Source organism: Chelon labrosus, assembly GCF_963514085.1.
Source record: "Chelon labrosus genome assembly, chromosome: 8".
Lineage (NCBI taxonomy): Eukaryota > Metazoa > Chordata > Actinopteri > Mugiliformes > Mugilidae > Chelon > Chelon labrosus.
Genome location: NC_140358.1, coordinates 14,311,520 through 14,383,608, shown reverse-complemented (window position 1 = coordinate 14,383,608; position 72,089 = coordinate 14,311,520). Strand labels below are relative to the sequence as shown.

The 72,089-nt window shown below is 42.5% G+C and overlaps 2 protein-coding genes across 2 annotated transcripts; one reads left to right on the top strand and one right to left on the bottom strand.

Moving 5' to 3' along the window:
• Positions 1 to 49,885: 49,885 nt before the first annotated feature.
• Positions 49,886 to 50,965, top strand: LOC311491826 (putative nuclease HARBI1; the record flags this gene model as incomplete). Its single annotated transcript, XM_084549865.1, has 1 exon — positions 49,886 to 50,965. One exon carries the CDS (start codon positions 49,886 to 49,888, stop codon positions 50,963 to 50,965), a length of 1,080 nt encoding a protein of 359 aa, XP_084405991.1.
• A 5,464-nt stretch (positions 50,966 to 56,429) lies between these two features.
• Positions 56,430 to 58,630, bottom strand: LOC311491825 (uncharacterized protein; the record flags this gene model as incomplete). The annotated part of the gene is made up of 3 exons (XM_084549864.1): positions 56,430 to 56,695; positions 56,897 to 57,217; positions 58,582 to 58,630. The coding sequence occupies 3 exons, from the start codon at positions 58,628 to 58,630 to the stop codon at positions 56,430 to 56,432; spliced, it is 636 nt and encodes a 211-aa protein (XP_084405990.1).
• Positions 58,631 to 72,089: the final 13,459 nt, after the last annotated feature.

Genomic DNA, 72,089 nt, shown 5'->3' with positions numbered 1-72,089 from the left:
GGTGTCAGTAGTTGATTCGGAAGTACATACGGGTCAAAACCTAAAATATCAATTTTTTTTTAATATCGTTGCTTTTCTGTGTCAGAGAGATGCGACATCATCTGAGTAACGTTAGCAGAGCCCGTTTCTTGAACGTTAACGCTAGCCATTTCTCCCGCCGCTGAGTGGCGCTATGGTCCTAAAGATGGCGGCCACAACAAAAATGTCACGTGATTGACCCGCATCAATAGAAAACATTCAGCTCAGATGTACACACAGAGCAAGCAGAGTGACAGTCACCTCAAAAAATGTCTTGCTTTACCTCTCTGTTACTGCCTGTCTGTCTTTTACCCTCTCTCTGTCTCTTTCTTTGTTATTTACTTAAATAAACTGAAATTAACTGCCAAGGACTACAAAAATGGCTGCAGCTGTGGCCCTGGCCTGAGGCTGCCATGGTGACTCTGCTGGTTGCCATGACTACTCACAGACACAGGGGAGGAGAAGGAAGAAATTTTGATTTTTTGCCCTCTGACAGTCCTCGCATTTGGGCTCACTGAGGCAAAACCAAAGCTCACATCAGAAAAAAAAAACAGACAGTGATTGGCAGGAGAAGTTCCCGAACATACTGATGTAATTTTGGTGTCTCTGGAGTAAATATTGTGGAAACTGTGGCGAGTATAAGAAGAGGGTGGATTCAGCTTTCCTCGAAAATCAGCTTCATATTTTGAATGGGAGTTTATTGGCAGTTGGAGCGGGACACTCCTCACTCTGGGGCACGCCATTCAAATTCAGAAAATGTCTCGTCTTAGACGAGCACATTGTATGAATCAGGACAAGTTCCTCTACAAAAGTGGAAAAAATCTAATGTCTACGATGTAAGATGTGCCCAGGAGCAGCGTGGAAAGAGAAAAATTTCAGTGAATTTCAGACAGCCTGTCTCACTCTAGCCTGTGAGGTCCCCCACTCTAGGCCGAACATTCCACGCAATACACACCCATTATAAACTCAGAAATTTCACATGATTGATCACAATGATTGACGAGTGACTGATCGAAAAGTATAAAAGATATCAAAAATCTGAATAGAACTTTTATAGAGGACAAATTTACCTACATTTTAAAGTTTAAATAGAGTCTGTAGGTGAAATTTTGCGGGAGGAGTTAGCTTTTGAAAATGCCCCTCAAAAGTGTCAGTTTTCTCGTTTTTTCGCAGTTTCCCATTCATTTCAATGGGACGATTTTCGCAGTTTTTTCGCGAATAAATTCGCGAAAAATTCATGGATTCCTTATAAAAGTAATAGCACACCGATCCCGATAAAGGCGCACGTTTTGATGTAACTTTTGTCGGTGTCGCCCCAAAATTGCGGGGCGAGTTTGAAATCGAAAAAAGGTACGGAAGATGAATAATATAGAAGAAACACGCAGAAGAACAATAGTGTCTCGTGGCTTCGCCACGAGACACGACTCCCCATATAGCTTAGAGCTATATGGGGAGTCGTGTCTCGTGCGTAGCCTCGAGTCACTAACTAGACAATTCCCCTGCGGGAAATCGCGAGAGTGATGCAGTGGCCGCAGCAGTCTGCGATACCATGCTATATTGCTGTGATAGTACGATGCTACGATGCTACGATGCTACGATGATGCTACTATGCCAAGATGCTACAATGCTGAATGAATGAATGAATTTATTGATCATTGAGAGATACTCACGAGCACGAACGGGGGGACGAGCTTGAGAGCAGGGTCCGTGGGAAGGCTCCTCTCCGGCCGGGGCGGACGTCTGATGAAACATTAAGACCAAACACATACAGAACTCAGCAGTTAAGGAGAAAACAATAGATGTAACATTTCTAGAGCCATTTTCACGCAGACAGATGTCATTGTGGCACAGAAGCTTATCTACTGTGTAAATACCTCCAGGGGGGAAGGGGTGGACCTCAGCTCCTCCAGGTCGAGCCTCCTCCAGCGCTGCTTCACCGCCATGGAACGTCTGGACTTCCTAGGCATCCTGCTGACAAAAAATAGACAGAAAAAAAAAACAAGACAAAATACTTTTCAAAGCTTAACAGGCTATCAAACCTATCAAACTAACCTAAACCCTAACTACCTAATGTAAAATAATCTAATCTAAGACAAATTAATGTAATATGTTATACTTAAATTAAATCTGTGTAGATGAAGGTGTGGTGAATGTATGTGTGTGGGTGAGGTGGCGATACTGCTCTGCGATGGTTGAGGGCGATGAATCAACGATGATCACTCTCAGCTGTCGAAGCACAGGAACCCTTTAATCCTATCAAAGACAATGCAAAAAAATTGAAATGTCTTTCAAATGTTATAAGTAAATGTAAGCAACAAGCTAATAACAAAGCAGACACATGTTAAACATCTGTAGTTGTCATAAAGTGTGTGTTTTCCTTATACTAAGATGCTATGATGCTAAGATACTACAATGCTAAGATGTTTTAATGATGCTACAATGCTATGATGCTAAGATGCTTTAATGATGCTACCATGATGCTACCATGCTATGATGCTTTAATGATCACCTGTTCATATAGTCATAATATAATTCCATGTTTGACTACAAAAAGTAATGGTCAGGTCAAGACAGGTATGAAAGTATTCGCGACTTACGTCGCGAATGTCTTTACTAAGTAGCATGTCTTTACTACCATGAGCAGCAGCTATAACAAAAAGCACAACTCAAATAGTCATTTAAGGCCTGGTTCCTTCTGACTGGATGGGTGTGAGTTTGATGTCATGCAGGGTACAACAAACCAAACAGGATGAGGAGGATGCAGTAGGCCTGGCTGAGAGAGAGAGACACTGAGAAGGGTCGTCCTTTACGCCCTTCTACAAACTGAAGGGCAGGTACAGGCAGCAGACCCCTCCCAGCTCCACCTGAAAGCCAGCATCAAATAAGGAAGAGAGTGGGAGGGATCTCACTAGGATCCCCAGACAAAGAACGAGCAAATCGTAACAATTGATCGTTAATCATAATAATTTTAACAATAAAACTCATTACTCCTACCTGAGCAATAGTTTAACAGTTTACGGCACAGTCTTACAGTTAGATAAACAATAATATTAAACTTAACACATCCAGGCTGTAACAAGGAATCAGCGATGAAGTGAAGACCTTCAAATTGTCCTGCGAGTCCAGCTCTTTGTCTCATGTTGGACGTCACTGCAGTCTGTCTGGATCAGCTGGAGGAAAACTATAGGCAGACAAATAGACATGTCAAATAATGTTATGTAACATACTTAATATAACTCTTATGAGTGTTCAACAGCTCATTATTTATTTAATTAAAAACATCATATTATATTAAATTACTCCAATTATATATATACTGTCATTAATGTTGTTGCAAGCCATAAATGTTTCCTACTTTATGTGGTGGAATAATATATTTTTCAGTTTGACACAGTTTAATTTAAAAATATCTTCCCTTTAAATTGTAAAACTTCAACATCATTACTGTGATAAGCACCCGCTAGCAAGGCGGCGAATTAGCCGGCGGCTAACCCCACTAGCCTCCGCGTTAGCTCACGGCTAACTGCCGCGGCTAATTCGTGTTTAACTGCCGCGGGTCCGCGGTTAAATCCCGGTTAGCTAGCGGTTAAATCCCGGTTAGCTCGCGGTTAGCTCGAGGCTAGCTCGCGGTTAGCTCGAGGCTAACTCCGCGGTTGAGTCCGCGGCGGTTAGCTAGCGGCTAGCTAGCTCCGTTAGCTCCGCTAGCTTGCTAACATACATGAGCTATGCTGGAAGGCTAGTCGTCGGCTAAATCACTGGGCGGCTAGTAGTTAGCGTCTGTTACCAGTTGAGCTATTCACTGACCTAATAAGATGAAGGAAACGGGTCAGGGATGTTGTGTCAGGAGTTTCAGCAAAGCAGCCAGATATAATTTGTGTTTAAAATAAAGGAAAAGGTCATAATGTCAGGTTCTGGCCCCCTACAGTACTGCAGTAATGGTTTGGGGGGTTTTAATGTTTTGGCAGATACTGTTTTCCACTGAGAGCTCTTTTCCCGCCTCTGGTCCCCTTCTGCTGCGTGTGTAAGCTGGTTGGGGTCTGGTTGTCATGGCTACCAGGGTCAACTGCTGCTGAAGTCTCCCTCTCACCTCTGCCTGAGTCAGAGGGAAAGTGCAAACTAGGATTTGCCCTCCGAACAAATGCTTGTATCTCAAAAACTACAAGTGCTATCGAGAAAACAAACACATCGTGAGCGTCAGCCAAGGGTTTTCTACAATTTAGTGTTGTCGCCACGCGCGTACTGCCAAAATTGTGGCCGTAGTCGTTTTGGAAAGAAAGTATGCGACACGAAAATCGTCGAGAAATCCCTCTCGATTTCCACATACACACACATGGGGAAAAATTCGAAAAGCTGGCGCCGCACTCCTCGCTCAGAGGAGCCTCCAGTCCAAACCGTACGTCCCACACAAATCAAACCAACACCATCTTAAAGCCAACAAAAATCCCCACGTTTTTATGTATTTTTTATCTCTGTACCTCAAAAACTGTGGCCACCACATGAGATTGAACCTTTTTTTTTCAGAATATCACCGAAACTCTGAAGTTAGAGTGAGGCTCAGAGGGAGGGATTTTTAATTTTTTTCCCCAAATTTCACCAAACGTAAACTGCGACCCTGACCAAACCGTAAAAGGTATCGAAACGCCGTTTTCAGGAAGAGAAAGCTACACTTCCCGTGCCTCGTACAAACTTCCAAGCAAGTTTCTACTACAAAGCATGGCCGAGTAATCGCTGGACAAAGCCAAGCTGGACATTTTGGAATGTTGCCGCTTTTTTCGGGCTTCTCCATTCATTTCAATGGGAAATTGATCGCGGTTTTTTCGCGACTACGTCGCGAAAAAATCTTGTTTGAAAAAACTGTATAGAAGCACACCGAGTCCGATCGAGACGCACGTTTTGATGTATTTTGGGTCTGTGTGCGACGAACGGTATTTGAGTTGAAAAGTTTCGAAAAATCGGGTGTGGAAAAAGTTTAATAATAATAAAAAGAAAAAACGTAGTGAAGAACAATAGTTTGCAGTACTTCGCACTGCAAACTATTGACTCCCATAGCTTTGCTATGAGGGTCAATAGTTTGCATTGCGTAGCACTGCATCACTAACTAGAAAATTCCTGCGGAAATTTTGACTGTGCCGATGATGCTGACGTCCAGTTTCAAGTGTGCGTGGTGACTGTCTGCCCTAAAGGCCTGGTTCCTACTGAGTGGATGGGTGTGAGTTTGATGTCATGCATGTTGGAGGGTAAAACAAACCAAACAGGATGAGGAGGATGCAGTAGGCCTGGCTGAGAGAGAGAGACACTGAGAAGGGTCGTCCTTTATGCCCTTCTACAAACTGAAGGGCAGGTACAGACAGCAGACCCCTCCCAGCTCCACCTGAAAACCAGCATCAAATAAGGAAGAGAGTGGGAGGGATCGTCACATCCCCACCTTTAAGAGGGGTGTCCTCACTAGGATCCCCAGACTTCAAACAACACAGTACAGCTACTAGATAGCTTTACAATACCCACAAAATGTTAGGTAACATACTTAATATAACTGAGTGTTCAACAGCTCATTATTTATTTAATTAAAAACATCATATTATATTACTCCAATTATATATAAAATGTCATTAATGTGTTACAAGCCATAAACGTTTCCTACTTTATGTGGTGGAATAATATATTTTACAGTTTTATTTAAAAATATCTTCCCTTTAAATTGTAAAACTTCAACATTATGTTTTAACTTCAGTGCCGGTTTCATGACTGTGATAAGCTCCTGCTAGCAACGTGGCGAATTAGCCGGCGGCTAACCCCACTAGCCTCCGCGTTAGCTCGCGGCTAACTCCCGCGGCTAACTCCCGCGGCTAACTCGCGGTTAAGTCCCGCGAGTCCGCGGTTAATACCCGGTTAGCTCGCGGTTAACTCGAGGCTAGCTCGCGGTTAGCTCGAGGCTAACACCGCGGTTTAGTCAGCGGCGGTTAGCTAGCTCGCTAACATACATGAGCTATGCTGGAAGGCTAGCCTAAGGCTAAAACATTGGGCGGCTAGTAGTTAACTTCTATTAACAGTTCAGCTATGTTGGGCACAAACACTTAACATATAAATAATTCTAGAAACTCACTTACCTAATAAAGTGATAGCACCAACAGAGGAGGGAGGGAGGGAGAGAGAGAAGGAGGGAGAGGGAGAGAGAGAGGGAAGGAGGGAGAGAGGGAGGGAGAGAGAGAGAGGGGAGGGTCATGGAGTGTTCTGTCTCCCCATTGTAACAGTCTGAGAGTCCCTAATGTTTTGGCAGTCTGTGTCTGTAATGCTATAGTGGGAGGGGAGGGTGGGGGGGTTGGAGTGGGGGGGTCATAGTGTCAGGTTCTGGCTCCTACAGTACTGCAGTAATGGTTTGAGGGGTTTTAATGTTGTGGCAGAACCTGTTATCCACTCAGAACCCTTTTAGGGGGTCATAATGTTTTGGCAGTCTATTACTGTAATGCTAAAATGGAGTCGGAGGGGGGGGGGGGGGGGGGGGGGTCATAGTGTCAGATTGTGCCACCATACTATAGTCCTGTAATAGGTTAAGTGGTCATAATGTTTTGGCAGTCTATTACTGTAATGCTTAAATGGAGTGGGGGGGGGGGGGGGGGGGTCATAGTGTCAGATTCTGCAGCCCAACTATAGTCCTGTAATGGGTTAAGTGGTCATAATGTTTTGGCAGTCTGTGTCTGTAATGCTATAGTGGGAGGGGAGGGTGGGGGGGTTGGAGTGGGGGGGTCATAGTGTCAGGTTCTGGCCCCCTACAGTACTGCAGTAATGGTTTGAGGGGTTTTAATGTTGTGGCAGAACCTGTTATCCACTCAGAACCCTTTTCCCTCCACTTTCTGTGTGCACCTGTGCTGAGTCTGCTCGTCAGGGCCCGTTGCCACGACTACACGCCGCACATGATATTCTATATGTTATACTCCCTTCTCTCCTGCACCCTAGGATTTCCCCTCCGAACAAATGCTCATAAATCAAAAACTACAAGTCCTATCGAGAAAACGAACACACTGTGAGCGTCAGCCGAGGGTTTTCTACAATTTAGTGTTGTTCCCACGCGCGTACTGCCAAAATTGTGGCCGTAGTCGTTTTAGAAAAAAAGGTATGCGACGAGAAAAATCGTCGAAAAATCCCCCTCGCTTTTCACATACACACACATGGGGAAAAATCCGAAAACTGATCGGCGCACTCCTCGCTCGGAGGAGCCTGCAGACCAAACCGTACGTCCCACACAAATAAAACCCACACCATCTGAAAGCCAACAAATATCCCTACGTTTTTATATATTTTTTATCTCTCTACCTCAAAAACTGTGGCCACCCTGTAAGACTGAACCTTTTTTTTTTCAGAATTTCGACGAAACTCTGAAGTTAGAGTGAGCGCTAGAGTGCGTCCATAGAGATCCATTATAAACGATGATTTCTTATTTTTTTTCCAAAATTTCACCAAAACGTAAACTGCGACCCTGACCAAACCGTAAAAGGTATCGAAACGCCGTTTTCAGATAAATAAAGCCACACTTCCCGTGCCTCGTACAAACTTCCAAGCATTTTTCTACTCCGAAGCACGGCCGAGTAATCGCTCACCAAAGCGAAGGAGTACATTTTGGAATGTTGGCGATTTTTTCGGGCTTCTCCATTCATTTCAATGGGACGAAACGCCCGCTTTTTGCCCGATTATTCTCGCCCCGTTGGAAGGATCGCTTAGAAAAGTCATAGCACACCATTCCCGATTAAGGCGCACGTCTGGATATACAATTTGTCTATTTTTCTTCAAAACTCTGGGACGAGTTATCCGGCGAAAAAAAGGCCGGAAGAAGCTATAAGAATATTAAACGCGAGCAATAGTAATATATGTGCCATGCACAGGCAGGCTGTGCCTGCCTGTGCATGCACTAGCTCCCATTGCCTGCAATGGGAGCTAGTGCATCGGCACAGATAAAAAGAAAAATAGTTTCGCACTGCAAACTATTGACTCCCATAGCTTTGCTATGAGGGTCAATAGTTTGCATTGCGTAGCACTGCATCACTAACTAAACACTAACCATGAAAACCAAGAACTTGACAAAATAAAACAGGAAACAGAAAACCTAAACACTAAACCATGACTATGAAAAAATACCAAGACTTAACAAAATACAATAAACAGAAAACCCAAGAAACTAAATCCGTGACTGAAGAGACATTACGAAAGACATGACAGAAAACCAAGAACAGAGGACATGACAGAACATGACAAAACCATGACAGAACGAAAGACATGACGGACAACCAGGAAAACCAGAACTCAACAAAATAAAAGAGGAACTCGAACAGAAAACATGACACTATGCTTTATTATGTCTCGAGTGAATGTACTGGAAACACTTTCTTTCGGAAAGGGGCCATTTTGGGTCAAGTGACTCAAGTGACTCAGTGACTCGCAAAACCCGGCTCATACAAGTGAGTGATTCAGACCGATCCGAATCCCTCAAAAGATCGGGGTTTTACACTACTACTCAGCAGCTTTCAAACTTTAACTAATTCCTCCCCAAACCAAACCTATGTACCCTGCTCTGAACAGAAAGCAGTGTGTTGTGGTAGTGATCAGCCTCAGAGGAGAGTGTGTTAAATGTTTAGGGCGCTGCTTCGATCTTCGCGTTATATGAAGAAAAAAGAAAGCGAAGCAGTATCAACTTTCTTCCTTTTTTAGTCTACAGTTCAACAAGTGAGTCTTTCTGTGTGATGGACTAAATGAAACATCCCTCCTTCTGAGACTGACGCCTGATATTTCTAAGACACCATCATGAAGCTGTATCCTACACTGATCAGTCTGAAATGTCTCCTGTTACTGATCAGTCCCAGAGGAAATGCTGAGCAAACATTTTATGTGGAGCAGAAAAGGGAAGTGAACACTAGAGGTGTGCAATACCGCTAGATTTGTTATCGATCCGATACCAAGTAAATACTGGGCCAGTATCGCCGATACCGATACTGATATCGATACTTTTTAAAAAATTAAGGTGGATGCACCATCAATCTGGATTATCTAAATCTGAATCAATTCTCATGACATTTTAAGTGTTTTCGTGATTTGCCTTTTGGATTATTAATCAATTAAAGTTCAGTACAGAATTTGGTTTATAAGTAAATAGAAAATACTTTATCACAACAAAAGTTTTTGTTCAGAAACAACAAAATGATCACTTGAGGACAAATAAAAACAAATTATTTTTCAGGCATGTTCAGAAACTGCAATAAAAACTTAATCTCTCCCTTCATTGAACTTCTTTCTGGATTGTTTTTTTTCTTAAATAAACAAAGTGTAGAAAATTATCACTCCACAACAAATATTATAAATAATGTAAGGACGTGTTTAGGAAGCACAATACAATACAAAAATAAGAGAACATTTCTCCCCTTTAGTGCACTTTTTTTCTTCTTATCAGCGATCTGTAGGGGCCAAGTGGGCGGGGATTTTAAAAATTTCTATATGCTTTTACAAGTTTGTTGTGTCACCACTGTATCTTACCACCTTTTTACAAATAGCACAACTTGCTATCGTTTCATTTTCGGCCCGAAAATATAACCAAACAGCCCTACTCTTTCTCTCGTTGTGTGTAATGCGTTGCTGCTGGCCGAGCCTGGCTGGTAGCGGTGGGCTTGTTCGGTCACCTGGCGCTGCGAGTCACATGACGGTAGGCCTACAACAAACTCACGCGAGGGGGAGGAGGAGTAAAACGAGCCTGATCTGCTCTGTGACAGCAGCGGCATCTTGACAAACAGAGTCAGGTCGCTTCTTTAATGAAACGAGAGAAACTGAAACTTAAGTATCGATCTAATTACATTGGTATCGATCAATCTCGATACCAACGTTGGTATCGATATTATCGATATTTGGATCGATCCGCCCACCTCTAGTGAACACAACATGGTCCTTAAGACCAAATCTCTAAATGACCTTCGGCCCGTGGCTCTCATCTCCCTATGAAAACCCTGCTCTTCATCCTGTACACCGATGACTACAGATCTACATCTGTCACCTGGTCAAATACACTGATGACACAGTTCTCCTGTCTCTGCTGTCGGGCCCTTTTTCCCCTTGGAAATCTTGTGCAGGGCTCTCAGAGTCAGCAGTTTAGTTAAAAAGAAGTATAAAATATAGAAATCACTATACAAAACGTTTTTATGAAAAGAAGTATAAAATATAGAAATCACTATACAACACATTTTTATGTTTTTTATTTGTGTTTTTGTTCGTATTTTCACACGTATTTCAGGCTCTCGAAGCCTTAATCCAGCACGGAAAGGCTGAACTGTGGGAATTGGGGAAAAACGCCGGACTTTGTGCACCCCCTAAGCTGGATTTTATCCCACCCGAACTACTGCGAAAACAAACTGTGGCGTAAGTCAGCCTCGTGTTTATATGAGCTGGCTCCCAGAGTAGCCAGTAGAGGGCGCTACGAGAATGTTTACTGTTACTCATGCAGTTCTTCTTTGATATATAAAAATACAGTTCCGAGTTGATGCTAAGCAGACGAGCCTCCGTCCGTCCTTGATAAATGCAAACCCACATATCACATGGTGTCAGAAGTGAACGAAGTTTTCTCTGGAGCACTTTGTTGGGGATTAGCAGCTGATGATGGCGAAATTCCCGGCGCCGGAGCAGTTTGATTTTGCCAAGCCGGAGGAATGGCCGAACTGGAAACAACGGTTTCTGAGGTATCGAGTAGCCACTAAGCTAGCTAATGAGTCGGCCGACATCCAAGTGAGTGCGCTGATATACTCCATGGGCCCAGAAGCAGAACAAGTGTACAAGTCGTTTAACCTGACGGAGGATGAAGGTGATGAAGATTTTGACTATGTATTGTGCCTTTTTGAGGAGCACTTCGTGCCGAAGCGAAACGTGATTTTTGAGAGAGCGCGTTTCCACTCGCGGACCCAAGCGTCAGACGAGTCAATTGAACAATACATATGGCACCTGTACGATCTCGCTACTCACTGTGACTTTCATGAGAAAGAAGAGGAGATACGTGACAGGCTCGTCATAGGAATCAGAGACAAAGATCTTTCACTCAAACTGCAAATGACCAGTGATCTCACATTGAAAAAAGCTGCGGAAATAGCCAGACATTCTGAGTTAGTAAAGCTCCAGAACAGTGAGACTGGTGCGACAGGACACATCGATGAAGTAAAGACAAAGCCATTTAAAAGTAAGTGGAAAAACAAAGGGGTTACTGGCGGGCATAACACAAATGACAGAAAAAAATGCGGCAGATGCGGACGCACTCATAACAGAGACCAGTGCCCAGCAAGAGATAAAGAATGTAACAAATGCCACAAAATTGGCCATTTTGCGGTCAAATGTAGAACAAAACAAATTCATGAAGTGACTGAGGAGATCGACAGCTTGTTCTTAGGCTCTGTAAATGAGACTGTTAATCAAAGTACAGTAGATGAAGTCATCACCGACACAGAGCCCCCATGGCGTACCACGGTAGTGATGTGTAAGACTGCAGTCAACTTTAAGATTGATTCCGGTGCAGACACCACAATAATAACTGAAGCAACATATAATGGACTCCGTGGAAAGCCGAAGCTGAGACCAGTCACATCAAAAATTGTCAGTCCAGGCGGAAAAGTGGACAATAAAGGACAGTTTTTGGCTAGAATAAAGGTAACAAAAGGAGGTAGAACAAAAGACTGTCATTTCAGAGTGATAGTGGCAAAGTCAACATGCGACAACTTGCCTATAGTAGGTCAGTGGCAGCTTACCTAGGCTTGATACAGCACATTGGAGAAGTGGGTGTGTATGGAGAGTTGGGACTGCTTAAAGGTGATCCTGTGAAGATAGTCCTTAAAGAAAACGCAAAACCATACAGTGTCGCAGCACCCCGCCGTATACCCATACCACTCCTTTCAAAAGTCGAGGAGGAGTTAAAGCGGATGGAACAGAATGGCATTATCGAGCGAGTGACTGAGCCAACAGAATGGGTTTCGCCGATGGTGCCAGTGCTCAAGCCAAATGGAAAAGTAAGGATTTGTGTAGGACTCAGTAAGCTGAATGAAAACGTAAAAAGAGAAAGGTTTGTCCTTCCAACGGTCGACAGTATTCTGCACAAGTTAGCTGGAAGCTCAGTCTACACTACACTGGATGCAGCCAGTGGATTTTGGCAAATTGCCTTGGATGAAGAAAGGTCAAAACTGACCACGTTTATAACTCCAAAAGGTCGCTATTGTTTTAAGCGGCTCCCCTTTGGAATAACTTCCGCGCCAGAGATATTCCAAAGAAAAATGCAAGAGCTTTTGCAGGACCATGATGGAACAGTTGTCTACATGGACGATATCCTGGTGTTTGGAGCCTCAATGGAGGAACACGACCGTAACCTGAGAAAAGTCATGGACACCATCCACAGGTCAGGCTTAAAGCTTAACCGACAGAAATGCAAAATGAGACAGAGCTCACTAGACTTCTTGGGTCACGTGATTGGCCGGCATTGCTCCATGCCCACAGAGAGTCACAGCCATCACCGCCCTGGAAACACCGAACAATGTGTCTGAACTGAAACGAGTACTGGGTATGGTAAACTATGTCGGCAGGTACATACCTCATTTGTCAGACATCCTGCATCCTCTTAATGAACTGTTAAAAACAAATGTGACATGGATGTGGGGCCCTCAGCAGGAGGAAGCTTTCAGGAAAGTTAAAACGTTGATATCCTCCGCACCTGTACTCCAGTACTACGACCCAAAGCGGCCCACAGTAGTATGGCCGACGCATCAAGCTATGGACTCGGTGGCGTACTGCTGCAGGATCATGGAGGTACGCTTAAGCCTGTAGCTTACTGTTCTCGAACGCTCACTGAAGCAGAGAAAAAATATGCACAGATAGAGAAGGAATGTCTCGCTGGGGTGTGGGCTTCAGAGAAATTCTACCTTTATTTGTGCGGATTGGAAAAGTACAGACTGTTAACTGATCATAAACCTCTGGTGATGCTCATCAACCACAGAGACTTAGATAGAGCTCCCCTGAGATGTCAAAGACTTCTTATCCGCCTCATGAAGTTTAACCCTGTTGCTGAGTTTGTTCCAGGCAAGAACCTGATCATCCCTGACACCCTCTCAAGGCACCCACAGCCCAATGAGGATGACACCGGACTTGAGGAGGATGTCCAAGCATATGTGGATGCTGTGGAAGAGCAGGAGAGAAACAAACCAGTGTTAGAACGCATAAGAGAGGAGACAGAAAAAGACGACTCACTGCAGCTTGTTAAAAACTACATCAGGAGGGGGTGGCCACAACATGAAAGAAGTGTCTCAGTGTGTGCTGTGGACTATTTCAAAGAGAGAGGCAGTCTAAGTGAACAAAACGGACTGTTAAAGAGAGGAAACCAGATCGTGATTCCACAAACATTGAGATCTGAGATGCTGGAAAGGATCCACCACGGGCACCAGGGCGTGACCAAATGTCGCCAGAGATACAGAGATGCCGTCTGGTGGCCAGAGATCAGCCAAGCAGTGACAGATAAGGTGCTGTCATGTTCTCATTGTAACAAACACAAACCAAGCCAGCACCGTGAACCACTCATTACCACACCGCTGCCTGAACTCCCTTGGCAGAAACTTGCAGCAGACTTGTGTGAGGTTAAAGGCAAAAACTTCCTAGTAGTTATGGACTACTACTCGAGATGGCTGGAGATACTGAGCCTTACAAAGATCACAAGTGAAGCAGTCATGAGCAAGCTCATGAGCATTTTCACACGATTTGGACTTCCGGAAGAACTGATTACTGATAACGGCCCTCAGTTCGCCTCCCAGCAGTTTAAGGATTTTATGTCCAAATATGACATACAGCATATAACTTCAAGCCCGTACTACCCCCAGGCCAATGGGTTGGCCGAGCGTGCGGTACGAACAGCCAAAAGCATCTCGAGACAACCAGACCCTCAGCTTGCTCTTCTGAGTTACCGGGACACTGCTACAGAACCGACGAAAGAGAGTCCAGCCAGACTCCTTATGGGAAGGCGACTACGGACCACAGTCCCCAAGCTCAATCACCAGTTGAGGCCAGCTTGGCCTGATTTGTCGACTGTGAAGCTGAACGATGCAAAAGCTAAAAGAACCTATGAAAGAACATACAACAGGAGATACTCAGCAACGCCACTTCCTGCTGTTGACGTGGGTGACAGAGTACGTCTCAAAACTGACACTGAAAAGGAATGGAGCCAGTATGGGGTTGTCCAGGCTAGAAGTTCAACACCACGTTCATTCATTGTGAAAATGCCTGGAGGAGAAACCATCAGACGGAACCGCAGGCAATTGCAAATTGTCAACAAAGAACTTGATGAGACTCAACCAGTGACAAGCTCAACTTCACCAGACCGCAGTGTTATCACTCGCAATGTCACAGACCCTGCTGGTCTTGAACCAGAGACCGCTGTTGAGACAGCCACACCAGGAGTCAAAGTGACTCGCTCTGGACGTGTAGTGAAACCTGTTGTCAAGCTGACTCTTTAGTTAGTTGGAAGGGAAGCCAAATGGGGCAGAATAATCCCCTTTTCCGTTCCACCAGAGAGTGGTAGTCCACCCACTACCCTGTAGCCTAGAAATGTGTTTCATTATGTTATGTATGATTGAAAAAAATGGGATGGATGAATGAGAAGGGTTGATAAAATAATTTGTTTATTACCAGAAATGAGGGAAGTGTTAATTTGAGTGACTTGAAATTTAAAGTTACTATTCAGAATATGTTTCAGAAGTAATCGTTAAAGTTCAGAATTCATAATATGATGCAGAAGGTTCCTTTGAATTTAAAAGGGGGAGATGTGGCGTAAGTCAGCCTCGTGTTTATATGAGCTGGCTCCCAGAGTAGCCAGTAGAGGGTGCTACGAGAATGTTTACTGTTACTCATGCAGTTCTTCTTCGATATATAAAAATAAAGTTCCGAGTTGATGCTAAGCAGACGAGCGTCCGTCCGTCCTTGATAAATGCAAACCCACATATCACACAAACTAGACGAGATTCAACTGAGGATCATCTAACATAAGACGGACAGCTGTGTGGCAATCTTCACCAAGACCTGGCTGGATGACAACATCCCTAACGCAGCGGTGGAGCTAGCAGGGCGCTCTCTGTTCCGGGCCGACAGGACTGCAGCTTCAGGCAAGGCCAAAGCCGGAGGTTTGGCACTGTATATTCACAACTCGTGGTGTACAGCTTTGAGCGTAATTGGAACTTTTTGCTCCCCCGATGTGGAATATCTGGCGGTGAAGTGCAGACCTCAGAACTCAGCTCTGATCGTAGTGGCCTACATACCACCGCAAGCTAAGGCTAAGTTAGCGCTGGAGGAGCTGTACTGCCTGATTGGCAGCCAAATGAACGCTAATCCAGAGGTGGCTGTGATCATGACTGGGGACTTTAACCATGTGGAATTAAAAGATGTTCTCCCCAAATTCCCCAAATTCATAAACTTTCCGACCAGAGACAACAACATACTGGACCAGGTTTACTGCAACATCCCAGGAGCATACAAGGCTGCAGCAGCTCCTCACTTCGGAATGTCAGATCACATCTCTGTGGAACTGATCCCTGCATACAGACCTCTGATCTGCAGGACCAAACCCACCATCAGAACCATCCAGGTTTGGACTGAGGAGGCTTCCTCAGCCTTTCAGGACTGCTTTGAGCACACAGACTGGGGAGTGTTCAAAGTAGACTCCGATCTAGAGGAATGCACATCATCTGTGCTGTCCTATATTAATTTCTGTACTGATGCTGTCCTACCCACAAAGACAATCATGGTCTTTCCTAACCAGAAGCCATGGGTGGACGGCACAGTGAGGCCCCTGTTAAAAGGCCGGGATGCAGCCTGTAGATCAGGAGACAGGCTGGCTTACAACTAGGGATGTCCCGATCAGGTTTTTTTGCCCCCGAGTCCGAGTCCGAGTCATTTGATTTTGAGTATCTGCCGATACCGAGTCCCGATCCGATACTTCTACAGTACATTAAAAAAAATGAAGAACAGCGAAGAAACAGATCCAGGATATCCCTGATTTTTTATTTTATCCTTCTATGATATCAACAATCGCGAAATTTCTTTCATCAACTTTAAAATATCTCCACACCGCAGACATATTCGCGCCACTAGCTTGAAGTTGCTGCCGTGTTCTGCTTCCTTTACAGCACGCAGCAAAGTGACGTCATGCCGCATACGTTGTTTCTGTGTGGAGTTGAGACGGTCTGACTCTGTACCACCACATAACAGCAAATACTAAGCTGTTATTTTTCCCATTTGTTTTGAAATATTATAGATCTGATAAAAAAAATAATGAGAATAAATATAAATATATATATATATATTCGATCCCTGATCGGGATGTAACGTCCGATTCCGATCGAGTCTGAAACCACGTGATCGGCCCCGATTTCCGATCACGTGATCGGATCGGGACATCCCTACTTACAACAGGGCCCAGAAAGAACTGAAAAAGGGCATCCAGCTGGCAAAACACCGGTACAAGCAGTGCATTGAGGAGCACTTCAATGACAACAACCCACGTAATATGTGGAAAGGCATCAGGACCATCACCGACTACAAGCACAGTGACTAGCAGGTCAGCCATGACCCCACTCTGCCTGACACCTTAAACAGCTTCTTCGCACGCTTCGACTGTCCAAGCAGCAGAAGGACTGTACACATTCCTGAGCCAGAGGTGCAACATCAGCCTCTTGTCCTGCAGCGGCACCAAGTGACCTCCACCTTGAGGAGGATCAACACCAACAAGGCTGCAGGTCTGGATAAGGTGTCGGGCAGGACCCTGAAATCATGTGCTGACCTACTGGCAGAAGTTTTTCTGAACATCTTCACCCTGTCCATGCAGCTTTCCTCTGTCCCTGTCTGCCTGAAGGCCTCCATCATTGTGCCTGTGCCCAACAAAAACACCACTACCTGCCTCAATGATTACCGTACCGTCGCTCTGACCCCAATCATCATGAAGTGCTTCGAGAGGATCCTCCTAAAGTACATCAAGGGCACCATCCCTGCCGGCCTGGACAGCCTACAGTTTGCCTACAGGGAGAACCATTCTACGGAGGATGCTGTCTCGCTAGCACTTCACCCGGCCCTGACTCACCTGCAGCATCCTAACACCTATGTTAGGATGCTATTTGTGGACTTCAGTTCAGCCTTCAACACTGTGCTCCCGGACCTGTTGGCCCTGAAGCTCCACAATCTGGGTTTGTCAGCATCGCTCTGCTCCTGGATCAGGTGGTGAGGATAGGGAAGTCCACATCTGCCCCACTGATCCTGAACACAGGCACGCCACAAGGTTGTGTGCTCAGCCCTGCCCTCTTCATCCTCTTCACTCACGACTGCTCTGCCACCCACCCCACGAATTGTGGAGTTTGCGAATGACACCACGGTGGTGGGTCTCATATCCAACAACGATGAGACCCACTACAGAGGAGAGGTCCAGAATCTGACTCGGTGCTCCAGGAATAATCTCATCCTGAACATCAGCAAGACCAAGAAGGTCATAGTGGACTACAGGAGGACCAGAAAGTCTGAACACGCTCCTCTCTGCTTACATGGGGAGGCAGTGGAGCGTGTGGACAGCATCAAGTTCCTGGGCATCCACATTTCCTCCAACCTCTCCTGGACCATGAACACTTCACACCTGGTGAAGAAGGCTCAGCAACGGCTCTTTTTCCTCAGGAAGTTGAAGCGGAGTGGACTCTTTTCACAGCTGCTCATTAACTTCTATAGAGCCACCATTGAAAGCATCCTGTGCCTCAGTGTGACTGTGTGGTACGGCAGCTGCACAGCACAGAACAGGAAGGACTCGGGTGGTGAGGACAGCACAGGGGATTGTCGGCTGTCATCTACCAGATCTGGACTCTGTGTATGCTGCATGAGTCCAGAAGAGGGCCAGACGCATCGCAACAGACCCCACCTACCCGGGCCATGGACTGTTTGTACCTCTTCCTTCACAGAAAAGGTACACAAACATCAAAACCACAACCAACAGACTGAGGCCACGTCCACACGTACGAAAACGGTCTTTTCCCTCTCCGTTTTCGATCATCGTTTCAAGAAATATCCGCGTCCACACGGATCCGTTTCAGCACGACCAAAAACGCTACTTCATATTCCAGGCCTATAGGTGGCGCTGTTTCAGTTTCAGAAATTCACCAAAAACGGAGAGGAAGAGGCGGAGCATGCGCACAAATCTTCAGCGCTGTTTACAAATCGCCTTTTTTGCTCAGCGTGGTGGCACAGGAGCATGATATTTTGCCCTAGTAACCCAAATATGCTCAATATCTTCTCCAGCATGAAAACTAGCATGTAGTCCGCCATTGTTGTTGATGTTGTTATGAGACGTCTCGCGGGATGTGGAAGGCTGCTCAGGAGTGTGGCGATGACGTCATCGTTTTCCCCGTATTCGCCGTCCACATGAAAACGCAAGAGCTGCGTTTTCGAATTTCTCCACCCTGGGACCCGTTTTCAGAAAAGTGCGTTTTAGGGCTATGCGTTTACAGGATACGTGTGGACGAAAGGCCAAAACGATGAAAAACTTGCGTTTCGGCGTTTTTGCGTTTCCGTGTGGACGGGCCCTGAGAGACAGCTTCTTCCCCAGAGCTGTGAAGTCACTCACCCCCCCCCACGCCCTGCACACACACACACACTCAACCCTCCCCCCTGACCCCGCCCACCCCCCGCCATGGACACTTTACCATCATTGCAATGTTTGCACTGTTTGCACTGTATGTTTACAATGTTTGCTGCTAACTATTCATTCCTATGTATATATTTGTACAGCTGTATTTTTTACTTTTTTATCTTATTTTACTCTTTATACTTATAGTTAAAAATTTGCCTATTCTTTTTGTATTGCACTATTTAAGCCAGGAGCTACCGCACAAAATTTCGTTATGTTCTCACATAATGACAATAAAGGATTCTTGATTCTTGAAGAGCCTATCAAGAGGTGTCAGCAACGGCAATACCTCCTTAGGAAGCTCAGCTCCTTTGGAGTCAGCAAAGACATTCTACAACCTTTTTATTACAGTTTCATTGAGAGCATCATTACTTTCTCCATAACTTGCTGGTTCCACTCAAAGACCCCTCAGACGCCCTCCACTCTGGATTTTAGCGACTCTGCTGCCCCGCCTGCAGAACTCAGAAGAGGAAGCCACCTTCGTCCCCAAAGCTACCGTGCTCCTCAACTCCGCCCCCACACACTTACTATCGCTCTCTGACTCTTGTCTAGCGCACACACAACCATAGCACATTCACACCTCCCCACCCCCACCCCCCTAACCACACAAACAACAGACTCTTAATTGAAGACTTCTATCAACAAGCAGCCCACAGACAGTCCTACACTGCACAGTTTTTAAAGCAGTTTTCTTTTTCCCAACCACCGCCTTTTTGGTGACATTGTCTGGTATCTGACATTTCTAAGACACCAACATGCAGCTGTGTCCTACACTGAACAGTCTCAAATGTTTCCTGTTACTGATCAGTCTCACAAGAAACACTGTACAAACCTTTTATGTGAGACATGAGAGACAAACTAAAGAAATGACTTTAATCAGCTGAGCTTCTTCTTACCTGAGTTATTGGTGTTTCTCACATCTTTCATTTCATTTTCTACAGTCACAGGTACTTTGTTACGTCACACCCACGATGAAACTAGTGAAGTGAATAGTGCTTCATAACCACACATATATGGATTAAAGGTGTTTCACTAGTCCAGTGTATGTGGGGTTAAAGGCCATGTTACTACTGTAGCATGGATGTGGTTTATGTTGGTCATTACTGATGTGGAAGCTGTGGTCTGCTGCTTTTCATGTAACCATGAAGGCTCTCTTCCACGATGGTCAAAGCACAGACTCCTCTGTTTAGTCACTGAAAATCAGTTCTCTGAATTAAATACTGTCTATTGTTTGTATTGTGGCAGAGTCTTTATCTTCCTTGTATTTTGTCATCTTCAAAATTAAATTAGAGGATAATTGCACAAACTAAAAGAATAACCTGCGCTGAATGCAAACCAGAGCAGAGAGTGATCTGTTTAGACCAGAGAAACAGAGACCAGATGTTACATCAACACTATGACAGTAAAGTCCATGTTAAGGTATTTTATGATCTCCTCTATTACAGTATAGCCTACTACAAAACTATTAATGTCAGTGTCAGTTTTATTTATTATATAAAATGTTATATTGTCTCCCTCTTCTGGCAGTGAGAGAATCAACCAAGCTGTTGACAATTTGATGAATCTTGAATAGACACCTACAAAGCAAAATCTCACAACTTGATCATTCCATGTTGAAGAAACACTGATATGTTTGAAAATGTGGCCATTTAAAATCATGTAGTGTGATTTCTGGGTCTGTCTCATTCAGCAGTAATTTGTGTTTTTTTATAGATTGTGTATTTCCCTGGAAGAATAGAGAGGTTTACTGAACACAGAACGACACAGTAACACATTTTCTGTTTTTTCTTTTAATGCTTTAAAACAATATTACACCTTTTATAACTGTAATCAGATGATAGGAACATAAATCTGTTATTAACACAACACAATGTAAATGTAAGTACAACACAATGTGAGTAAAACAAATCTAAAACTTCATAGTAAATATATTTATATTGATGTAAAAACACAGTTTAGGCTTTAACAAACATGAAAATGTGAAGTTACCTTTTCAAAAACATACATATCTTAATCTAGAACCTGTACAAAAGAGAAAAGATGTCTTTGATTGGACACTAATATTGATGAGCAATGCTGAAAGAAAAACTAGTTTAACACACATTTACCACTTTGTGTTCTCTGTTCTGTGATCACAGGTGGAGCTGTGGGAAACATCTGGATGTTTAAACACTGTTCAAAGATTGAGATGAACTGAAGATTTAACAAGAAGTCAGTGTCTGTCCACTTTGATTGTTTCTTGCTGAAGGATACGTATTTATCTAAGTCAACAATAGATTTATTTTTTACTTATTTTATTTTATTTATGCCTCATAGGGAGATAGTTTGTCTGCAGTTAATCCAATCATTCATTCACACAGCAGTGTGTACACCTGGAGCGGGCTTGTTCATGTCCTCAACCATGGACACAGCTGAGGTACCATGGACGTAGGGAAGAATAGGGGACAATTTTTATGAAGAATAGAAACAGGAGCAGAGTTTCACTCTAAACCCTATTTTTTCACACCCATAAAGACACAAATCACAGCAGGTGAAATGTGACGCTAGTTGTTGTTTTAAGATGCAGAACTTTCAACCATCATTACAGAGTTCTCTGGAGATTCCAGTGTTTGTAGGACAGCAGAGTCTTCATCTTTTCCTTGTTTCTTTTTCTTCCAGGCAAAATAGACGGGAATCCCAATGAACAAGAGAATTACCACAGCTGCTTTCAAAGCACATACAACCAAGGACATGTGACCTGTTCAGAGACACAAACATCACATGTCAGGTTGAAGCTGTGACAGGAGAGTTTTCATTTTACTGAGTAAGTTTTCACTTACTAATGTTCCATGGTTCATCACTGGTCAAAGTTTGATTGGAGGGTTTATTTGACACTATGACAGTCTCCTTACCTAAACTAGTGTCTGGGACAGTGGTAGGGGCAGTAGTTGGTTTAATACACAGTGTGTTATTGGCTTCAAACACCCACTCTGATATGTGTGTCCCATTGGAAGTGCAGTTAATGAATATGAAGCCTATGAACAAACAAAGATCATTTATGACTGATGTTATGACACCAACATGATGAACAAGTTATTTCTCATCATGTTGTCACTCACCACAGGTAGAGATCATCTCTTCTCTGGAGACACTACTGATGTGATTCCTGACTGAGCAGACCAGATGTCCTGAGACGTCTTGTTTCAGAGTGATGATGTTAGTCTCATTATTTCCAGAGAGGAGCTCAGCGTCTGTCACTGAGTGTCCATCCAGAGTCCAGCTGTACTGAGGACTGTCCCCTCCATCAGAGGAGCAGGACACCCTCTTCTCTCCATGAGACAGACACTCAGAGACCAGTAGGACAGAAGACACAGGAGCTGAGAGAAACACACACACATGACTTCTGATAATATGAGAAAATATCGGTCATTCTCTACAAACTACATCCTCCTAAATGATCATACAGTTGAATTACCACATTTCTGAAGCTGTTTCAACATAAACTGAATATTATAAAAGTCATGAAGGAGGATTCAATGCAGGACTGATATAACTGTTTCACTAGCAGTTTAGCATCTAACTCTGGTTAGATGCTAAACTGCATTTCGTTTCTCTGTACCTGTACATGTGTAATGACAATAAAGTTGAATCTAATCTAATCTAATCTAAACTGTTTCACTAGTGTACCTAATGAACTGGCAAGTGAGGGTAAGATATACTTTGAAGGTTATAAATACAACGTGAGATTTAGATCTATCCATATGACTTAATTTCTCAGGAGTAGAAGAAAATGATTTACCTTGAATAAACAACTGTAGAGTCTGTTCTGATAATTGTAATCCATTTGACTCATAGATCGTAAGATTATATTGACCACTGTCATTCCTGCTCAGGTCATTGATCCTAAATGTTCCATCACTGGGATTAAAGAGAGATCTGTCTTCTATGATATTAGTTAGAATCATTTTGTCTCTCCATATTAATATTTTTGATGATCCCTTTATCCAGTCCCATTTAATTTTTTCTAAGGCGTTGTCCATCAGCCTGATGACCACAGTTCCTCCCAAAGCTCCGTACATATGGAGGATTAATAAGGTGTAGTTTCTCATCATGTTGTCACTCACCACAGGTAGAGATCATCTCTTCTCTGGAGACACTACTGATGTGATTCCTGACTGAGCAGACCAGATGTCCTGAGATTATAACAGTCATGAAGGAGGATTCAGTGCAGGACTGATATGTTTGTTTTCACTAGTGTACCTAATGAACTGGCAAGTGAGGGTAAGATATACTTTGAAGGTTATAAATACATTGTCAATATGACTTATTTTCTCAGGAGTAGAAGAAAATTATTTACCTTGAATAAACAACTGTAGAGTCTGTTCTGATGATGCTGATCCATTTGAATCACAGATTTTCAGGGTATATTGACCACTGTCATTCCTGCTCAGGTCATTGATCCTAAATGTTCCATTACTCTTGTGCCAGGTTGAGTGCTGCTCCACCTCCACTCTCAGTTAGTATCACCTGGTGCCACCTGCTGAACTGGTCAAGCTTCGCTGGTGCTCACACTGTTTCCTGGCGTTCACTTGTCGAGGGCTCTCTGTCTGGCATGCTCTGGTTGTGGGTACCAAACTGTGACCTGTAAGCGGGGTTGGCCGTGCTGTTTGTGTGCAGCTTCGTGGGGATTTTGAGGAGTGTGGCGTCTGCTCTCTGCCCTCACCGCGAGACGGTGACTGTTTTGGGCTGTGTGTTGAGCTCTCTTCGCTCGGGTTGGCTTGCTCTTTTATTATTATTTATTTTTATTATTTATTATTTATTATTCTTCTGCTAGATTTCTTAGCCTCATTTTAAAAGTTGTCCTACCCTCTGTCCTGCTGTAGCTGTTGAAGCCACAGCTCGTGTCTCTTCTCTTCCTCCTTCTCTCTGTGTGAGGCTGCACTGCGCAGCCCGGTGTCGTGTGCCGCCTGCTGGGCATTTGGAAGAACGGCTATCCACGGCCTCCAGCCCCGGTGAGGTCGCTCCGTCTTCTTCTGCTGCCGCCGGTGTTCTACATGATCAGATTGATTTGATTCATTTCTTTTTTTTTTTTTTTGCTTATTTGCTTTATTCGTTTGGGTTAAATATTTTCTTGTGTATTTGGTTTAATGTCCAGCTGTTGAATTTGCTTTTAGTTAACGGGTTTACTACTAGTCCTGGTCCCTGTCCACAGCTGAGTTTTGGTGTTGAGTTTGTTTTGTTTCCTGATTATCTTGTTACTTTGTTTTTTTGTATATTTGTATTTGGTTTCAGTCATTCAATTAGTTATTAGGTTCATTCTTTTCTGTTGGTGTGTGTGTGTTTTAGTAGCTACAGGCCTCCTGTCTTAACTGTACAACCTATCTGCCGGAGTGTCCCACCACTGGTGGTATTGTAATTTTGTTTCTTTCTTTCCCAGGACAGGAGCTGGTGCATTGGTGGGACAGACTTTCCCGGTGGTGTGGCACGGGATGGTTTGGTTTGTAGTGGTTTTCTTTGGTTTGATTTTGTTTTTTGTTTTTCTTTAGTCCGTCCGCCAAGCTAAGTCTTAACCCTGTTCCTGCCATTTGTCTATTTCCCACCGCTATTAACCATGGTTTATTATTTTTGTGTTCTTTTAAACATAGTAACTTTTTAACCAATAAGTCTTCATTTTATTTGGAAGTCCGTCTCCCATCAGCCTGATGACCACAGTTCCTCCCAAAGCTCCATAACACTGAGCTCCCCTCTGTCTGCCATCACAGTAAGTTTCTCCACCTATGAATTGAAATAAACAAAAAGCATTCAGAGCTATCCACTTCAACCAAAATGGTTGTTGCAGTATTTTAACAACATGCAAATATTGACCCAACACAGAAATAGTTTATTTTCCTCATTGAGCTGCAAACAAGCATGTCATGTTTACTGTGCAGCTCCAGACAGGTGTGGAAAACCTTTAGTGTTCAACTAACACTAATTTAAAGGCCTAGCTCCATCATATTTGAAAGACCTCATTGTACCATATCGTCCTAACAGATCACTTTGATCTCAAAGTGCAGGCCTACTTGTGGTTCCTAGAATTTCAAAAAGTAGAATGGGAGGTAGAGCCTTCAGCTATCAGGCTCCTCTCCTGTGGAACCAGCTCCCAGTTTGGGTTCAGGAGGCAGACACCCTCTCTGCTTCTAAGGTCAGGCTTAAGACTTTCCTGTTTGATCAAGCTCATAATTAGGACTGGACTAAACCATCCCTTAGTTATGCTGGCCGGCCTTAGGCAGATGGGTTCCTCCATATGAGCTGGGTTCTGCTCAAGGTTTCTTCCTGTTAAAAGGGAGTTTGTTTTTCTTTGCCACCGTCACCTTCAGACTTGCTCTGGGGGTTTCAGACTGGATGTTGTAAAGCGTCTTGAGACAACTTGTATTGTTATTGACACTATATAAATGAAATTTAATTGAATTTCCCTTTGAGCAGAAGCCGGTTTCAAAGGTCATCTTGACATCAAGCAGAGAAACCACAAGTTTAAATGATTAAAGTAATGATAGCTGAATTCTGTTGAGCAGCTTTATCTTCAGGGTTATGTTGTAGTGTTCACTGTTTAAAAGAGCCACTGTTAATGTTGTTAGTAACAACCGGGCTTTTCTGTGAAAACCTTCTAAAGTATGCATTGAAAACATCTCCATATAATCATGAACTTATCTGTTTGGCCTTGATCCAAAAAAATGCAAAATTATGCAAAAAAGCGTTAAATATTTAGTTATATTTTAACTGATACTGTAGAATCGTGCCTGCAAACATCATTTAGCTACAACGACAGAGGTCATCTAGTGTTTTACACATTTTAAAGGAATATAATAAATATATGAATTATAAATAATGTAAATATTCTATGCTAACATATGTTTTAGGTTTTAATTTTCTTCTTGTTTTGCATAACTGCAGAATGAAATTCAAGTACATATTTATGTGAAATTGTGTTTAAATAAAGCATTAAAATTTATTTTAAATGTGTCATGAAGTGAAATTGTTTCCAACTGTTTCTAAACTAAATTTACAATAAAGAAGTGACAGAAAGAAAACAGAACCTATAACTGGTGTTTGAGTATTGAATATTTGAGCTGCTTTACATGTCACTGAGAATCCATTCAAACTTTATTATTGAATACACTTGATCCTGTTGCTACAAAACATGTTTACACTCCAGTATTGATAAAGTGCCTCATGAAAAAGCAGAAAATCTCACCGTGAGAGACTCCAAGTATCATCAGCAACAGTCCAACCACAGCTTCCATGTCTCCTCTCTGTTCAGACTCTGTTGAGTCACTCGGCAGCTTTCAAAGTCTGCCTCTGACAGGTTAATGTTACACAGAAGAAGTATTGACACACGCTGAGTACTCTGTATTTTGGAGACAGTGAAGAGTTTCACACATTTAAAATCTAAATAATTCAAGATTACAGAATATTGTGTATGAATTCATGTATAAATGATGCTGTACAGAATGGAAAAGGTTCAGCTAAGCTTTGAAGCTGCAACACTGAAGACTAAACAGATAAAATCTTGAAAATGAATTGAAAAAAAAAAACATCAGTCTGATTGTGAATTTATTCGTATCATTGATCTGAAAGGTACAAACTTATGCAATACTGTATACGTAGAATAGAAACAGACAATTAATACTCTGAAATTAATTTAAAAAGTTAAAAGAATTAATAAATGCTGAGAGCTTTCAAAACTCTACAGTAATAATACACTGACAGCAACATTTCTTACATCAACCTCTAAATACAGTGATACAGAATTATACAGCTTCAGAAGTCATTAATGATCAGTCAACATCAGACTATACTTGTAATACTGGCCTGATTCAACTCAGTTCATTTAAATCTTAGTGACAAAACATAGCATAAATCATCCCCTGACTCTTATAGTGACACCAAGACCCTATAAGAGGAAACCACGGGAACATTTGTGTGTGCTAAATAGTATCTGAGCACTGTTAAACCTCAGATTCTCAACACTTTATCTCTTTGATCAAACCAACTTAAAGGGAATTTAGTGTATTCGTTTGTTATACTGACAACATGTCATCCCTCCCTGACTAATGGATTCACTGAACAAAGCCATTTTCAGTCATCAAACTAGGATGTGGGAATGCCATGTGTTCATGTTTATTTGTACTGGTGATTAGCCGCTTTCACACCTGTGGCTGAATTACCAGCGTGGCCAACTGTTTTTGTAATGTGATATTTTCAGCTCTCCACTACATCAAGCTGTCAAACCCAGTGTTATAATAAAAGCTTTTTGACGTATTTTCTTTGCAAAATTGTTGGTTTGAAGTGTTGTTGTTCTGTTATTCACCACATGGCAAAGAAAATAGATGAATTACCTAAAAGGACTATTTCAGTTCCTCTTCAGAAATGCACTCAGTTGTTACACAGAGGTCTAAACCTGATGTGTTTCTTTTTCTCTGTTCCTGTCTGAGGATCAATCTAAATTCTCATGTAAACTTCCTCTCTCTCATTGTTAGATAATGTTGCATGTATGTTTACTATGTGTTGCTGTTACATTTACTATCTGATCACGACGGTCCAAGAAATATTTTGCAGGTTTCTAAAAAGGAGTTTAACATGGGATTGTAAAAAGCCAGATTAACTTCTCTGTCAACCAGCAGAGGGAAACCTCACACTTATGATGAGTTTTTGTTCAGCTCTCAGTAGACATTAAAATTACAGTCTGTGGTCAAAATGTCAGAGGGTTAAGAGATGATTACTCAAACAAACTGATGACGGCTCACACTGATGAGAAAACACTGAACAGTCTGAAATGTCTCCTGTTACTGGTCAGCCTCAGATGAAGCATGCATGCAAATGTTGTATGTGGAGAGACAACAAAGGAACTGACCAAGACTCAGCTGAAGAAGGAAACCCACAACACACACATCTTCCTCCCTGAGTGACTGTCATTGTGCAGTTCTTTCATTTTGTTTTCTTAATACAGTAACATGTATATTGGGACAGCAGAGCCTTCAGCATTTTCATCTTCCTGTTTCTCCAAGCACAACTTTAATCATCTGTCTTTACGGACCTTGGCATACACACTATCATCTTCTTTTGGTTCAGTCTGCTGGTATCGTGCTGAAAACCTGACTTGACCGTACTCCACCTCCACATTCGGCCTTTCCTCAGCCTGCCTCCCCTGCTGCTGCACGACTCTGACATCAGCGTAGGTTAATTCCTGGACACTTTCTTCCTCTGCAGAGAAGCAGGAAGGACAGACACAAGCATTGTATACTCATTAATTATTGAAGAACAAGTGTTACATTTTGAGAAATACACTTATTTGCTAACTAAGTGGTGTCAACATGTTCAATCAACTCTGGACAGCAGCAGATAAGTGTATTGTCATAAATATCAAATTGTTTTTTTAAAAGTATAATTACAACAAATGGTAGAACTGTGAATCCAGTGAAGTTTAGTTTTGTACCTTTAGGTTTGTAGTTTCTTTGCTTTTTCTTCTGAGCCCAGATGACTGCTAAGCCCACAACCAAGAAAATGACCAGGGCTGAGAGTACACCAGCTATTAGTGGCAAATAGCCTGTTAAAAAGATAAAAGATACAAGAAAGATGGACTTTAAGTCAGAGAACACTACACGTCTTTTTAGGAAGACAGACAAAGAGAGAATGAGAAAAATCTGTCAATGAATCCACTGCAGCAGAGTAAGTTTTCACTTACTAATGTACCATGGTTCATCACTGGTCAAAGTTTGATTGGAGGGTTTATTTGACACTATGACAGTCTCCTTACCTAAACTAGTGTCTGAGACAGTGGTAGGGGCAGTAGTTGGTTTAATACACAGTGTGTTATTGGCTTCAAACACCCACTCTGATATGTGTGTTCCATCGGAAGTGCAGTTAATGAATATGAAGCCTATGAACAAAGAAAGATCATTTATGACTGATGTTATGACACCAACATGATGAACAAGTTATTTCTCATCATGTTGTCACTCACCACAGGTAGAGATCATCTCTTCTCTGGAGACACTACTGATGTGATTCCTGACTGAGCAGACCAGATGTCCTGAGACGTCTTGTTTCAGAGTGATGATGTTAGTCTCATTATTTCCAGAGAGGAGCTCAGCGTCTGTCACTGAGTGTCCATTCAGAGTCCAGCTGTACTGAGGACTGTCCCCTCCATCAGAGGAGCAGGACACCCTCTTCTCTCCATGGGACAGACACTCAGAGACCAGATGGACAGAGGACAGATTAGCTGAAAGAAACATACACATGACTTTTGATAATAAGATAATTAGCTCTTAATTAATAAATACAGAAACAAGTAGAATACTAAGAGATTGAAAGCGATCATCAAGGGGTCCATGTCGTGGCAAAGTTGTCCCCGAGAGGGACGCAGAGGCATAAATCACCAGTAGCGCCCCCTATAGACCGTTTTGCACGAAACTTGGTGGGCTTGTAAGGAGTCATCCACAGATTACTGTCAAATATCAAGCAGTTTACTGTGGTGGTTTGTGAGATATAAACATGCAGTCGTTTTACAGCCCGAATTTCACGAAAGCATATTATAATGACGATCGCTAAGTTTCAAGGATTGGGTGAATACTTCAAAAGTTATAGGCCTTAAAGTCATAAGAAATGTTTCCTTGTCACCAGTAGTACCCCCTGTAGACGTAATGTCACGCAACTTGATGGGCATCTACACAATATGTTACAGATTGTGTGTGCCAAATTTCATGAAGTTACGTATTGCAGTTTTTGAAATATTGAAATGTTGCTTATGTAGCGCCCCCTAGAGACCAAGGGTAACAAAAGCTGGGGTGCTTGTACAGAATGATATTATTATCAATAAACTGAGGTTTGATTAAGTTTGGGTATATACTTCACAAAATATTAGCTTTGTAGTTAAAGTCTATTACAATCAGTACTATCTAAGGAATCAGAGGGATAACGAATTTTGTTTCTTGGGCACAAGCTTCTCGAGATATGAGGCAAAACATAGATTAAAAAACATAAACATAGCCTAGCGGTAGGCATGTGTATTGACACCATGGCAAAGTAACATGCTAGGACTTCTACCAGGTTTCCAGGTTTGATGCCTTTCGCCCTTGCAGTTTGTGGGCGGACACTTTAGCTACGCAGAAAAAGAGAAATCTTTATTATAAGTAAATAAGTAAGATATATTTGTAGCTACACAAATTAATACAATGTGAGTTTTAGATCTATCGGCTTAATTTCTCAGGAATAGAAAAAAGTTATTTACCTTGAATAAACAACTGTAGAGTCTGTTCTGATGATGCTGATCCATTTGCATCATAGATTGTAAGATTATACTGACCACTGTCATTCCTGCTCAGGTCATTGATCCTAAATGTTCCATCACTGGGATTAAACAGGGATCTGTCTTCTATGATATTAGTTATAATCTTCTTGTTTCTCCGTCTTAATATTATTGATGATCCCTTTTTCCAGTCACATCTAAATATTTCTGAGGCGTTGTCCATCAGCCTGATGACCACAGTTCCTCCCAAAGCTCCATAACACTGAGCTCCACTCTGTCTGCCATCACAGTAAGTTTCTCCACCTGTGAATTGAAACATTGAGAGCATTTCATTTCTACCACTATAAAGCAGAATTGTTGCAATATTTCCATCACATGCATTGAGCTAATTAATCTTATTAATTAATATTTTAAAAGGAGTTTTTAGATGAGTTGAATTCAACCAGTAAATACAAACCTGTGTGTGTGTCAAACTGAGTTAAACCCACCAAATTATCTGTTGGTTCATATTTTGAATAAATGTGAATAAAATGATAAATAATGTAGAATAATCTGGAGCAGTAGTGCAACCAATAAGAGATGTGAATATTTCACTCAGAGTGGGTAGGCAGTATGAAGCGACAAGGAAGTGTTGGAACAAGGCCATAGAAGGCATTATATCTGTCACTGGTTTTGTTCATCAGTTTTACTCAACAAAGTTATAGAGGCTCAAGGCCACATGAAGCACAATGCAACAGCAGAGTTACACCGTGGGAATGTAGCTGATTTATCCACCAGATAGTCTAAAGAAACTCTGTCAGTGTTGTCAGATATTATAACCACAACATTAAAAACATGAAAAAGATCATGGAAGAAACTAAAGCCATGTGTATAAAAGACTATCATGTCATCTTCATTGTCCTCAATCAAACTGTTTGATAAACGTGTGAGACTTTCAAACCTCCTTTCAGAACCAGTTAAGCTGGTCACAAGTCTTCCATCACAAATATTGATGAATTAATGCAGCTACAAGATCAGTTATAGTCAGTGAACCTTTAACATGTTCTGGCTTTATTTAATCAAACTGATTCTGTTATTATGGTATTTGATATTTTTTTCTGTTTTATTTAGAAGTTCATCATTTCACTGATCCACTAAACCATCTTTATAAACCTTAATAAAGTACCACATGAATATCTCACCATGAGAGACTCCAAGTATCATCAGCAACAGTCCAACCACAGCTTCCATGTCTCCTCTCTGTTCAGACTCTGTTGAGTCACTCAGCAGCTTTCAAACTTTATCTAATTCCTCCCAAAATCAAACCTATGTACCCTGCTCTGAAGAGAAAGCAGTGTGTTGTGTGAAATGTGCAGCGCGTTGCTGCGGTCTTCTCTTTATTAGTATCAACTTCCTTCCTTTTTTAGCCTCAGCTCAACAAGTGGGTTTTTCTGTGTGATGGACTAAGTGAAACACAGAGAGACATCGATCACTCTGAGACAGCTGATATTTCAAAGACACCATCATGAAGCTGTATCCTGCACTGATCAGTCTGAAATGTGAGCAAATATTTTGTGTGGAGCAGAAAAAGGGAAGTGAACACAACATGGTAATTACAGAGCTGAACAAGGAACTCAACACAGTGTCTTATTTAGACTTAGACAGACTTTATTGATCTGCAAGGTCACAGTAGCTCAGTTGCACCTAAAAAACACTCTTGAGAACCACAAGTAAAAAGAAAATTAGGTGAAGATAGTTAAAGTTAGTTTTCCAGAGCTGTCGTCATTACTCAGCTCTTTCATTAATTCTACTACTACAGTCACAGGTACTTTGTCATGTCTGTGAGAAAAACTACTCTAAAATCATACACTCATTTATTTTGGTTCTCCCCCATGGCTTCAAGAAGTCAAACAACAGCTCATAATCTTCAGATTTTGGTGACATTGTCTGATATCTACAAGAATATCCACAAGAAACACTGTACAAACCCTGAGAGACAAACTAAATAAATTACTTTAATCAGCTGAGCTTCTTCTTACCTGAGTTATTGCCGTTTCTCACTTCTTTCATTTCATTTTCTACAGTCACAGGTACTTTGTTACGTCACACCCACGATGAAACTAGTGAAGTGAATAGTCCTTCATAACCACACAAATATGGATTAAAAGTGTTTCACTAGTCCAGTGTATGTGGGCTTAAAGGCTGTGTAACTATTGTAGCATGGATGTGGTTTATGTTGGTCATTACTGATGTGGAAGCTGTGGTCTGCTGCTTTTCATGTAACCATGAAGGCTCTCTTCCACGATGGTCAAAGCACAGACTCCTCTGTTTAGTCACTGAAAATCAGTTCTCTGAATTAAATACTGTCCATTGTTTGTGATTTGTTTGTTTTCCCTTTATGGATAGTGAGGCCTACTTGAGATGAGGTGTCTGCCAGCACTCTTGTCTTGTCTTGCATTTGCTTTTGGCTGTGAGAGAACAAAGCGATGTTGTCTGTGGAGTCGAGGTCGTCCAACTGTGTTGTCAGCGTCCACTGAATCCCGTTTTTCCTCTGTGCTGTTATGATCTTCATTACCCAATCAATGGCTAGGAGCATCACGTTCGGTGTCAGGCCTGTGGAGCTGTGTTTGGTTGCCATGCCGTGCCATGCCAACATGCCATGACTGCATCAAGTCTCAGTCCTAGTGGCAGCGCTCAGCAGTAGAAGCCAAGATTTTCTTCAGGGTGGCATTAAAACGCTCCACTTGTCCATCAGACTGAGGGTGAAATGGTTTGTGTCTTTTCAATTCATAGCATTTCACACATTCCTTGGAACATTGCTGATTCAAAGTTGGTGCTTTGGTTACTGTGTAGGCTGTGTGGAGCTCCATACCTGCACACCCACTCAGAGGCAAGCTTTTCAGCCACTGTCGATCGTTGCTCGTCTGGTACTGGATAAGCCTTCACCCACTTGCTAAAATAGTCTTGTACTACTAGTATGTAACGGTTGTACCTTTCTGTCTCATTTAATGGTCCCATTAGGTCGACCGCAATCCTCTCCACAGGGGCACCAACTCGCACAGTGCCCATGGCAGCTTGAGGTGTTTTCTTAGGCTGGGCCTTGGCAGCGCAGCTAGTGCAGGTGTGGCACCACAGAGTGACATCATCTTTCATGTTGTACCAATAGCATCTGGTTTGAAGTCGTGCAAAGGTATTTTCCACCCCAAAATGTCCACCCACTGGACTGTCATGCATCTGCTCCATTACAGAATTGCGGTACACACAGGGCAACAGAATCTGGGGACAGAACTCTTTCCCTTCCGAGCAGTAAAACTTCCTTACCAGAGCTCCATCTTTCCCCCTGTGCCCAGTAGGCTTTGGTGGCAGGGCTGCAGTGTGCAAGTGTCCATTTCCTTACTGGTGCAATGTCAAGTATCAGTCATTTGTGTGTCAAGCAGCTATTCTTGGGTCCACCCACAGAAAAGGTTGGTGTTGGGCTGTTCACTTACTCAGCAGACGTGATGGGACAGAGCACGTTTGCAGCCACTGTCACAGGAAGAGCTCACTACCCCCACTGGCGGTGACTCTAGCTTGAGGGTCAGGCAGCCCCCGCCAGGACAATCGGCCCATCCACTCCCACTGGAGTGTGCTGTGTATGATTCATTTTAGTTGCATTGTCAGGCAGGTTGCACTGCATCATCTTATGCTGACAAAGGTCACTGAGACTAGGCTCTGGAACTGTACAGGGACATGATGAATGGCAATGCCTCCTCGGGAGTGTGTCTGCATTTAGATGCTGTTTAACTGGGCGATGGAGCACCTGGAAGTCGTACTCCACCAGTTTCCCTCTGGCTCCCTTAACCTGGTCAACCAGCGCTCACGTCTGGTGGTGCAATAGTTTTGCTCTGTGGCTGACAGCCGCCTGCTCCCGTAGGCTAGGACCCTCTTCTCCCCCCCTTGTACTTGGGAGAGGACTGCTCCGATCCCCCAGTCACTAGCATCAGTGTCAAGGAACAGTTCACTGTTGTCAAGGGGATAGCCTAGGACAGGTGCAGATGTCATCCATCTTTTCAGTTCCTCATCACTGGGCCACACGGTGATGGTCCTCTGTATTGGTGTGTGGCGCCTGAGCAGGGCACGGTAGGCAGGGACCAGCATGATGGAGATGTGTTCGGCTCTGTATGCATCTTTTTTGTTGGTGTAAACACGGTCCAGCGTGTTATTTCCCCGTGTCGGTAAGGTGACATGCTGATGGAACTTAGGCAGTGTGTCTGTCAGGTTTACGTGGTTGAAATCCCCCGCAATCACGTAAAAAGCCTCTGGGTGCTTGTTCTGGAGCGAGCTGATGTTGTTGTGGAGCTCCTTTAGCGCATCGTTAGCATTAGCACCTGGCAAGATGTAAACAGTCATAATAAACACCGCCGTAAACTCACGAGGCAGATAGTGTGGCTGGCATTTCACAGTCATATGTCTATCGCCTCGGAGCAGTGGCTGTTCATTACAGTACAGTTCGTGCACCAACCTTTATTCACATAGACGCATAATCCGCCCCCGCAGGCTTTCCCCGACAGCTGCTTGCAGTCTGCATGGAAGAGAAGCCAGCCGTCGATCTGGAAGGCTTGGTCCGGCATGTTGTCGTTCTGCCAGGTTTCCGTCAGACAAAGCACCGCACAGTTCCTCATCTCTCGGGAAACCCCCAGCCTCAGTCGAAGTAGGTCCATCTTGTTGTCCAGGGAGCGGACAATGGACAGGAACAGGGATGGGATCAGTGGTCTCCCAGTGTTAGCCTTTAGCCTAGCTAGGAGTCCGCCCCGTTTGCCCCTCTTCTGCTTCCGCGCACACCGCTTCCTCTTGCCATCTGTCCAGCGTGATCTTCTACGCCATAGACATATATAGATTAGGGTGACCAGACGTCCCCGATTTCCGGGGACAGTCCCCGTTTTGGATGACCTGTCCCTGGCTAAAGATGTCCCCGAAAATGTCCCCGATTTAGCTTTTTATGAATGAAAAAATAAATAAATAAATTGCATGTAGACTAGAACAGCAGTTATTACGGTAGCCAGGTAGGAAGCACGAGTAAGCATGGTGCGCGCATACGAGAACAACTGTTATTACGGTCGCCGGTCGCGATCAGTTCCAAGTAGTTCAGCCCGTTTTATTACTCTTTATTACTACTACTACAACTATTACTTTATTCCTTTTATTACTTTTAGGAAAAGCTAACAACAATGTTGAGAGCCACACTCCTGCTGTTACACTTTATTATTGTTTAAATATGAATAATATGTAATAATAATAATAATAATAATAAATGAAACGGTAACTGTCCCAGTTTCTACATTTCATCCCGATAACGTATAATTCTTTTTTTATGCCTGAGTTTGAAATGTCCCCAGATTTCATTTCAGAAATCTGGTCACCTTAATATAGATAGACGCGACATTGACTGTGGAGGGACGTGCCTAAAGCGCCGCCATCTTGGTACAGGGCTCGCAGAGAGAGCGGTGCTAGGGTGACCAGATGTCCCGCTTTGTGCGGGACAGTCACGCATTTTCATTACTTTTCACACGTCCCGCAAATTGAGACGTTGTCCCGCATTATTGACAGTCAGACTCCAGTTTTGAAATGCGTGTTTTATAATCTGGCATTTATCAAATAGCAGTGAGGGCTGTCATCAGGGGTCGGGGCGGGCTGTTTGATCATGTCAATCAAACTGGGACGCGGACGCAGGTTAAGGGCACGCCCACCAACAACAAACAATGCAAATCAGATCAGAACGGCATGCAGCGAGAGACATGGAGGGAAGCACAAGCCGGCTAAGAAGAGGAAATGCAGCTATGATAAAGACTAGGAAACGATCTATCCCTGGGTGAAACCAGTGCAAGGCGAGTCTGGTAAAGTTTGCTGTGAAGCTTGCTTGAGTCATTTTTCCGTTTCACACGGAGGTGAATACGACGTGACACAGACAATGCGAGACAAAACGTGCTGCTCAACTTGGGAACTTGGGAAAGTTGCATTTAAATAAGTTTATATATATATATATATATATATATATATATATATATATATATATATATAAAATATATTTGGCGGCACAGTGGAAAGGTGGTTATCACTGATGCCTCACAGCGAGAAGGTCCCGGGTTCGAATCCATGGGCCGGCTGGCCTTTCTGTGTGGAGTTTGCATGTTCTCCCTGTGTCTGCGTGGGTTCTCTCCGGGTACTCCAGCTTCCTCCCACCATCCAAAGACATGCTCATTAGGTTAATTGGTGATTCTAAATTAGACGTAGGTGTGCGTATGAGTGTGAATGGTTGTCTGTGTTAGCCCTGCGATAGACTGGCGACCTGTCCAGGGTGTACCCCTGCCTCTCGCCCGATGACAGCTGGAATAGGCTCCAGCACACCCCCGTGACCGTTAACAGGACTACAGGTATAGAAGATGAATGAATGAATATATTTAAGTTTTTATTTGCAGGCTGTTATGTGCTACTGAATCAATCAGATGGCAAAGCATATGTTATAAGCAAAGGGGCAGAATAGAAATGTTTATTTTTTCTTTTAGTTCTTTTAGGGTACCTTGATGCACTGGTATCTCACATTGTCCCACATTGTCCCACATTGTCCCACACAAACGTAGCCTTTGTCCCACATCTGGTGAATTGGGATCTGGTCACCCTAAGCGGTGCATGAACACACGAAGGAAAGAGGTACTCCTCAATCTCAAAGTAGAATTATTCGCTGAATTTTGGACCGATTTCAAAACGTATTGAACTGTTAAAAACGTCACACATGTAGCTATGATAAAAATATGGTTTTACTACCCAAATACAATTTTTACTTAATGTTATCAGCAGACTAGCTTCTGACAGAGGATTGTAAAGAAAAGATGCCGGACTTCAACTGAGCGATTTATGATCACTTTTATTGTGTAGAAACTAGAGATGCACCGATTTATCGGCTGGTGACCGGAATCGGCCGATTTTCACGTGATCGGCCATGACCGGAGACCGGCCGGTCAGTCTGACATATGCCGATTTTTTTGCCGGTCAAATGCACTCGGGCGCCGCATGATTTACATCGCGCAACATCAGCATCACACTCAGGCCAGCTGACAGTCTTGCCTGGGCCCTTCTCTCTCTTCTCTCACCGGTAGCCTGACTCTGTCCCTCCGCTCCGAGACAGCGGGCCCCTCCCGCATCACTCTCCGTCACCTGACTGCAGCCGGATCTCTCACCTCTCTGACGGAGCTACCAAACTCAACTGTTTCTGTCATATAACGTGTTGTGTCGGGCTTTTATACAAGCTAATGGACGTTAACATTAGAGCTAGCCTGTTAGGTTACGTTACAAGGCTGGTAAACGTTGGCTGCGCTGTTTCTAACCTACGTTCACTTTACTAGTCCCAGCTTCACCGTCACCACCTTTTTTTAAATATTTGTTAAGAAAATCTTTAAGGCCTCTATTTTCTTCTCTTCTTCTCTTTTCTTTCCTTTTCTGAGCACCGGACTTCTGCTGACCGGACATTTTGAGCGTACTGAACTTCAAATCAAACGGCAACATCAAATTTTGATCAGTGGCCAAACCATTTTTGTGTTGGGGGGGGGGGGGGGGGGGGGGGGGGTTCTTGACCACTATTTCAAAGACAATTAGGAAGAAAACAAATAAAAAGCTTTTTATGTAACAAAAATATTACATATTTTTTTCCACAAATAGGGCTATTTTAATTTTTTTTTCCCCACACCAGGAGTAATTTATATAGTTCTATTTTTATAGTGATAGCGATTATCTGTTCAAAAAATGTTCTATTAAAGAAAAGATAATATTAATATTCTATTAAAGAAGAGAAAATAAATCTTTGTGTGTGTTGTAAAGTGGTTAGAAAAAATGAAATCGGAATCGGCTAAAATCGGTATCGGCAGGTCAAACTCAATGAAAAATCGGAAATCGGAATCGGCCGGGAAAATTGTAATCGGTGCATCTCTAGTAGAAACACCATTCCTCCATAGATGTAATCTGTGTTGTGTGTAACGCTGTAACGTAACTACTTTTTCGGGTAAAAAGTAGGGTAACGCGCTACTACTGAAAATTTGGTAACGTAACGCATACCTGTCAAGTTTTGGATTTGAAAATAAGGGAAATTTTCCGGCGCCCGCTGCAAGCAGTCCCACCATGCCAACCAAGCTCCAGTATCCCTTACATCAGGGGTGCCCACATTTTTTGGCTATATATATATAGTTATCACAGTGTTAAAAGCTCAATCCATCTTTGTTTTTATTTTTATCAAGAAAAATTTTAGAAAAATCGCGCTGTCTCTTTAAGAAAGACGGTAGTTTTGAGTTGTTGAAGTTGTGCGTGGCTGCGGATGTGTGCCGCTGAACTGAGGGTATGTTGGAAATATAAAGTAAAAATAAAGATGAACGTTTGTCTTGCTGTTTGTTTTGGAGTTGCAGCAGATAAATGTTTTAGACTAACATCTAAAAAGAAAAAAAAAATCAATGGCACGCGATCTACCCGCACTTTTTCTCGCGTTGTCACTCATCATCTGACGTCACACACTAACCTCGCGACAACTGCCACCTACAGTACCTGTAGTAGGCTACTGCAGGTGGCAGTTATCGCGAGGCTACTGACAGAGCTCAGATTGGGAATGGTTTTTGTTTTTTTTACTCCGCCCGGGCCCGGGATATTATTATTTTTTAATAACGCAGGTTAAAATACGGGAGATTTACGGGAAAATACTAATAGGCTACGGGAGGACGGCGGGAAAGAAGGGTAAAATACGGGACTTTCCCGGCCAAAACGGGATACTTGACAGGTATGACGTAACGTAGTTCCTTTTTCAAATCGGGGCAATGTTACTTTTCCCAGGGACCGATTTGACAGCGACGCTGCTGCCCCCCCGCACGCACGCATCACTGTGACTCTCTCTATCGCGCTCTTCTCTCTCACTGGTAGCCTGACTCTGTCCAGGGACAGCGGGCCCCTCCCGCATCACTCTCTCTGTCACCTGACTGCAGCTGGATCTCTCTCCTCTCATCCTGTTTCTGTCAAAGATAACATGTTATAAGATAACACACTATTTTTGTGTTGGGGGTGGGGGGGTTCTTGACCACTATTTCAAGGACAATTAGGAAGAAAACAAATAAAAAGCTTTTATGTAAATCAAATATTATACATTTTTTTCCACAAACAGGCCTATTTTAATTCATTTATTTATTTTAATTATTCCATAATTTAATGAGGGCCCAGTTCTGCCCCCCCCCCCCGGGCCCGGGACAGCAGACCCGTTTGTCCCCCCCTGTCTGTCGGCGGGCGTGTGACAGAGGCATTTTATTTTATTTACAGCCATCGAAATCATGGCATTTTTAAGTTATTCTTATTCGTTATAAGTTATTCTTTTTTTCTGTTGGATTTAGATGAGGCATGTTTTATTTTGAGACATATGACCCATTTTGAGTTTATCATGTTGTTCCTAAGGAGCCTGTTGATACTATATTTTAATAAAGAGCACAAAAGAAATACCTGTTATGTCCTATGGTTATGTCCTCCATAGTAGAACTTTATGTAGGCCTACACTTAGGAACAGATATTGGGTTATGCCCAAAGTCAAGCAACATAAAAGTAACGTAAAAGTAACGAGTAACGTAAAAAGTTACTTTCTGCAGGGGGTAACTAAGTAAAGTTACGGGTTACTTTTTCAAGAAGTAACGAGTAACGAGCAAACACTACTTTTTGAAAGTAACTTCCCCAACACTGGATGTAATGCACTGTAGGAGCGAGTGGCCCTGTTCCAAGATGGCCACCCTGTAGGCACGCTGCTCTAGTAGACGGCAGCGCTCAATGTCGCGTCTATCTATATGTCTATGTTCTACGTCAGTCCGGTGTCCTCAGGAGCTGCAGGCTGCCCAGCAAGGCTCTGAGTCCAAGCGCCACTATTGTTCCGCTGTTGTTGTAGTTGTTCGTTGTTATTGTTGTGCTCGTGACTGAACCATCCCTTAAATTAATAATTTCGATTCGGTTGTACCTTACACGCTTGTTTACACAAGAAAAACGGGTAGAGTTAATGTATTTTATGAACTCCTCTGTTACACTATAGCCTACTACAAAACTGTTTATTGATGTCAATGTCAGTTTTATTTATTGATAAAAAAAAAATGCTGTGTAGGCTATCATGTGGTATCAGTAAATGTGAGTATCAATGATCATCCTATAGACAGTTAATGATGATCATACAGTACTTTGTGTGAAGCTCTTACTTCCTTGAAGCTACAGTGAAGATCTTTTGTCTCCCTCTTCTGGCAGTGAGAGGAATCAAACAAACTGTTGACAAATGCTTAAATGAATCTTGATTGTTCTTTTTATATTTACAGTATATGTGAGATTAACCTTTATTCAGAGTTTCCAGTGATAAAAATGCAGAAAACTCTCAGCTGCTAAGCTGCTAAGCTACAAACAGGATCTATGCAGAATGAAAACAGGAGCAAAACACTGAACAGTCTGAAATGTCTCCTGTTACTGGTCAGCCTCAGATGAAGCATGCATGCAAACGTTGTATGGGAGAGTGCACAGGAATTTTGAGGGGCAGTTGCTCTGACCTGAAAAAAGGGCACCCCCGCCCCCCAAAAAAAAAAACAAACAACAAAAAAAAAAAAAAAACTCACGGGCTATATGAAGGACTGAGAATAACAGGGTCTTTATCAAAATATATATACACAAAGCCTATTTTGCCACTCTGTCCAGATGTCATCTGGGATTGGCTCTGGCTCTGGCTCTCTGAATGCAGCTGATGCACTGGGGTCATCATCTGTCCAATTACATATTATTGTTATTGCCATTATCATTATTATTTTAATGCCCACTAGTGGTATTTCTGTTCTGCTCAGGCAAGATCTTTGAAATTACTTCTAAAATAGCCTATGTTTTTTTAGATTACAATTATTTAGCATGCAGCTTTTTAACGCTGTACTTTCTAGCATGGTCCTCTCATCTCATATTTGGTGATCATCACTTAGGCGTACCTGCCCTATGTGCCTCGTCCTCCTGGTGGTCCACATTTTCCTCACATAGTTGTGACTGCTCCTCATCTTAAATGTAATGTAATTATGAAACATTGCCATTAGTAGGCTAAAATATGAGTCTGATTAATTAATCAATTCGCCTACACAGTTTCATGTCATCTTTATCACAGTCTCTATCTCACCTGCTGGTTGGCTTTTTCTCGGCCAACCCTGCAGTGATGTGCTGCCCTTTGCTGCCTGCCTTAATTGTCTCTCCCTCTCCTGAATCCGCCTTTTTTCGGTGGGCATCTTGGCTTCAAACAATACCAAAAATAGTGATAGGATTTAGGCATTTAACCATTTTGAATAAAATAATTAATGTGATGCATTACTTCCATCATTCATTCTTCTTGCTAAAACGAAATGTGAGAAACTAACTATCAGCAGACATGTAACTTAGTTTGCCTAAGGCCTAAAAAATAGCCTAGGCTATGTGATAACGGGCTGCTTGTCTGCAAGCTATCTGTCTGCTAAACGTGGCAAACTCAGCCTGGATTTATGAAGATTTTAATTCATTTAATAAAACTTGATGATGATGATCGTTCGTTTGTTATACATCACAAACTCACCTTCTCCGACAACGTTGAGTCGTCTCACCCGACAACCCTATCTTTTACTGTCTATGCGACAACCTCGACGTGCTCCTACTAGGGCCGCTGCCGGTCGCATGCAGCGCTGCAGCCACGTAAACAGAGTTTGCCCCTACTGACTTTCACTTTCGGTGCCCGAATGGAAGTGAATGAGGCTTTGCGATTATTTTTTTTTTATCTAGGCCTACGTGAAATTCTGCATCCATTGTACAATATATTTTTTTTCCCCTTCAGAAGGGCAACGTGAGTCGAGAAGGACATATGGGCAGTTGCCCGAGCAACCTGAGCAACCCCCCTGTGCACGTCCCTGGAACTGACCATGACTCAGCTGAAGAAGGAAACCCACAACACATACATCTTCCTCCCTGAGTGACTGTCATTGTGCAGTTCTTTCATTTTGTTTTCTTAATACAGTAAAATGTATATTGGGACAGCAGAGCCTTCAGCATTTCCATCTTCTTCTTTTTTTCCAAGCAAAACTTTAAATCATCTGTCTTCACGGACATTGACATACACACAATCATCTTCTTTCGGTTCAGTCTGCCGGGGTCGTGCTGAAAACTTGACTTGAATGTACTCCACCTCCACATTCGGCCTTTGCTCAGCAGCCTGCCTCCCCTGCTGCTGCACGACTCTGGCATTAACGTAGGTTAATTCCTGGTCATTTTCTTCCTCTGCAGAGAAGCAGGAAGGACAGACACAAGCATTGTATACTCATTAATTACTGAAAAACAAGTTTTACATTTTGGGAAATACATTTATTTGCTTTATTGAATAGACTCAGACAAAAATATTCATGTACTTCTGCAGTAGCAACAGCCAAGTTAACTGTTTTCCTCTGTTTCCAGTTTGTGTTAAATGATTTGCTTCATATTTAACGAAGTGGTATCAACATGTTCAATCAACTCTGGGCAGCAGCAGATAAGTGTATTGTCATAAATATCAAATTATCTTTTTAAAGTATAATTACAACAAATGGTAGAACTGTGAATCCAGTGAAGTTTAGTTTTGTACCTTTAGGTTTGTTGTTTCTTTGCTTTTTCTTCTGAGCCCAGATGACTGCTAAGCCCACAACCAAGAAAATGACCAGGGCTGAGAGTACACCAGCTATTAGTGGCAAGTAGCCTGTTTGAAAGATAAAAGACACAAGAAAGATGGACTTTAAGTCAGAGAACACTACACGTCTTTTTAGGAAGACAGACAAAGACAGAAAGAGAAAAATCTGTCAATGAATCCACTGCGGCAGAGTAAGTTTTCACTTACTAATGTACCATGGTTCATCACTGGTCAAAGTTTGATTGGAGGGTTTATTTGACACTATGACAGTCTCCTTACCTATAGTGTCTGGGTCAGTGGTAGGGGCAGTAGTTGGTTTAATACACAGTGTGTTATTGGCTTTAAACACCCACTCTGATATGTGTGTCCCATTGGAAGTGCAGTTAATGAATATGAAGCCTGTGAACAAAGAAAGATCATTTATGACCAGTGTTGGGACTTTAAAAAAGTAATTAGTTATAGTTACTCACTACTTGTTCCAAAAAGTAACTGAGTTAGTAACTGAATTACTCTATAATAAAAGTAACTCATTACCAGGGAAAGTAACTATTTGCGTTACTGTTAAAAAAAAAAGTTGCTATATGTCAAAGAATTTGGATTTTTTTGAGCAGTTTTCACAAGTCAGTTGAAATGAGTAGAACAGACAGGTGTTTGTACATAACTTTTGATATTTATATATATATTTTATAATTATATTTATATTAAATTTATTTTTATAATATTTATATTTCGGTAGGGTTTAGACGGCGAGCTATCGTCTGTGGTGGAGGTATCGGTGTTTTTGGCCACTAGCTTTGTAGATGCGTGTGTCGTTGTGAGATGCTTCATTAAATTAGAGTTGCTTACAGCGGATGTCGAGAAAGTCTTTGCTCCTGGACATAATGTACACATTAAATGCACGTTCCTCCCTTTGACCACAATGAATTTTTTTATTTATTGAAGTAGTGCTTATATCTCCACCTTGAAAATGCCAACTTTTAATCGGATTGCTCCTGACTCGCCATCTCTGCTGCTTCATCGAATCTCTGTTGAGCTGTTGTGTGTGTGTGTGGCGCGTGTGCTGTCATGTGTGTAAAACCACTGGCTCTGATTGGCTACCATGAAACATGACTCTGCCTTAGCCAATCATAATCGCTTACCTCGTTATGGGAATGGCTAGTGTGACGTCATCATGTCCAAAAAAGCCACTTCCGTGTCCATTCGCTAATATTCTAACGGTTACGGTGCTCTGTCAAACTGGACTAAAAAATAATAATAATAATGATACATTTTATTTATAGGCGACTTTCACGACACTCAAGGTCACCGTACAAATTGTTTAAAATAAAACACAATTCAATACACGAAATAGTTAAAATAAACGGCATTAAAATGGTGCAGTGCTGTGTCCCGTGTTGCTATAACAGAAACGACGTGAACAAAACGATCTCTTATTACCGATTTCCCCTCGACGAAAAAGAGAAGAAGTTGATACGGTAAGTTGGATCTCAAATGATGAACATTAATAATAAAAATAATAATAATAACCGGCTAGCGATTACTAGCGAGCTAACGTTACTAGCTAGATACTACTAGTAACTACGTTAGCTCGCTAGTAACTTTCCCAACATACATTAGATAAGAATAAAACAGGATAGTTTTGTGCATGTAAATTCTGCTGAAGATGAGATGGCTGGTGGTATTTAAATGTATTATTATTTATTTAGATATTGTGTTTAAATGTGAAATAATTGGGTATAGTCTAATCAAAATAACAGTAAGCTAGCAACGTTAGCTCGCTAGTAATCGCGAGCCGGTTATTATTATTATTTTTGTTATTATTATTAATGTTCATCATTTGAGATCCAACTTACCGTAACTTCAGCCATCTCTTCTTCTCTTTTTCGTCGAGGGGAAATCGGTAATAAGAGATCTGCACCATTTTAATGCCGTTGTAGTCCAGTTTGACAGAGCACCGTAACCGTTAGAATATTAGCGAATGGACACGGAAGTGGCTTTTTTGGGCATGATGACGTTGCGCCTATTCCCATTAACCCACCTCCTCACTAGCGGTGAGCCAGGGGTGCGTTCGGATTACACAGTTTATTCAATCGATGTATAGTAACGCACCGCATTTAACGTCCAGTAACGTTAACGGCGTTGTAACGACGAGAAAAGTAATTAGTTAGATTACCCCGTTACTGAAAAAATGACGGCGTTACCTAACGCCGTTACTTTAAACGGCGTTATTCCAAACACTGAAATTGTTTCCAACTGTTTCTAAACTCAATTTACAAAAACAAATGACAGAAAGAAAAGAAAACAGAACCTACAACTGGTGTTTGAGTATTGAATATTTGAGCTGCTTTACACGTCACTGAGAATCCAGTCAAACTTTATTATTGAATACACTTGATCCTATTGCTGCAAAACATGTTACCGGTATACGTTTACACTCCAGTATTGATAAAGTGCCTCATGAAAAAGCAGAAAATCTCACCGTGAGAGACTCCAAGTATCATCAGCAACAGTCCAACCACAGCTTCCATGTCTCCTCTCTGTTCAGACTCTGTTGAGTCAGTCAGCAGCTTTCAAACTTTATCTAATTACCAGTTTACAACTTATTTCCTCTTTTAGCCTAGCGTACAACAAGTGGACTTTTCTGTGTGATGCACTGAGTGGAAGAGAGGGAAACATCCCTCTATACTCTACGTACTGAAAGAGGAATTTAGACAGACAGCTGGTGTTTCTACATTAACAACCCATGTTACAGTACTAACAAAGTAAAGAATTACAATCATATGTCCAGGTTATACTCATTCATAATGATCAGCTTCTTAAAGTCTGCCTCTGACAAGTTAATGTTACACAGAAGAAGTATTGACACACACTGAGTACTCTGTATTTTGTAGACAGTGAAGAGTTTCACACATTTAAAATCTAAATAATTCAAGATTACAGAATATTGTGTGTATGAATTCATGTATAAATGATGCTGTACAGAATGGAAAAAGTTCAGCTAAGCTTTGAAGCTGCAACACTGAAGACTAAACAGATAAAATCTTGAAAATGAACTGAAAAAAAAAAGTCTGATTGTGAACTTATTCGTATCATTGATCTGAAAGGTACAAACTTATGCAATACTGTATATGTAGAATAGAAACAGACAGTTAATACTCTGAAATTCATTTAAAAAGTTAAAAGAATTAATAAATGCTGAGAGCTTTCAAAACTCTACAGTAATAATACACTGACAGCAACATTTCTTACATCGTGTCAACCTCTAAATACAGTGATACAGAATTATACTGCTTCAGAAGTCATTAATGGTCAGTCAGCATCAGACTATACTTGTAATACTGGCCTGATTCAACTCAGTTCATTTAAATCTTAGCGACAAAACATAGCATAAATCATCCCCTGACTCTTATAGTGACACCAAGACCTTATAAGAGGAACCCACAGGAACAGCTGTGTGTGCTAAATAGTATCTGAGCACTGTTAAACCTCAGATTCTCAACACTTTATCTCTTTGATCAAACCAACTTAAAGGGAATTTAGTGTATTCATTTGTTATACTGACAACATGTCATCCCTCCCTGACTAATGGATTGACTGAACAAAACCATTTTCATTAATCAAACTAGGATGTGGGAATGCCATGTGTTCATGTTTATTTGTACTGGTGATTAGCCGGTTTAACACCTGTGGCTGAATTACTGATCATCTTCAGAGTGGCCAACTGTTTTTATAATGTGATATTTTCAGTTCTCCACTACATCAAGCTGTCAAACCCAGTGTTATAACAAAAGCTTTTTGACGTATTTTCTTTGCATAATTGTTGGTTTGAAGTGTTGTTGTTCTGTTAGGAAAATAGATGAATTACCTAAAAGGACTATTTCATTTCCTCTCCAGAAATGCACTCTGTTGTTACACAGAGGTCTAAACCTGATGTGTTTCTTTTTCTCTGTTCCTGTCTGAGGATCAATCTAAATTCTCATGTAAACTTCCTCTCTCTCATTGTTAGATAATGTTGTATGTATGTTTACTATGTGTTGCTGTTACATTTACTATCTACTGATCACGACGGTCCAAGAAATATTTTGCAGGTTTCTAAAAAGGAGTTTAACATGGCATTGTAAAAAAGCCAGAGTAACTTCTCTGTCAACCAGCAGAGGGAAACCTCACACTTGATGATGAGTTTTTGTTCAGCTCTCAGCAGACATTAAAGTTACAGTCTGTGTTCAAAATGTCAGAGGGTTAAGAGATGATTACTCAAACAAACTGATGACGCCTCACACTGATGATTTACTGACAACCTTTAAATACATAAAACACAAAGCTCCTGCCAGGTCTAAAAGTTTCCCAGCAGAACATTGTATCGTCACAAGATGGTCAATGTTATTTACGTCTCCTGTCAGTGGTCATAATGTTGTGGCTGACTGGTGTATGTTGGTCATTAATGACCTCTCTTTCAGGAACACAAACTCCTCTGTTTAGTCACTTAGTTCTCTGAATTAAATATTCATTCATTTATTTTCTGTAACCGCTTGTCCTCTGGAGCGTCGCAGCCTGGAGATGGATGAGAGGCAGTCTACACCCTGGACAGTCTATCAAGGGGCTAACACAGAGAGACAGACAACCATTCATGCACCTATGGCCAATTTTAGAATCACCAATTAACCTAACAAGCATGTCTTTGGACGGTGGGAGGCCAGAGTACCCAGAGAGAACCAACGCAGGCAGAGGAGAACATGCAAACTCTGCACAGAAAGGTCCTGGTCTCCTCTGTAACAGTATAGCCTACTACAAAACTGAGCTATATTTATTTATGTCAGTGTCAGTGTCAGATTTATTTATTGATAAAAAAAATGTTGTCTAATGTACCATGTGTTATCAGTAAATGTGAGTATCAGTGATCATCCTATAGACAGTTAATGATGATCATACAGTACTTTGTGTGAAGCTCTTACTTCCATGAAGCTACAGTGAAGATCTTTTGTCTCCCTCTTCTGGCAGTGAGAGGAATCAAACAAACTGTTGACAATTGCTTTAATGAATCTTGATTGTTCCTTTTATATTTACAGTATATGTGAGATTAACCTTTATTCAGAGTTTCCAGTGATAAAAATGCAGAAAACCCTCAGCTGCTAAGCTACAAACAGGATCTATGCAAAATGAAAACAGGAGCAAAACACTGAACAGTCTGAAATGTCTCCTGTTACTGGTCAGCCTCAGATGAAGCATGCATGCAAACGTTGTATGTGCAGAGACAACAAAGGAACTGACCATGACTCAGCTGAAGAAAGAAACCCACAACACATACATCTTCCTCCCTGAGTGACTGTCATTGTGCAGTTCTTTCATTTTGTTTTCTTAATACAGTAACATGTATATTGGGACAGCAGAGCCTTCAGCACTTCCATCTTTCTTTTTTTCCACGCAAAACTTTAATTTACCTGTCTTCACGGACCTTGGCATATACACAATCGTCTTCTTTTGGTTCAGTCTGCTGGTGTCGTGCTGAAATCTTGACTTGACCGTACTCCATCTCCACATTCGGCCTTTGCTTAGTCTGCCTCCCCTGCTGCTGCACGACTCTGACATCAGCGTAGGTTAATTCCTGGTCATTTTCTTCCTCTACAGAGAAGCAGGAAGGACAGACACAAGCATTGTATACTCATTAATTATTGAAGAACAAGTTTTACATTTTGGGAAATACACTTATTTGCTTTATTGAATAGATTCAGACAAAAATATTCATTCATTATTTTTTTTTTTTTACTACCAAGTTAACTGTTTTCCTCTGTTTCCAGTTTGTGTTAAATTATTTGCTTCATATTTAACTAAGTGGTATCAACATGTTCAATCAACTCTGGGCAGCAGCAGATAAGTGCATTGTCATAAATGTCAAACTATCTTTTGAAAGATGGCGCCAGTGTGTACGGCCCGCTGTCTGTCTCTATGAAATTTGGCTATATTTATGTTGTTTTTATCACTTGTTTGTTTAAATGTCAACTCTCTGCTGAGTTATGATCGCCAGACACTTTTAAATATTAGACAATGGGCACAAAATTTGGGCCCGTTCGGTCCTGATCGTGAGAAAACTTTCTCCCGGCCGTTTCTCTCCGGTATACCGGCTTACCTCTGCCGTGTTCCGGCACCTGCACGGAGAGGCCGCAAACGCCGGGGGAAACGCAGCGGCAGGTTGGTGAAACTAAAAGCCTGTTTGGCGTGCGCCCCTGCTGCTTTTCCTGGAGGTCCTTGGTCGGCACGTCGCCGCTTTATTTTGCGGCGCTTCTTGGATCCGATCGCCTCATCTTTGGTTCCTGTGGTTGGCTTGGTTGAGGGGTCACCGTCCCGTCGCCTCTCCTTTCCTCACCTCCACGGGCGCGGAGTCAACCTCCGCAACCTGCGGCCTCTTGCTCGGGCTACACAGACGGCAAATGCCCCGGCTCCAGCTCCTGTCAGGATGGCCCTGGTGAATGCTAGATCGCTAGCCAACAAAACTTTTATTCTAAAGGATTTCTTCACGTCTCGCGGGCTGGATTTATTGTGCATAACCGAAACGTGGATGACAATCGGTGAGTCCAGCGCTTTCTGTGAGCTTTTACCATCCGACTGTACATACTTCAACTCTCCGAGGACGTCAGGTCGCGGTGGAGGCATTGCGTCCGTTTACAGGAAAAACAAGGGCCGCGTTTCCCAAACGAGTTAAGAAGCTCTTAGCGCTAAGATCTTCTTTGGAGCGCTCTTAAGAACGCTCCGAAAGAAGAACGCGTTTCCCAGAGTCGCTCTTAGCTTAAGAAGATCTTTCACTAAGAAGGAAACGTAAGATCGATCCGACCCACTCTTAACAGCCTTCTTAGCGATCAAATGCTCAGTGATCATAGCCTGCCACCAGGGGCGTCTAGATTTCTAGGCTACAGTGATCAAGCTGCGTCAGGGAAATTTATATCCTCCACTTTTTGAAATAATAAAACAATGTTTAATGTTGAAATGCACTCATAGGTGGAGCACTGGCGCAAGAAACATAGGCTAATAGTAGAGAAGGAAAAAAAATATATTATTGAAGTACACGTTTAAGTTTTCCACACATCTGCATATGAGTTTACACATAAAAAACATCAACCACCCTGTGGCATTTCACAGATATCAAGGAAACAGATGTAATTGAACTCAGCTGAACCTAATCCAGAGAGGCTTCACCTGCTACTCTATATAAAGGCGTTGCCAAAGTCCGCGTGTGTGAGAAACCATGGCTGCAATACAGCACATTCTTGCTGCTAATCAACAGCGTCGCCGAGCGCGGAGCCAGACGGTCTATATAAATGTTTATGTGCGTCAGCACTTCTCCCCACTCGACGTACTGTCAGACCGGGCTGTCCAGGAAAAGTACCGGCTGCCCCGTGCGACGATCCGACGGCTGATCACTCTGGTGTCTCCACATATCCAGAGAGCAACCCGCCGCAATTTTGCCCTCAGCCCGGAGGTGCAGCTCCTGGCTGCTCTGCGGTTTTATGCAGTGGGGAGCTTCCTGGAGGTGGTAGGGGACGGCACAGGCCTCAGCAAAGCATCTGTGTCCCGGAGTGTGGCAGCTGTGACACCGATTCTCCTGCGCCATGCCCGTACCCACATTAAGATGCCCACCACACTGGACGAGGTCCGCCAGGTCCATCAGGGGTTCCACGCAGTGGCTGGGATCCCCCGGGTGATCGGTGTGGTGGACGGCACCCTTATTCCCATCCTCAACCCTTCCTTGGTGGATCCGTGCTGGATCAGCAGGAAGCATTACGCGGCCATCAACACCCAGGTTGTGGTGGACCACAACGGCCTCATCATAGACATCGTCGCCAGGTGGCCAGGGGGCACACATGACAGCTTCATGTGGGCCAACTCCGCTGTGGGGCAGAAGGCTGGTAGAGGAGAGTTTGGTCGGAGTTTCCTCCTTGGGGACAGTGGCTACCCTCTCCGGAGTTACCTTGTGACGCCGGTGACCAATCCAGCAACACCTCAGGAGGAGAGGTTTAATGAGGCCCACACACGCACCAGGACGACGGTTGAACGGGTGTTTGGCAGGTGGAAGTCCCGCTACAGGTGCATTCATCGTTCGTCGGGGGGGCTGCGCTTGTCACCACGCAAGTGTTGCCACGTGATTGTTGTCACCGCCATGCTGCACAACATCGCAGTGCGCGTTGGCGCAGATGAGCCGCCTCCTGTGGATGACGAAGAGGACCATTCAGAGGACGAAGCCCCGAACCCCGCCCCCCAGGATGTGCGAGCAGTGCTCCATCAGGCCGGTGCCCAGACCAGACAGGAACTCGTCAACCTCTTCTGAGGTCCAACAACCCCAGCCCCTACCCCTTCACCACCAGTCACCAAGCACTGATCAGCAAAACAATAAACCCACAACCCACAACCACCACACCACCCATATCAACTGTCATATATCCAGAACCAGAACTGGTTCTATATATATATATATTAGTCATACTTTGTGCATCTTTGCAGTGGCAAGCGCTTTCTTAATGATTTTGCGTGCCGAAACAAGGAAGCACTCATACGTGGGTACATACGTAAATTTGCAGTCAGTTGGTCTGCCACACCAACTGTTACAGAAATAGTCATGATTCCAAAAAGTAAAACCTCACTTCGTTGTTGGTCTATATGAAAAGCGGTTGTTCACTTTGTGTGTGACGCTATTTTCCGCGTCTTTGTTATTCCAACCGTGAGTTCTTTGGGGGAGAAACGAGAATTCGCACGTACCCTGAATTACTTACACCTGGCTTCACATAGTCGCTCCTATTCGTCCTTGATTGTTAGTGCGTTAGTGAAACGATTTGAGCATGGATGACCAGACAGTGCTATGTCAAGCCTCGCTTTATCACTTATTTTGGATGTCTTAATTCTGCTTTTGTGAAATACCCCTCAGGAAACAAGTGGGAAATTACCGGCAAAACATGCTGTGCTGTAATGAGTAGTAGTGAGAAGCACGTGCGTCAGGGCGCACATTACGCACACGTCATGAACCTACGCTTAGATAAATTACTTGAAATTACAAATTGCCTCGGACTTTTTGTTGCTAGGTTTAATACTCATTTCAGTGCAAAATGATACACACAATACATGGTTGAAAAGGAAACCAAAGTTTATTGAAAGCATAATGGGGGAGGAGGGGTGGCGTCTCCGGCTTCACTGGGCCGTTTGGGCGTCTGCATCACCTGCAATGAAGGGGGATTGATTAATGAAATTGAATGGGATACATTGCGTAATGCTAATAAAACAAAATAGAACTGTCCCGTACCTGAATCCTGGGGAAGGATGATTGGAACGGAGATGGAGGGACGGTTGGACTGTGCCTCGGACAGCGCCAGCTGTCTCCGGTGCAGCTCCAACCTCTCCTGCTTCATCCGGACCATCTCTTCCTGGAGAGCAGTTTGTCTCAGGAGCTGGTCCTCTATCCCCCGCAGCACCACCAGCTTCTCCCTCTCCAGGCGCACCAGCGTCTCGCTGCAGGTGCAGGTGGTTATTGCAGGCCGCCTGGTTAAGCCTCCCCGCATGCGGACACTGGGCCGTGCTGGTTGGCGCACGGGGACAGGGCACGGTTGTGCGGGGACAGGGCACGGTTGTGCGGGGACAGGGCACGGCTGTGTGGGGTCGTCCTCTCCTGTGGGCGTGCACGCCCCTACTCCGCTCCCGGATGGCTCCTCTTCCTCACTTTCTGAGAGGCCCTGGCTTCCCTTCTCACCTTGGCACTCTTCTTTTTGGTCAGGCTCTGAAACTCCTGCCACTTCTTTCTGACAGCACCCCAGTCACGCAGGCCACATGGGCTGGAGGGGGACATCTTCTCCGCTATAGCCTGCCATACACGGTTCTTCACTGTGATGTTTTTTTTCCCTTTTGTTCCTCCAAATAAAACCTCACGGTGCTGCCACACCTCGTCCACTAGGACGCCCATCTCCTCCGCGGTAAACGACGGTGCCCGCTTGCTCTTTTTGCTGCCAGTTTCATCCATTCTCACATGTGTGTGCCAATATTCATGGGGGTATATATGCGCCAATGGGCTTGATTACTACTTGGATACACCTGATGGCATACACACACTTAAAACAAAAATTAACTTAATGCTATATCCACGTGCAAACACTTTGTTTGAGCAGGAGAGACGCTTATAAACAACGCTGTGTGTGACTGCGCGCTGCGCTCAGCGCTGATAAAGGAGTGGGTGATCGATTAGCCTGGCATCGATTGATTCAGTTTCAGCACCACCGCGGTTGACAGCTCCCGTTAAGAGCTTCTTAAGAAGCTTCTTAGGCTTGATCTTAAGGTTCTCCTAAGAAGGCAGTTAAGAACGTTTCTGGGAAACACCCGTATCTTAGCGCTCCTTCTTAGCCGAACCCTTCTTAGGAGCCTTCTTAAGTCCTTAAGAACGATCGCATTTGGGAAACGCGGCCATTATCTGTAAACAGGTCACGCCGACAACCTCCTATTCCAGCTTTGAGATGATTGTATTTGAGCTTGGTTCTGCCTTCCCGGTACTGTGCGCTGTTATTTACAGACCACCCAAGTACAACAAAGATTTTATTGGTGACTTTGCTGATTTCTTGGCAGGGATCATGCCTCAGTATGACCGGATTTTAATAGTTGGGGATTTTAATATCCACGTGTGCTGTCCTACGATGCCGTTGGCCAAAGACTTTTTAAATCTCATTGACTCTTTTAATCTTGTACAGTTTGTGTCTGGTCCTACACGTGAGCGTGGGCATACTCTTGATCTTGTTTTAACACATGGTTTTATTGTTGATAATTTAGAAGTGTGTGACGCTGCTTTCTCTGACCATATGCCTGTTGTATTTGACATGCCTCTGCCTTGTAGTGTGGTTAAACCTCGCGCTCCAACACAGCTCTGTCGTGTTGTTAACCCCTCCACTGCCGCTCAGTTCTCAGCAGCCTTTAACTCTGCGATCAGAACAAATGAACATCTGGGCTCAAATGCAGATGTTGAAGCCTTATCCACTCATTTTGACTCATCCTGTCAGACCATATTAGATACTGTGGCTCCTTTAAAAACAAGGCTTTCCAAACCCAGACCTGAGCCCTGGATAAATGATGCTACACGTGCTGTCAGACGTGAGTGCAGGAAAGCTGAGAGGAAGTGGAAGAAGGACAAACTACAGGTGTCCTTCCAGATGTTGAAAGACAGCTGGCGTCTTTATCAGAGAACTGTGAAAGCTACCAAGTCCAAGCATTTCTCAGACATCATTACTTCTAACTGTCACAATCCTCGTGTTCTGTTTAAAACTGTAAATTCCGCTCTTAATGCCCCACAATCAACCTGCCTGGAGAACCCAACTGAACTCTGTGAGAATTTCTTGAGCTTTTTTATTAATAAGGTCACAAACATTAGGGCCATCATCAATCCTCCTTCCTACGACCCCTCCATATCAGCCATAAGCTCTGCTGTTTTTGACCAGTTTGAGCTTGTCACTCTGCCCTATTTGGGAGAGATAATTGGCCATATGAAACCTGCTGGGTCTCCCAATGATCCACTTCCACCTCGTCTTTTCAAAGAGATTTCATCCACCTTAGCACCATATGTGCTCAACATAATAAATGGTAGTTTAGCAAATGGGATTGTACCTGCAAGTTTTAAACATGCTGTAGTGACACCACTGATTAAAAAGCCTGGTTTAGACTCATCAGTACTTTCAAATTTTAGGCCAATCTCCAAACTCCCTTTCCTCTCTAAGATTCTGGAGAAAATTGTGTACTTCCAGTTGAAGTCTTTCTTAGATGAACACAACATTCTTGAGATCTTCCAGTCTGGGTTTAAAACCCACCACAGTACTGAGTCAGCACTGTTGAGAGTTTTTAATGATGTTCTTTTAGCCACCGACTCTGGTCACTGTGTTGTTTTGGTTCTGTTGGACCTAACAGCTGCCTTCGACACAGTGGACCATCAGATCCTCCTGTCTCGCCTGGAGAACTGGGTGGGCATTCGTGGTCATGCCCTAGATTGGTTTAGGTCCTACCTAACCCAAAGAAGTTTTTGTGTCCATGTTGGAACAGCTGAGTCCAGTGTAGCGCCCCTTAGCTCAGGAGTGCCCAAAGGCTCTATTCTTGGCCCACTTCTGTTTTCCCTCTACTTGGATCCTCTTGGATCAATTCTAAGAAAACATGACATTGCATTCCACTTTTATGCTGATGACAGCCAAATTTATATGCCCCTCCGTCAAACAGACAACTACTCTGCAAATCAACTGCTAGAGTGCTTGGCAGAAATCAAAGCATGGCTGGCTGTAAATTTCTTACACTTGAACAGTAACAAGACCGAGGTCATGCTGTTTGGGCCTAGTGATGCCTCCAAGGTCCATGCTGATTTGGGGCCTTTAAATCAGCATTTAACACAGACAGCAACTAACCTCGGTGTACGAGTTGACAGTGATCTGAAACTGGATGCACAGATAAAAACAGTGGTTAAGTCCAGTTTCTTCCAACTGAGACAACTGGCCAAAGTAAGATCATTTCTTTCTCTCCACCACTTCGAGATTTTAATCCATGCTTTTATCACAACTCATTTAGACTACTGCAATGCACTTTATGTTGGGCTTAGCCAGACGCCACTGTCTCGACTACAGCTCATTCAAAACGCTGCTGCTCGACTTTTAACTGGTACCAAAAAGCACAATCACATTACCCCAATTTTAGCAGAAATTCATCGGCTCCCTGTCCGTTTCCGTATTGATTTTAAAATTCTTTTATTTGTATTCAAATGTATTCATGGCCTCGCTCCTCAATATCTGTCCGAACTGCTCCAGCCGTACACTCCCTCACGCTCTCTTAGGTCGGCAGATCAGTCACTGTTGGTTGTCCCAAAGACAAAGAGGAAAATGAGAGGTGACCGGGCCTTTGCAGTTGCTGGCCCCAAACTGTGGAACAACTTGCCATTGCACATTAGACAGGCCGACTGTCTTCCTCATTTTAAATCCTCCCTTAAAACACATTTTTTCTCTTTGGCTTTTAACTCAGCATGAGATGTCGGTTCTTATTGTTTACGTGGTTTGATTGGTTTTATGATTTAAATCCCGTTTTAATCTTTCTTTGTGTTTTTATATTCTCATGTCTGTGTACAGCACTTTGGCCAACCTCGTTGTTTTTAAAGTGCTTTATAAATAAAGATTGATTGATTGATTGATTGAAAGTATATTACAACATATATTACAACAGATAGGCCAATATATTACAACAAATGGTAGAACTGTGAATCCAGTGAAGTTTAGTTTTGTACCTTTAGGTTTGTTGTTTCTTTGCTTTTTCTTCGGAGCCCAGATGACTGCTAAGCCCACAACCAAGAAAATGACCAGGGCTGAGAGTACACCAGCTATTAGTGGCAAAAAGCCTGTTTCTGAATAATAAAAGACACAAGAAAGATGGACTTTAAGTCAGAGAATACTACATGTCTTTTTAGGAAGACAGACAAAGAGAAAAATCCGTGAATGAATCCACTGCAGCAGAGTAAGTTTTCACTTACTAATGTTCCATGGTTCATCACTGGTCAAAGTTTGATTGGAGGGTTTATTTGACACTATGACACTCTCCTTACTCAAACCAGTGTCTGGGACAGTGGTAGGGGCAGTAGTTGGTTTCATACACAATGTGTTATTGGCTTCAAACACCCACTCTGATATGTGTGTCCCATTGGAAGTGCAGTTAATGAATATGAAGCCTATGAACAAAGAAAGATCATTTATGACTGATGTTATGACACCAACATGATGAACAAGTTATTTCTCATCATGTTGTCACTCACCACAGGTAGAGATCATCTCTTCTCTGGAGACACTACTGATGTGATTCCTGACTGAGCAGACCAGATGTCCTGAGACGTCTTGTTTCAGAGTGATGATGTTAGTCTCATTATTTCCAGAGAGGAGCTCAGCGTCTGTCACTGAGTGTCCATCCAGAGTCCAGCTGTACTGAGGACTGTCCCCTCCATCAGAGGAGCAGGACACCCTCTTCTGTCCATGGGACAGACACTCAGAGACCAGACGGACAGAGGACACAGGATCTGAGAGAAACACAAACACATGATTTGAGATAATTGTAGAAAATCTCCGTTTTCATCTCTGATAAATAATCACAAAAAAAACAAAAATAAATTACAGATACATGAAGAATATGAAACATATTATGTAGACTCTCAATACAGTGTGAGAAATAAATCTATAAATACGACTTAATTTCTCAGGAGTAGAAGAAAATTATTTACCTTGAATAAACAACTGTAGAGTCTGTCCTGATGATGCTGATCCATTTGAATCAAAGCATGTAAGATTATATTGACCACTATCATTCCTGCTCAGGTCATTGATCCTAAATGTTCCATCACTGGGATTAAACAGAGATCTGTCTTTTATGATATTAGTTAGAATCATTTTGTCTCTCCATGCTAATATTCTTGATGATCCCTTTATCCAGTCACATCTAAATATTTCTGAGGCGTTGTCCATCAGCCTGATGACCACAGTTCCTCCCAAAGCTCCATAACACTGAGCTCCACTCTGTCTGCCATCACAGTAAGTTTCTCCACCTGTGAATTAAAACATTGAGAGCATTTCATTTCTACCACTATAAAGCAGAATTGTTGCAATATTTCCATCACATGCATTGACCTAAAACAGACTTAGTGGGTTTTTCTCTCTCAGACTAAACAAGCAAACAAGCATGCATTTCTGATGCTGAGCATTTCACAGTGACTGTAAAACTGTTGTGATTCATTTAACAGCATTTATCTTTTAAAAGGAGTTTTTAGATGCGTTGAATTCAGCAAGTAATTACAAACCTGTGTGTGTCAAACTGAGTTAAACCCACCAAATTATCTGTTGGTTTATGTTTTAAATAAATGTGAATAAAATTATAATAATGTAGAATAGGGCGGCACAGTGGTGAGGTGGTTAGCACTGATGCCTCACAGCAAGAAGGTCACCGGTTCGAATTCATGGGCCGGCTGGCCTTTCTGTGTGGAGTTTGCATGTTCTCCCTGTGTCTGCGTGGGTTCTCTCCGGGTACTCCGGCTTCCTCCCACCATCCAAAGACATGCTCATTAGGTTAATTGGTGATTCTAAATTGGCCGTAGGTGTGCGTGTGAGTGTGAATGGTTGTCTGTCTCTGTGTGTGGCCCTGCGATGGACTGGCGACCTGTCCAGGGTGTACCCCCGCCTCTCGCCCGATGACAGCTGGGATAGGCTCCAGCAGACCCCCGTGACCCTTAACAGGACTAAACGGGTATAGAAGATGAATGAATGAATGAATAATGTAGAATAATCTGGAGCAGTAGTGCAACCAATAAAAATAAGAGATGTGAATATTTCACTCAGAGTGGGTAGGCAGTATGAAGCTACAAGGAAGTGTTGGAACAAGGCCATAGAAGGCATTATATCTGTCACTGGTTTTGTTCATCAGTTTTACTCAACAAAGTTATAGAGGCTCAAGGCCACATGAAGCACAATGCAACAGCAGAGTTACACCGTGGGAATGTAGCTGATTTATCCACCAGATAGTCTAAAGAAACTCTGTCAGTGTTGTCAGATATTACAACGACAACATTAAAAACATCAAAAGATCATGGAAGAAACTAAAGCCGTGTGTATAGAAGACTACCACGTCATCTTCATTGTCCTTAATCAAACTGTTTGATAAACGTGTGAGACTTTCAAACCTCCTTTCAGAACCAGTTAAGCTGGTCACAAGTCTTCCATCACAAATATTGATGAATTAATGCAGCTACAAGATCAGTTATAGTCAGTGAACCTTTAACATGTTCTGGCTTTATTTAATCAAAGTGATTCTGTTATTATTATTATTTTTTTTCCATTTTATATAGAAGTTCATCATTTCACTGATCCACTAAACCATCTTTATAAACCTTAATAAAGTACCACATGAATATCTCACCATGAGAGACTCCAAGTATCATCAGCAACAGTCCAACCACAGCTTCCATGTCTCCTCTCTGTTCAGACTCTGTTGAGTCACTCAGCAGCTTTCAAACTTTATCTAATTCCTCCCAAAGTCAAACCTATGTATCCTGCTCTGAACAGAAAGCAGTGTGTTGTGGTAGTGATCAGCCTCAGAGGAGAGTGTGTGAAATGTGCAGGGCATCGTTTCGGTCTTCTCTTTATTGGTATCAACTTCCTTCCTTTGGTTTTTCTGTGTGATGGACTAAGTAAAAGACAGAGAGACATCGATCACTCTGAGACAGCTGATATTTCAAAGACACCAGCATGAAGCTGTATTGTGCACTGATCAGTCTGAAATGTGAGCAAATATTTTATGTGGAGCAGAAAAAGGGAACTGAACACAACATGGTCATGATAGAGCTGAATAAGGAACTCAACACAGTGTCTCATTTAGACTTAGACTTTATTGATCTGCAAAGTCACAGTAGCTCAGTTGTACATAGAAAACACTTGTGAGAACCACAAGTAAAAAGAAAAATAGGTGAAGCTAGTTAAAAAATAATAAAATTTAAAAAACAAATAAAAATAAAATAAAATAAAATATAAGCAAAACTCTAGTACAATAAAATATAGTAGTAAAAGCAAAAAAATGTACAAAATTTGTATATGAACAAAAATAAAAGAAATAGAGACATAAGTAAATGTTATATACATATGGAGGATTAATAAGGTGCAGTTTCTCATCATGTTGTCACTTACCACAGGTAGAGATCATCTCTTCTCTGGAGACACTACTGATGTGATTCCTGACTGAGCAGACCAGATGTCCTGAGATTATAGCAGTCATGAAGGAGGATTCAGTGAAGGACTGATATGTTTGTTTTCACTAGTGTACCTAATGAACTGGCAAGTGAGGGTAATATATACTTTGAAGGTTATAAATACATTGTCAATATGAATTATTTTCTCAGGAGTAGAAGAAAATGATTTACCTTGAATAAACAACTGTAGAGTCTGTTCTGATGATGTTGATCCATTTGAATCATAGATTATAAGATTATATTGACCACTGTCATTCCTGCTCAGGTCATTGATCCTAAATGTTCCATTACTCTTGTGGCAGGTTGAGTGCTGCTCCACCTCCACTCTCAGTTAGTATCACCTGGCGCCACCTGCTTAACTGGTCACTGCTCAGAGGTGTGCGATACCGCTAGATTTGGTATCGATCCGATACCAAGTAAATACTGGGCCAATATCAACGATACCGATACCGATATCGATACTTTTTAAAAATTAAGGTGGATGCGCCATCAATCTGAATCAATCTAAATCTGAATTAATTCTCATGACATTTTAAGTGTTTTCGTGATTTGCCTTTTGGATTATTAATCAGTTAAAGTCCAGTACAGAATTTGGTTTATAAGTAAATAGAAAATACTTTATCACAATAAAAGTTTTTGTTCAGAAACAACATAAAATGATCACTTGAGGACAAATAAAAACAAATTATTTTTCAGGCAGAGTGTTCAGAAACTACAATAAAAACTAAATCTCTCCCTTCATTGAACTTCTTTCTGGATTTTTTTTTTTCTTAAATAAACAAAGTGTAGAAAATTATCAATCCACAACAAATATTATAAATAATGTAAGGACGTGTTTAGGAAGTACAATACAATACAAAAATAAGACAACATTTCTCCCCTTTAGTGCACTTTTTTTCTTCTTATCAGCATCTGCAGGGCCCAGTGGGCGAGGATTTTAAAAATGTCCATATGCTTTTACAAGTTTGTTGTGTTACCACTGTATCTTACAACCTTTTTACAAATAGCACAACTTGCTATCGTTTCATTTTCGGCCCGAAAATATAACCAAACAGCCCTACTCTTTTTCTCGCTGTGTGTAATGCGTTGCTGCTGGCCGAGCCTACTGGTAGCGGTGGGCTTGTTCGGTCACCTGGCGCCGCGGAGTCACGTGACGGTACAACAAACACACGCGAGGGGGAGGAGGAGCAAAATGAGCCTGATCTGCTCTGTGACAGCAGCGGCATCTAGACAAACAGAGTCAGGTCGCTTTTTTAATGAAACGAGAGAAACTGAAACTTAAGTATCGATCAATCTCGATACCAACGTTGGTATCGATATTATCGATATTTGGATCGATCCGCCCACCTCTACGCTCACACTGTTTCCTGGCGTTCACTTGTTGAGGGCTCTCTGTTTGGCATGCTCCGGTTGTGGGTACCAAACTGTGACCTGTAAGCGGGGTTGGCCGTGCTGTTTGTGTGCAGCTTCGTGGGGATTTTGAGGAGTGTGGCGTCTGCTCTCTGCCCTTACCGCGAGACGGTGACTGTTTTGGGCTGTATGTTGAGCTCTCTTCGCTCGGGTAGGCTTGCTCTTTTATTATTAACTTCTGCTAGATTTCTTAGCCTCATGTTAAAAGTTGTCCTACTCTCTGTCCTGCTGTAGCTGTTGAAGCCACAGCGCGTGTCTCTTCTCTTCCTCCTTCTCTCTGTGTGAGGCTGCACTGCGCTAGCCTGGTCGTTACCATCCTACGTTTCCGCCTGAAATTTGATTTCGGTCTGGCACGGAGTCTGGCCAAATTGCACTTCCATGGTTCGCGTGTAACCGCGCGGTCCGCACCAATCAGCGAACAGTTGAGTGATGACGCAGAACTCGCATGCCGAGTTGCTTGTAGTCCAGCGAAGCTTGTAGTTCAACAGCATAGCAACAATGGCGACGGAGGAAGAGACGCTAGAAGCCATCCGCGAAGTTGTCTCAACTCTCGAGAGCATCACGGAATTAAAACCAGAACAAGAGGCTTGTCTTGTCAATTTTATAAATGGCAAGGACGTCGTAGCTCTTCTTCCAACTGGCTTTGGGAAAAGTTTGATTTATTTAACTGGAAGCGGAAGTGGTAAGCGTAAGAGCAAAGCCCGTCTACGGAGAGCCTTGCCACTCTCTATTAAGTCCCATTGTAACGAATTTTGGTTGCAGTTCCACCAGATTTCCACTGGGGGCGATCGCCATGAGTGCAACATGAATGGGACTCTATGGAGCTAAACGGCTAAATGTGTCTCTTTTACCCGATTGTCGTTGAGAAATCTCAGATTTGATTGTATGTTTTGCAAGTTCAACATGGGTTATAGATCAAAAGTTGAATGAACGAGAACTTATGTCCTTTCGTTTTCTTACAGGTTGAGTTGTTGTTGCCCATAACACGCTAGCATTGTGCTAATGAACGCTGATTGGTCAGTGAAGGACTGATTACGACCAGATCCCGCTTGACGGCATCGTGGCATCCGAAGCGGGACCAGAATGTTAAGGCGGACTTTTTCGCCCAAGTTTTTTTTATCAACGTAACAACTTTTGAAACAACAAAACAAAAACTCTTCTAGCACGATTATTTACCCGTGTCAGCTGTGTTGTCCATGCCTCGAGAGAAAAGAAAGTGCAGAGCGCGAAAGCACCAAAGCAGTGACTGAAGGATTGCCGTAAAGCAGTATCTGGTCATACGATGTGTATGACGTCATTGACATTTTAAAATACTTTTTAAAGCAAATAAGTGACTCTAAAAAATCTAACACCCAGCAATGTGTAATTTCTTTGCATCTCCTTTCAAATACAATATTCAAATTACTGCACAAAAAATTATATCCTGAGAAAAGTGGATTTTGAGGGGTATTGCTCCATAGACCGCCATTCATTCTGCACTCGTCCTGAGAGCGCCCTCATATGGAACCAGAGTGGAACTGCAACCAGTTCAGAAGCCGGAAGTTCACTGAGAGTGGCACTTCTCCCCTTATTAGACATTCTCTGGTAAGAGCCTGAACTCCGGCGCACAATATACGTCATTACCAAACGTTGCTGATTGGTTAAGGGAACTCCAATGATTTTAAACCTCAAAATAATCATCCGCCCATTACGGAGACAGATTCCTATTACATTGGGCCAGACTAACGTGCCAGACCGAAATCAAATTTCGGGCGGACACGTAGGATGGTAACGACCAGGCTAGCACTGCGCAGCCCGGTGTCGTGTGCCGCCTGCTGGGCATTTAGAAGAACGACTATCCACGGCCTCCAGCCCCGGTGAGGTCGCTCCGTCTTCTTCTGTTGCCGCCGGTGTTCTACATGATCATGGACGAAATTTTGATTTCAGAAGTGGGGGCGACACAAGTATTTTTAATAAAAGTCTAATCATTTCACTGTGTTTTCAAGTTGTTCTTCTAGTTTTCTATTGCTACTTTTAAGTTTAATGTTCCCTTTTTTGGTTTGACTGGTTGTAAAGCTTGTAGCAAAACATTATCACCCAATTCTGTGTTTCACCTTGTTAGTCACCTTCACTCCAACTCAGTACCACCAATTTTACACTTATTTATTATGGTAAACAGACCTCATTTATATAGCACCACCCAGTGGTGGGCAGGTCAAACTGGCATCACAGGTGGGGAGAAGTTGAATAAAATGTAGGCACGCACATACGCACATGGACACCGATTCAAACGTTTCAAATGCAAATGAAATCTCTGATATTACAATCCTTCTAGCTGACGTGACCCAGGCAGAACAAACGCCCAATTTACAGGAGCAGGTTAACAAGGACTCCTGATGGCAGACGAGCAGACCGGTGTGCAAGCAAGGTGGATGCAGTGCCATAGAGAGAGACAGCGGGGACGGCCAATCACACAAGAAACGGCAGAGCCAATCGAGGAGCTTGTGGGCGGGTCTAAACCTAAACTAAGGGAAACAGGCTTCAGTTTGAACGGCCGTTTTCCGCTTGGTCCTAGTGCATGACGTGTCTCTGTTTACTATAGCGTAACATTGTTTTAGGACGGTAAAATGTGTAGGGGACCAAAACGGCCTTTTGAAAAAGTGCCCCCAAATTACGTCCGTGTACTTGATACGATTGATTTGAATCATTTCATTCTTTTTGCTTATTTGCTTTATATATGTAGCAGTACAATGTGTGTGTCTGCTCCTGAATACAGCCTGCTGCCGCTTGGCCCTCACCTGGTGTTTTATTTTAGCCAATCAGGGCCTGCGGCTACAGTATAAGGGGAGGTTGCAACCCCCTAATTGGTCTTTCCTCTCTTGGCTTCCGGCCCGCCCTCTTCCGGCTCGTTGCCAGTTGTCCGCTCAGCTCCTCACTCCGGTATGTCAGCGCAGCCATGGTTGCGTATATCACAATTTTATCCATCATGCGCACTATACAGGTGTCTTTGTGTTGTAGCCGTGCAGGGTGTAGTCGCCCCGCCACCGTTGGTTGATCGCCATCAGGTGATCGCTGTCTGTCGCCACTGCCGTGGTCTGCCGAGCTCTGCTGGGTTCTGCCTTCACTTACCTTGCTTCTCCCGCTGGGTTGTTTGGTCGCGTCTGATCGGTATGTATGCCGGATGGCAGCCCCACTTAGTCTGCCCTTCAGCCATCTTAGTGATATATTAAATGTACTTTTATGTGTGCGATAGGGTTTATGCGAGCCAACAAGTAGAGCTGTGTCAGCGCCTCGGAGACCCTGCTGCTTTGTCCTGGCTTAAAGTTTGGTTTTCTGCCTCGTTCGGGCTAAACGCTCACTTCCCCGCGCCGGTGCCCTGCGCTGGTCGGCTGGTTCCTGTGTGCGCTGCCTGTAGGGCTAATCTTTTACGGGACGTTCTTAATGGGTGAAAGAGATTTATTTTGAATTATTTGGTTTCTTTCTCTTATGATGGTTTAGAGTTAATCTTTAGTTTCAGATATTGTTGTTTTTTTTGTTTGTTTTTGTTCTTTATTGACTGCTATTTTCAGTAATTTTGTTTTGATTTATGTTAGGTTGTTTCTGTTTAGTTTGATGTAGCTCCATGACGCCTCATTTAAGGTTCTACATTTTTTGGTAAATCCGTTTAGGGAGCTACTATTTTTGATTCATTTGTGGCATTTTGTGGAAATTTACTTTTTATCTTGTGAATTTAAATTTGTTTCTTTCTGTTGGGATTTTTTTCTTTTTTTTTCTTTATTCAAAAGATTATTTGAGTATGGTTTATGATCTTGTTTATTTTGATTTTGTTGTGCAAGCCCTGTTAATTTTCTTTTCTTTTCCTTTCAGTTGCTGTGAGCTCAAGGTGGTGGTCCTGGTGCCCTGGTGGTGGTCCCCCTGTTTTTTGTGTGTGTGAATGTAGCCCCCATTTTGAGTTCCCACGGTGTGTGTGCTTGGTGTTGTTTTGGGGTGCCTTATTTGATTTTGGGACTCCTTCACTCTCCGTACCCTGCGCCCCACTGGTAAGCCACAGCACTGATCGGCCCCCGTTTGATTTGATTCAGTTTCCCCTGGTGTGACTGGTATTGTTCTTAAAAAAACAAAACAATTTTAATTGATTACTGTAATAAAAATCTTCTTGACTATTGTGGAACACGTCTCCAGCTCCCTTCATACCACTTACCTGTGTGCTTTGGATTGAGATAAAAAAAAACAACCACATTTAACTAATTTCCTTGGGCGCAATTCCTAAGGTGGCGTTGTCGGTGTGGTCAACAATTGGCAAAGGAGTTCAGTGAAATTCCCCCCCTCTCCCTCGTGTCGCCACATCTATATTTGCAATAAGTCTTTGTTATATTTGGAAGTCCGTCTCCCATCAGCCTGATGACCACAGTTCCTCCCAAAGCTCCATAACACTGAGCTCCACTTTGTCTGGCATCACAGTAAGTTTCTCCACCTATAAATTCAAATAAAGAAAAAGCATTCAGAGCTGTCCATTTCAACCAAAATGGTTGTTGCAACATTTTAATAACATGCAAATATTGACCCAACACAGGAATAGTGTATTTTCCTTGTTCAGTTTTGCAAACAAGCATGTCATGTTTACTGTGCAGCTCCAGGCAGGTGTGGAAAACCTTTAGTGTTCAACTAACACTAATTTCCCTTTGAGCAGAAACCGGTTTCAAAGGCCATTTTGACATCAAGCAGAGAAACTACAAGTGTAAATGATTAAAGTAATGATAGCTGAATTCTGTTGAATTGCTTTATCTTCAGGGTTATGTTGTAGTGTTCATTGTTTAAAAGAGCCACTGTTAATGTTGTTAGTAACAACCAGGCTTTTCTATGAAAACTTCTAAAGTATGCATTGAAAACATCTCCATATAATCATGAACTTATCTGTTTGGCCTTCATCCAAGAAATACAAAATTATGGAAAAACACATTTAGTTATAGTTTAACTGATACTGTAAAGTCGTGCCTGCAAACCTCATTTATCTACAATGACAGAGGTCATCTAGTGTTTGACACATTTTAAAGGAATATAATAAATATATGAACTGTAAATATTCCATGCTAACATGTTTTATGTTTTAATTTTCTTCTTTTTTTTTGCGTAACTGCAGAATGAAATTCAAGGACATTTATGTGAAATTGTGTTTAAATAAAAAGCCATTACAATTTATTTTAAATGTGTCATGAACTACAATTGTTTCAGAACAGAACCTACAACTGGTGTTTGAGTATTGAATATTTGAGCTGCTTTACACGTCACTGAGAATCCAGTCAAACTTTATTATTGAATACACTTGATCCTATTGCTGCAAAACATGTTACCGGTATACGTTTACACTCCAGTATTGATAAAGTGCCTCATGAAAAAGCAGAAAATCTCACTGTGAGAGACTCCAAGTATCATCAGCAACAGTCCAACCACAGCTTCCATGTCTCCTCTCTGTTCAGACTCTGTTGAGTCACTCAGCAGCTTTCAAACTTTATCTAATTCCCAGTTTACAACTTATTTCCTCTTTTAGCCTAGCGTACAACAAGTGGACTTTTCTGTGTGATGGACTGAGTGGAAGAGAGGGAAACATCGCTCTACACTGTACGTACTGAAAGAGGAGTTTAGACAGACAGCTGGTGTTTCCACATTAACAACCCATGTTACAGTACTAACAAAGTAAAGAATTACAATCATATGTCCAGGTTATACTCATTCATAATGATCAGCTTCTTAAAGTCTGCCTCTGACAGGTTAATGTGTCAAGATTACAGAATATTGTGTGTATGAATTCATGTATAAATGATGCTGTACAGAATGGAAAAAGTTCAGGTAAGCTTTGAAGCTGCAACACTGAAGACTAAACAGATAAAATCTTGAAAATGAATTAAAAAAAAACATCAGTCTGATTGTGAACTTATTCGTATCATTGATTTGAAAGGTACAAACTTATGCAATACTGTATACGTAGAATAGAAACGGACAATTAAATCTTGATTGTTCTTTTTTCTGATTGTTCATATTGTTCAATTGCTCTAATGAATCTTGATTGTTCTTTTAGTCAAAGTCAAAGTCAGCTTTATTGTCAATTCTGACATGTGCAACACATACACAGGATTGATACTAACCCAGAGTCCTGGGTTAGTATGTGCAGGGAGCAGAACTGGGAGAGGGGGCAGAGCAGGTAAGGAATTGAGCTTCCTGACAACCTGGTGGATGAATATTTATACGTGAGATATAAGGAGTCGGTTAAAATAACTTGAGACATGTGTAGTCTATTAGTATTTCTAGGTTAAGGTTAAAGCGCTGATCACTAACAGACGAAACGCGGTACAGGTCCGGACCCAGAAGACGTCCCATACGGACCCGGACCTACAGGCAGAACAGAGGGTTATGATTTAAAACCGGACAGGGCGCTTCATTTATTTTAACCGAGTCAGCTTTCAGTAGTGGTTTAGTAGCTGAGGAAACTCACGGACCAACTACATGAGAGTTAGGCCATCCTGCGTAACACCACTCAGCCAATCAAGTCTGTGCATTAGTGATGTGCGATACCACCAATTTCCTTCCTTTTGATTTGTTATCTGTAAAATTGATTGGGGCTGTTGAGTCAAGATGTGAAACAGAAAAGGAGAAATTCAAGCTTTTCCTCCCTTTATTTTATGTTTCAGTCTGCCGGGGTCATGCTGAAATCTTGACTTGACCGTACTCCACCTCCACATTTGGCCTTTGCTCAGCCTGCCTCCCGTGCTGCTGCACGACTCTGACATCAGCGTAGGTTAATTCCTGGTCATTTTCTTCCTCTGCAGAGAAGCAGGAAGGACAGACACAAGCATTGTATACTCATTAATTATTGAAGAACAAGTTTTACATTTTGGGAAATACACTTATTTGCTTTATTGAATAGATTCAGACAAAAATATTCATGTACTTCAACGTCTGCAGTAGCAACAGCCAAGTTAACTGTTTTCCTCTGTTTCCATTTTGTGTTAAATGATTTGCTTCACATTTAACTAAGTGGTATCAACATGTTCAATCAACTCTGGGCAGCAGCAGATAAATGCATTGTCATAAATATCAAATTATCTTTTTAAAGTATAATTACAACAAATGGTAGAACTGTGAATCCAATGAAGTTTAGTTTTGTACCTTTAGGTTTGTTGTTTCTTTGCTTTTTCTTCTGAGCCCAGATGACTGCTAAGCCCACAACCAAGAAAATGACCAGGGCTGAGGGTACACCAGCTATTAGTGGCAAATAGCCTGTTTCTGAAAAATAAAAGACACAAGAAAGATGGATTTTAAGTCAGAGAACACTACACGTCTTTTTAGGAAGACAAAGAGAGAAAGAGAAAAATCTGTCAATGAATCCACTGCAGCAGAGTAAGTTTTCACTTACTAATGTACCATGGTTCATCACTGGTCAGAGTTTGATTGGAGGGTTTATTTGACACTATGACAGTCTCCTCACCCAAACTAGTGTCTGGGACAGTGGTAGGGGCAGTAGTTGGTTTAATACACAGTGTGTTATTGGCTTCAAACACCCACTCTGATATTGGTGTCCCATTGGAAGTGCAGTTAATGAATATGAAGCCTATGAACAAAGAAAGATCATTTATGACTGATGTTATGACACCAACATGATGAACAAGTTATTTCTCATCATGTTGTCACTCACCACAGGTAGAGATCATCTCTTCTCTGGAGACACTACTGATGTGATTCCTGACTGAGCAGACCAGATGTCCTGAGACGTCTTGTTTCAGAGTGATGATGTTAGTCTCATTATTTCCAGAGAGGAGCTCAGCGTCTGTCACTGAGTGTCCATCCAGAGTCCAGCTGTACTGAGGACTGTCCCCTCCATCAGAGGAGCAGGACACCCTCTTCTCTCCATGGGACAGACACTCTGAGACCAGACGGACAGAGGACACAGGAGCTGAGAGAAACACACAACTTTTGATTTTATAAGAAAATCTCCCTCAGACAATGACAAAATACACATGCAAAATATGAAATAGGTAGACTCTCAGTACAGTGTGAGAAGTAGATCTATCTATATGACTTAAGTTCCCTGGTGTACAAGAAAATATTTTACCTTGAATAAACAACTGTAGAGTCTGTCCTGATAATACTAATCCATTTGAATCATGCAATGTAAGATTATATTGACCACTGTCATTCCTGCTCAGGTCATTGATCCTAAATGTTCCATTAATGGGATTAAAGAGAGATCTGTCTTTTATGATATTAGTTAGAATCGTTTTGTTTCTCCATGTTAATATTACTGATGAATTCTTTATCCAGTCACATCTAAATATTTCTGAGGCGTTGTCCATCAGCCTGATGACCACAGTTCCTCCCAACGCTCCATAACACTGAGCTCCACTCTGTCTGCCATCACAGTAAGTTTCTCCACCTGTGAATTAAAATAAAGAAAAGAAAGCATTCAGAGCTCTCAATTTCAACCAGAATGATTGTTGCAACATTTTAACCCTCATGTCCTCCTCTGTCTTTTTTGTACATTTTTTTTTCAACTTTTATTTATTTGATTTGTTGATCACTTTGGTTGTGTTACAACTTGTTTCATGAATTTCTGCAGGAACTTTTCTTTTTAGTCAAATTTTTGAAATCCAGTGTCTTTTACTCTGACATGTCATTTATACTCTAGTGATGCATTTTGCACCCTCTGGACGCTTTTGTGGCAAAAATGTACAAGTGCAAAAAAAACAAAAAAAAAACAGCAATAAAATCCTCATACATCATTATTTTCTTTTTTTTTTTTTTTTTTCATAAACCACTTAGAGAACTTCAAACCTGCTCAAAACTACCCGAAGTGTTTCTATATGTTTGTGTACGTGTGTGTGTGTGTGAGTGTGTGTTGGTGCGGGTACGTGTGTGTGCATGTGCAAGAGACAGTGTGTATGTGAATCTGTAAGCACGCACTGATCATTTCAGGGTTGATGAAAGGACGTCGTCTTTTGAGGGATGTTCTTCATGAGTCTGTTAAGAGGTGCTTGAGCAAAAACATGGCCTCCTGCCTTTGCTGTACTCAAAAACAAAAACAACTGTTAGTGTGTATTTGTACCTAACTGCTTTCACAGCCAAAGATAAACATGCAGCTTGGCTGGGGGGACATTTCACTAGTGAGCAGAGAAGGAGAAAGACCTGGAGCAAAGAGAAGGAGCAAAAATGAAGAAGCATTTCAGTGTAGAAGAAGCTTTAGAAATGGTCATGCAGCCTTTATCTGCCAGCGAGCTGCAGGACTCATCTGAAGAAGACAAAGTTTCGAGGGGGGAGTCTGACATGGACTGCTCACTGGAGTCCTTCACTTCTGAGAATACCTCTGACCCTTCCTCTGAAAGTGGAGAGGACAACATGGATCCTGCCCATCCTAACAGTGAGTGGACAGCAAAGTATGGACAAGTCTGGTCTTCACCTCATGCCGAGATGCTGCGCTACATTCAGGCACCCACCAGCATGATGCCAGGGACAACATGATTTGCCATCATGCCTGAATGTAGCGCAACGTCTCGGCATGAGGTGAAGACCAGACTTGTCCATACTTTGCTGTCCACTCACTGTCCCATTCCTGTTCAATCCAGGGGACAACATCTCTGTTGATGAGCAGCTGGTACCCTTCAGAGGCCGCAGCAAATTCCAACAGTACGTGCCTAGCAAGCCAACAAAGTACGGGCTAAAACTCAGTTTCTCTAAAACACACACATAAACATCACATATCACATACAGCCTTTGTTTACGGGCCATATGTTCTGATGTCTTAGACTTAGACTTAGATAAACTTTATTCATCCACAAGGGAAATTGCTTGGTCACAGTAGCTTAGTTGCACATAAAAAACACTCTTAAGAATCACAGATAAAAGACAGATTAAATAAAATAAAAATAAGTAAAATAAAATCTAGTAAGATAAAATAAAAATAGTATAAGCAAAAATGTACAAATTAGCATATGGACAAATGTACAAGAAACAGAGACAGAAGAATATATATTATATACACAGGGATGATAGTAAGGTGCAGTAGTGTCCATTAACATGACTAACATGGAGTTATCTGTTACAGAAAGATGAGTTGTTGTACAGCTGGACTGAATGGCATCCTGTAGCGTTCAGTGTGGGAGAGGAGCTGGATCAGTCTATTGGAGAATGAGCTCCGCTGCCCCTCTATTGTCTGGTGTAGTGAATGTGATGGATTGTCCATGATGGAGAGCAGTTTGTCCAGTGTCCTCCTGTCCCTCACTGAGACAAACGTCTCCAACTCACTGCCAATGACATGACCAGCCTTTCGGATCAATTTGTAGACCCTACTTATGTCCTTCTTGCTGGTGCTGCTCCCCCAACAAACCACAGCAAAGCACAGGGCACTCGCAACAACAGTCTGGTAGAAAATCTCCAGCAACTTGTTGCATACATTGAAAGACCTAAGATTCCTCAGAAAGTAGAGTCTACTTAGTACCTTCATGTACACAACATCACTGTTGTCCCTCCAGTCCAGTCTGCTGTTCATGTGGACGCCCAGATACTTATATTGGTCTACTACTTCCACCTCCAGGCCCTGGATGGTGATGGGCTCTGCTGGTGTCCTCTTCCTCCTGAAGTCAATGACCAGCTCCTTGGTCTTGTCCACATTCAGGAGTAGGTGGTTTGCCTGTTCTCTTTTGTTGTTGTTTTCAAAGTTGCAGTTTGCACAATAAATGTTCACGTTGATGAATCTGAAGTTGATTTATAAATTATTTCAGACACACAAAAATGGTTGTCACCCAGCTCTATAATATAGCTATAATAAGAATTTCATGTGTCGGCCTACGATGGGATAATGGTTGAATATGGTGGAACACAGCCCATGATTTTACTGAAGCACCTCTTCAAAGACTCATGAAAAACATCTCTCAAAAGAAGACGCCCTTTTTTCAACCCTGAAATGATCAGTGTGTGCTTACAGAGTCACACACACACTGTCTCTCTTGCACACGCACACGCACACACACCCACCCCCACTCGCACACTCCCTCACACACACAAACAGACACACACACACACCGAACACTTGGGGTCCCCTGGAAGTCACATAGCTCCATAACATGAATGGCAAATTTTCAAGAATTTCATGCATCGGCCTACAATGGGAACATGGTTGAATCTGATCAAATACAGTAAAAATGTCAAATATCACTACTTTTCTTCTAAATGAAAGGCTAACATTACAGAATGCATGGTTTTATACTGTAATGGCAGTGAGATAAAAAAAAGAAATGTCCTTTGA